The sequence below is a fragment of the Gossypium hirsutum genome, chromosome D08, assembly GCF_007990345.1.
Source record: "Gossypium hirsutum isolate 1008001.06 chromosome D08, Gossypium_hirsutum_v2.1, whole genome shotgun sequence".
In the NCBI taxonomy this organism is placed as follows: domain Eukaryota; kingdom Viridiplantae; phylum Streptophyta; class Magnoliopsida; order Malvales; family Malvaceae; genus Gossypium; species Gossypium hirsutum.
In genome coordinates, this window is record NC_053444.1 from 27,235,451 (window position 1) to 27,307,539 (window position 72,089).

The 72,089-nt window shown below is 35.8% G+C and overlaps 1 pseudogene; it reads right to left on the reverse strand.

Moving 5' to 3' along the window:
* Nucleotides 1–41,513: 41,513 nt before the first annotated feature.
* LOC121220314 (uncharacterized) lies at nucleotides 41,514–52,952 on the reverse strand (annotated as a pseudogene).
* Nucleotides 52,953–72,089: the final 19,137 nt, after the last annotated feature.

Below are 72,089 nucleotides of genomic sequence, written 5' to 3' on the forward strand. Positions count from 1 at the left end.
CAGATCAAGATGAGTTGCCAAGTCACGAGAAAACTCCTACGAGGCTCTAATGAACAGATCTGAAAACAAAAAAGAGAATAAGATTAAAACTAATTAGATCTGAAGATAAAAATCCCCAAAACAATAAAGAACAGCCAAGAATCAAAACACTTATGAATGAGGTGTTTTCGAAATGCAAGAACACGAATTCGAACTCCAAGATTGATTTCCAGTCAACCGAATCTGTCAAGAACACCAAAACAACAAACAAAATTAAAATGATCAGATTTTAATAGAACTTAGGGTTTGGTGCGACAAGAAGAAAAGAAAGAAATTGATGGACTAAAATGTTTCTTGAAACCCAAGGAGATGTCGATTTGCCCAAATTGAAACAGCAACTCAATTTCCCCCAAAATTCCAGCAACCGAATTCAATTAGATTTGACAAGAAGAATTAGGCAAGATCAATTGGGAAAAGATGGATTTAATCGAATTTGGCTGCAAAGAAAGAGTGCCGATCAGTCTTCTTGAATATTAAAGAGGCTGGAAATTCAACAAGAAGATTAAATAAGTTAGATAAAAGAATTGGCACAAGCAGAATCTAAGAAAAGAAATTGAACAGCAAGAAACTAAATTAAAGTCCTAAGAAGCCTTGAAATCCCGAAAGACTTCACAACTCCCTTCAAACGGCTCTAATCTCCATCAATGGCAAGAAGAAGGTTGAAGATGGCTCCCACAATCAAAAGATTGTTAAAACAATTCCTAAAGAAAGCTCAAGAGAGAATTCTTGGAGAAAACCTCAAAGAAAATTCTGCAGTTTAACAAATCTGAAATTTTAATGTATTTGAGTAGTGAATAACAAGGTGGCCGGCCAAGCCTTTATATAGGCCTCTCAAGTGTTTTCCTAATCTAATTAGAAAATTAAAAATAAAAAAACTCCTAATTATTTTAATATTTAAATAGAAATTCAGCCAAGGGCTTTTAATTGAGCGTCTTGGACTGAATATCTACATAAAAATTTAAACTAAGTATTTAAAAAAATAAAACTTTACAAATTGGGCCACTTTGACAATTTGGCCTGATTTTCAAGTAAGTATGGTTTGTCTTCTTGTTTGGGCTTGGAATCATCTTATTGGGCCTTACCTTCAAGAACTTGGGCTAGTATTCCATCTTCTACCGAAATTGGTTCGTTGATGCTCGTAACGGAGATCCAATGCGTTTTGGCTACAAGATTTGGTTTCTTGGACCAAGATTTCCAAGATTTGAAATCTTGATTTTCTTGATTCTTGAAATCGCTCCAAACAACAAGATTGGGCCAAGATTCGATTTCTTGATTTTCTTGAAAACAAGAAAGTGAATCTTGATTTTCTCTTTCTTTCGTGTATGCATCCTAAGGCCTTTGTGACTCGTATCAGCAAATCAAGAGAATAACAACTCACGCTTTGTTTTGTAATGACTTTATCAACCACAATCGAAGAATAACAATTAATCGGATCAAAATGAGGGGATCTTTTAAGAATTAAGTCACCAAAAGTTTTATCAATAATTTTTAAATCTACATGAGACTCGGTTGATAAAATTTCCTTACCTCGCTTACCTTCGGGCTCATGTAGTGTGATTTCATCTTTGCCTATGTTGATCGTATGAAAGCGTCTTTCATCAAAAATGTATTGAAGTTGGAAGTTATCTTTCATATGTGGCCAATGGAAGTGTTCTATCCCATGCAAAGGTGGTAAACCTTTAGGGGCCTCACGAAAAACATCCTCATAATCCTACGAAAAACATTGAAACACACTAGGCAAATTGATATGAGGGTTGCGCGCGGACCAAGATCGAGTTGCCAAGTCACGAGAAACTCCTACAAAAGCTCTAAACAATCAGATCTGAAACGAAACAAAAAATTAAAAGATTAGAACTTTGAATTTCCAAATCTGAAATAAAATCTTCAAATCAGCAATGAATCAAATTGAGAATAGAAATAAATGTTAATAAGGGTTCTTGAAACCCTAAAGGAGATTGCGCTTTTGCCCAATTGAACTCCAAGATAGTTTTCCCCAAATTTTGGCAATCGAATTTCACCCAAAAAGAGTATGGATGAATCGGCAAGAACCCTAGAAATTGGGGATTTTTGGCTGATTCTTTAAGATAGAAAAAGGTTGGAAACACAATAAGAACAGCAAATAAATTAGATAAAGATTCGGCACAAGTAGAAATAAAGAAAAGAAATTGACAGCAAGCAAATAAAAGAAAAGTCCTAAGAAGCCTTGAAATCCTGAAAGATCTCACAACTCCCTTCAAACGGCTCTAATCTCCCCTCCAAAGAATATCAATGGCAAGAAGAAGGCTGAAGATGGCTCCCACAATCAAAAGATTGTTAAAACAACTTCTAAAGAAAACTCAAGAGAGAATTCTTGGAGAAAACTCAAGGAGAATTTTGCACTTAAACAAATCTGAAATTTTAATATATTTGAGTAGTTAATAACAAGGTGGCCGGCCAAGCCTTTATATAGGCCTCTCAAGTGTTTTCCTAATCTAATTAGAAAACTAATAATAAAAAAACTCCTAATTACTTTAATATTTAAATGGAAATTCAGCCAAGGGCTTTTAATTGAGCCTCTTGGACTGAATATTTACATAAAAATTTAAACTAAGTATTTAAAAAAAATAAAACTTTACGAATTTGGCCACTTTGACAATTTGGCCTGATTTTCAATTAAGTATGGGTGGACTTCTTGATTAGGCTTTTGTGACTCGTATCATTGCCCCCTTCCTCAAAAAGATTCATCCTCGAATCTGAAAAATCAAATGGACTCGACTTTCCTCGATCAAACGGGACTAATGGCAATTGAGTCCACTGAAAAGAATAGCCATGAGTTAGTAAATAGCAACGCAAACAAACTTGTAGTCCAATCATAAGCATAACAAAACAAGTATAACGCATGCGAATGGATAGATTCAAATTACCATGCAAATAAGCTAATTTACTCGTCAATGCCTTGTCAAATATTCGAAACAAAGATGGACATGTTTTAAGGCATTCAATCATCTCGAATTGTTTCCACAAACCATGAATAAATTGCGAGTAATAAATCAAATGGTAAACATAATCGTCACAAGCAGGTATTTGAAAAGGTCCACATAGTTCACAGAGTTGCACAACCATACCATGCATTAATCGATGGTCTATAGATTCACTCACACATGCATTATCAAAAACAAGAATCTTTTTATCAACCATCAAAACAGATAGATTATCAATAAATAAAATAGGACAGTCAAGCACGTTTCGATCTAAATGTTTTACAGAAACTAAATCATCAACACGATCTTTGTCACTATCCGAGGAGTACAGAAGTGTTTCAAAAGTTTCAAGCTTCTTACCTTTATCAGCAGAAGAATAAGGGTTGATTTTACCTTTTCCATTTAATACAAACCTTCGCTCATTAGGGGCATAGTGTAGTCGAAGCTCCGTTGTTGAGTTAACCTTTGTCAAATGGAACTCAAACTTCATGTACAACCACATAAACTGTTTAAGGCACGAATATAAATGGAAAACAAATTTGGTGAATTTCGTTACCTTATTCACCAAAACAGATTTGCACAAATTTGAGAATTTTACACAAGGCAAATTAAGAGAATAACAACTCACGCTTCCGTTCTTAGTTCGTGGCAATCCTAGAATAAAATCCATGGATAAGTCTACCCATGGTGAAGTAGGAATTGGCAAAGTAGTGTAAAGGCCGTGAGGCATTACCTTAGATTTTGCTTGTTTACATGTGATGCACTTAGAACATACCTTTTCGACATCCTTCTTCATATGTGGCCAATGGAAGTGTTCTATCCCACGTAAATGTGGTAAACCTTTAGGGGCCTCACTAAAAACATCCACATAATCCTGCAAAAGACATTGAAACACACTAGGCAAATATCCATTAATGTTACATAGAGATAAATAATTTTGCCTAAACCTCACAAGGATACAAGGCTGTTTATTGAGTAGGGCTCTCCTCACATCTTTTTTTGTTGACAACAGATTTTTTTCTCTCATTTTACCACTTGTGGATTCACTCACCTTTGGGCTTTTTAAATTTTGACTTTTTCCACTACTAGTGATGTGACCACGCCCCAAGCCCCATCAAGTCCTCGTCTTGATTCCCTCGAGCTTCCAAAGGGACCAATGAACCGAGCTAGGTCCAAGCGATTTCATGAACTTGTTTCAGCTTTATTGTTCAAGTTTTGGAAGGAGAATCAGCTCGTTGAAGATGGGGAAGCTCGATCCAACTCCTTGAAGAAACCATGCACCTTAGTGCAAGCTAATTTCAACTCAATTCCAGCTCCCTTAGCTCAATTCAACTTTAATCAGCTCACTTGAGCTCAATTCCACCTATTTGAGCTCAATTTAGTGATACGACCCGCCCTCGGGAACGGCTATTGTTTCAGCCTACAAGCGAGGCTCGTCGTGTTTGCAAGCTGGACGTAGCTCAATCTTATTTTGTGGAGCTTCATTTAGCTCGTTTCCAGCTCCTTTCAAGCTCAATGAGCTCGAACTAGCTCAATTTCATTAAGACCTTATTATAGTAGCTGAAATAATTATTTGAGTCATTTAATTAGTTTATTACAGCTCAATTAATATTCATTATTTATTTGGTTTAAAATCTCGACAAATTTAATTATGCATGATAATTGAGTTATAATTATATGTTATTAATTTGTCTTAATTTCTACAGCTCATTAATATGTTTTTTATGCATGTTTTAATGTGTCAATTTTATTACATGTTTTAATTATGTCCTAAGGTGGCCGAATTTAATGTGCATAATTTTTGTGTCATTTGCTGCCAAATTAATGTGTTTAAAAATGTATTTGATTTATTGAATAAATTTTGCTGTAGGTACATTCCATTTGGACGTCCTTGGTGCATGAATGAATTAAAAGAAGATACATGTAAGGGGACGGCACATGCATGTTTGGGGAATTAAATTTGGCTGCTGTTTGAAGTATCCTAGGTGACCATTCGGCCAAAGAAGCTATTGTTTCCTACTCCCAAGTTGACCATTCAGCCGACTTTTAATTCTTTTCACATTGTTGGATTCATCTTGGCTGTTCGGTTCTATATGTTCATATGCCATGACTCTTCAAAGCTGAGTTTTCACACCTTGGTGGCTGCTCATTACCTCTTTTAATTGCTGATCACTTTTCAACAAAAGTTGCCAACTAATTGAGTTTGTTTAAGTCCATTAACCGAACCTAGCTGTTGCCATGCATCTTTCCAAGCTTCTAAGTTCATTGCTCTTTCTAGAAGATGACCATTAGAGCTCCATTCAGCCGAATTTAGTTAAGCACATTAAAGGAATTCATTTGCTTAATTCTTAAGCATTCATATGACTATTCGGCTAGCCTAGTCTTTGTCTATAAATAGTTGTTAAATTCAATTTGTAAAGGGACTTTTGACATTTTAATTAGCGAATTGCTGCCAAATTTGTGAGGCATTTTCTCTCAAATTTCGTTCGAGGCCCGTAAGACTTATCTAAGCTTTTAGTGGCGTCTTTCCGAGTCTTTTCCGAACTTATCACTCCTTAACCCGAGTGTGGCGTTCACCTTTGATACCTTTGGTTCATACTTTCCTAAGTATCGGGTCAAGGTTCTTTTTAACCATTTCCAATTCATTTAGGTCCTATAAGTTTCGGGTCGACACTTTTCTTTAGTGTTGGTTCATTCTTGACCTCTTTGAACCGTTACCAATTCGTACCAAATACCATACCATTTCATACCAATTCCATACCATTTCGTACCAATTCCCAAATACCAAAACGTACCAAAACCAAATACCATTTCTTAATTATCCTAAACCGAACTCTTCCATTCTATTCATACCATTTCGACTTAAACCAAATCCACATCCAACTTTGCACGAACTTATCTTACTTCTTTGAACACAAATATATATTCTATCTCCTTCTCGTCTATTCTACTTCTTCGTTTACGATCGGGAACTAAACGACTCGGCCTCAACTACTAAACCGAGACCGTATCATTTAGCTTCTTTCTAGCTCGTTAATTTTATTATTTGAATAATTTGAGTGATAGTTTTATTTTAATTATTTTTACTACAGCTCATAACCGAATTTTCTAGCTCAATTCAGCTCATCAAGAATTTCAACTATCATTGAGCTAGCTGAATTTATTATTAATTATATTTTATTTATGTCTTTATTTTAATTTGTTAAATATGTCTTGATATTATTTAATTTAAGCTGAATGTACCTTGAATCTAATTTGTTTATATCTTTTGTAGGTACATCCACATGTGGGAACACAATTAACGAGGATTCATGAACATTTCTGGTTCAATGTATGTTTGGGTACATGCATGACTACCTACAACGAATGGTTGCCTTAAAGATGATGCATGAATGATTTAATACAATGAATGTGATACGAGTCATAAAGGCCCAATCCAAGTTCAAGAACGTGATGGGCTCAAATTGCCACAAGGCCCAATAACGAGATCAAAGGCCCGACAAATGCGGTCCAAACTAAATGGGACCATTAAAGAGCTTGTTAGCAAGGCCTTAGATGCATACACGAGAGAACAAGAAAATCAAGATTCACTTTCTTGTTTTCAAGAAAATCAAGAAATCGAATCTTGGCCCAATTTTGTTGTTCGAAGAGATTTCAAGAATCAAGAAAATCAAGATTTCAAATCTTGGAAATCTTGGCCCAAGAAACCAAATCTTGCAGCCAAAACGCATTGGATCTCCATTACGAGCGTCAACGACCCAATTTTGGTAGGAGATGGATCACGAGCTGATACGGGGTTGTGCGCGGACTAAGATCGAGTTGCCAAGTCACGAGAAACTCCTACGAAAACCCTAAACAATTAGATCTGAAACGAAACAGAAAATTAAAAGATTAGATTTTTGAATTTTCAAATCTAAAATAAAATCCCCAAAACAGTAAAGAATCAAATAGAGAATAGAAATAAGTGTTAATAAGGAATCTTGAAACCCTAGAAGAGATTGCGATTCTGCCCAATTGAACACCCAGATAGTTTTCCCCAAATTTCGGCAATCTAATTTCTCCCAAAAAGAGTATGGATGAATCGGCAAGAACCCTAGAAATTGGGGATTTTTGGGCTAATTCCTTAAGATAGAAAAAGGCTGAAAACACAATAAGAACAGAAAATAAATTAGATAAAGATTCGGCACAAGCAGAAATAAAGAAAGAATTGACAGTAAGAAATTAAAAGATAAGTCCTAAGAAGCCTTGAAATCCCGAAAGATCTCACAACTCCCTTCAAACGGCTCTAATCTCCCCTCCAAAGAATATCAATGGCAAGAAGAAGGTTGAAGATGGCTCCCACAATCAAAAAGATTGTTAAAACAACTTCTAAAGAAAACTCAAGAGAAAATCCTTGAAGAACTCAAAGAGAATTTTCACTCAAATCAAATCTGAAATTTTCAAAGTAATTGTAATGTAATGTAGGGTGGCTGGCCAAGCCATATAAATAGGCCTTTCAAATGTTTTCCTAATTTAATTAGAACACTAAAACTAAAACTAAAAAAAAACTCCTAATTATTTTAATATGGAAATTCGGCCAAGGGTCTTTTATTTGGGACTCTTGGACTGAATATAAAAATTTAAACTAAGTAAAATAAATAAATAAATAAATAAAAATAAAACTTTACAACTTGGGCCACTTTGACAATTTGGCCTGATTTTCAACTAAGTATGGGTGGATTTCTTGATTGGGCTTGGAATCTTCTTATTGGGCCTTGCCCTCAAGAATTTGGGCTTGTGATCCATCTCCTACCGAAATTGAATCGTTGATGCTCGTAATGGAGATCCAATGCGCTTTGGCTGCAAGATTTGGTGTCTTGGACCAGGATTCCCAATATTTGAAATCTTGATTTTCCCTTTCTTTTGTGTACGCATCTAAGGCCTTACTAACAAACTCCTGGATGGTCCCATTTAGTTTGGAACGCATTTGTCGGGCCTTTGATCTCGTATCATTCCCCCCTTCCTCAAAAAGATTCGACCTCGAATCTGAAAAATCAAATGGGGACAAATCAGCCACATTAAAAGTAGAACTTACATTGTACTCACCAGGTAGATCAATTTTATAGGCATTATCGTTGATCCTCTCGAGTACTTGGAAAGGCCCATCGCCCCTTGGGTCCAACTTGGACTTTCTTCTTGCAGGAAATTGTTCTTTCCTCATATGGTCCCAAACCCAATCTCCGGGTTCTAGGACAACCCGTTTGTGCCCCTTGTTTGCTTTGTTGGTGTTGGCATCATATGTTTTGGCTATTCGTTGCCTAGCCTGCTCATGTAAGGATTTCACCAACTCAGCTTTCTGTTCACCATCTAAATTAACAATGTGTTCAAGTGGTAATGGCGCAAGATCAAGTACTGTTAGTGGGTTAAAACCATAAACAAGTTCAAATGGAGAATAACCAGTTGTAGAATGAATAGATCTATTATATGCAAATTCAACAAACGGTAGGCATTCTTCCCAATTTCTAATGTTCTTTCCCACAACAGATCGTAATAAAGTCCCTAAGATCCGATTAACTACTTCGGTTTGGCCATCAGTTTGGGGGTGACATGTAGTGGAATAAAGTAATTTAGTACCAAGCTTACCCCACAATACCTTCCAAAAGTGGCTAAGAAATTAGACATCTCTGTCAGAAACAATTGTTTTAGGGATGCCATGAAGTCTTACCACCTCTTTAAAGAATAAGTCTGCTACATGTGTAGCATCATCTGTTTTGTGACAGGAAATAAAATGTGATGTGATCCGGCTCGGTTGATTGAGTCGATTCACTTGATTGCCCGATCGTCGACGAGGAATAGTTAAGTTATCGGAAATAGGATGAAATAAGGCTAAAGATGCGGAAGCTTTCAAATGGTTTTAAAGGTTGGCTAAGGTGATGGTAAATTTATAAGGGTAGTAGGCTCGATTTAAGTATAAAAATAAGAAAAATGGAAGTTGATAAATGAAGGCTCGGTTTTGTAAAAAGATATTATAGTTGGGTAAAATCTAGGATAGTCGGTGGAATGGATAAATGAGCTTAAACACCAGAAACGATTCAATACTAAAAGTGTCACCCCGATTTCTATTCGGTTCAAGGTGGGATTGCGGAATTGTAGAAGGTTGAACGCCACACCAAAGCAAGGTGATAAGTTCAAAAGAGAACGATAGACGCCACTAGCACGCTAGATAAGTCAGATCGAAACTCGTACGAATTTAGAGAGGAGAAAACTCACTCTTTGAACAAAGTTCATTCAAATGATCAAAAGTCAAAAGTCCTTTACAAATGAAAGAAAACAAATATTTATAGGCACATAGATGACCATTCAAATTCGGCATCTAGGTGTTCACACAATAATAAAAACGCTCACACTAATGTATTAAAATAGTTCATAAATTCGGCAGATTCATGCACTAGCTGAATGGACACTTTCTTCCCCCTTAGTTTGTGCATGAATGCTTAGTCATAAAGAAAGGCTTCAAGTGACTTGTATGTGCACCAAAAGGTTGCATTCATCTCCTTGGGACGTTCATGCACTTGTATGGACCATGTATCTTCATAATTAAACACTTTAATGGCATGTAAGTTCATAAATGGTAGCATGAACCTAGTAAATTCGTTCTCCCCTTTGTGCATGCACTTAATTCAATCAATGTGTTGAATTATTGAGTTAATTCCTTCCCTTGGACGTTCTTGAACCCATCCATGCATGTGTAGTAGCCTATAGGTCAATTCAAAGTGTGAACATGCTCAAGGAGCTCTATGGTCAACATAGAATTAGTTAGCAGCTACTTCTTGGCCGAATAAGTGCCTTGGAAAGTTAAGAGACAGCCACCATACATGCACTTAAGCCATTCATGCATTCTATCATCCCATGCATTTGATCCATTCATGGACTAGCCTTTAATGTCCATACATGCATTCGACACATGCATGAATTTGTAGAAACATTGCATCTAGCCGTACATGCACCAGCATTTAATACTTCTTCATTCATGAGTGTGGAATGCCCAAAAGAGATGTTTCTTCATTCATACATTGTACCGTCCAAAGGAATGTACCTACATGAAATAAACAAGTCATTAAGACATCTCATGAACACTCATAAATTCGGCATGATGTGAACACATTAATGTCATGCATTAATTCGGCTATGTGAACATAATCAATTTATATAATGACAATGATATATTAATAACAAATATTAATATAAGACAAGTTTAATGCTTAAATGAATATGTGCAAATTTTATTTAATGTATTAAAGAAAAACCGAGTTTAAACTAAAATGAGCTAAGTTTTAGCTCGTGAGCTAAAGTTGAGCTGAGGCTAAACTCCTAAGCTGAAGTTGAACTAAGGTTTAGCTCGTGAGCTAAATATGAGCTAGGAGTGAGCTCGGTTTAGCTCAGGCAAGTTGGATCGAGCTTGAATAAGCTGGATTTGAGCTAGACGGAGCTTGTGGAGCTGGAAACGAGCTGGGATCAGCTTGCCAACATGTCAATGCTCGGCTTGACAGACTTGCTCGATGAAGTTCGCGGGGCGTGCTCGTATCAAAATATGCCATCTTTGAGAACCTGCCAACAACAACAAATATACTATCTCTTCCTTTCTTATTTCGAGGCAAACCTAGAATAAAGTCCATGGATAAATCTACCCAAGGTGAAGTAGGAATCGGTAAAGGAGTGTAAAGGCCATGAGGCCTTACCTTAGATTTTGCTTGTTTGCATGTAATGCACTTGGAACATACCTTTTCGACATCCTTTTTCATATGTGGCCAATGGAAGTGTTCTTGCAAGATGTCTAGTGTTTTGGCCACTCCAAAATGTCCCATTAGTCCCCCATTATGGGCTTCATGAATCAACAATTCTCTCATGGAACACTTTGGTATGCATAACCTGTTTAAACGAAAAAGAAAGCCATCTACAAGATAAAATTTTTCAAAAGCAGTATGTCCACAATTCTTATAGATATGGCTGAAATCAGTATCATCATCATATAACTCTTTAATATGTTCAAACCCTAAAACTTTAGCATTCAATGTAGTTATTAAAGTATATCGTCTAGACAAAGCATCTGCGACTACATTATCTTTACCTGTTTTATATTGAATCACATAAGGGAATGTTTCAATGAATTCTACCCATCGGGCATGTCTTTTACTCAACTTAACTTGTCCCTTTAACCATTTAAGAGACTCATGATCTGTATGTATGACAAACTCATTAGGCAGCAAATAATGTTGCCATACTTGAAGTGCACGAACTAATGCCAATAGTTCTTTGTCATAAGTCGAATAATTTAACTGTGCACCGTTCAATTTCTCACTAAAATAAGCAATAGGTTGCTTATCTTGCATTAAAACGGCGCCGATTCCAATTCCTGAAGCATCACACTCAAGTTCAAAAGTTTTAGCAAAATCAGGTAATTTAAGCAAAGGAGCAGAACATAACTTAGCTTTTAGAGTTTGAAAAGCTATTTCTTGGGTTTCACCCCATTTGAAACCCACTGATTTCTTTATAACTTCAGTCAATGGGGCAGTAATAGTAGAGAAATCTTTCACAAATCGTCTATAAAAACTGGCTAAACCATGGAAGGATCTCACCTCAGTTACCGATTTAGGAGTCCGCCACTCCTTAATTGCCTTAACTTTGTCCTCGTCGACATGAATACCCTGAGCACTAACTATGAAACCTAAGAATATTAGTTTATCACAACAGAATGTGCATTTATCAAGGTTGGCAAATAATCTTTCAGTTTGTAGAATATCCAAAACGGTTCGAACATGGAAAACATGATCATCTAATGACTTTGAGTAAATTAAAATATCATCAAAGTAAACTACTACAAATTTACTCAAATGTAGCCTCAAAACATGATTCATTAATCTCATAAATGTACTAGGTGCATTAGTAAGGCCGAAAGGCATAACTAACCATTCATACAATCCAAATTTTGTTTTAAAGGCTGTTTTCCATTCATCCCCTTCCCTCATTCGAATTTGATGATAACCGCTTTTTAAATCAATTTTTGTAAATATTATTGAACCATGTAATTCATCAAGCATATCATCAAGTCTAGGGATTGGGTGTCGATACTTTACCATTATCTTGTTGATTGGGCGACAATCAACACACATACGAAACGTACCATCTTTCTTTGGCACCAATAAGACAGGAACAGCACAAGGACTTAGGCTCTCACGAATGTACCCTTTGTCTAGTAATTCCTCCACTTGCCTTTGCAATTCCTTTGTCTCCTCGGGATTGCATCTATAGGCTGGTCGATTTGGGATTGAAGCTCCGGGTACTAAGTCAATTTGATGTTCTATCCCTCGTAAAGGTGGTAAACCTTTAGGGGCCTCACTAAAAACATCCTCATAATCCTGCAAAAGAGATTGAAACACACTAGGCAAATTTTCGTTAATGTTAGATAAAGATAAATAATTTTGCCTAAACCTCACAAGGATACAAGGTTGTTTATTAAGTAGGTCTCTCTTTACATCTTTTTTTGTTGCCAAAAGATTTTTTCCGCTCATTTTACCACTAGAGGATTCACTCACCTTTGGGCTTTTTAAATTTTGACTTTTTCCACTACTATTAGCCTCTTTTCTCTCTGTCTTTTGTACTTGCTCTTTCTCCCTTACCCCCTCACAAAATTTTATCATCCTCAATTGATCTTTATATACATCAGTAGGATTTAAAGGAGCAAAAGTGAATTTCTTGCCTTTAAATACAAGGGAGTATCGATTAAGTTTACCTTGGTGTGTAACATCGCGATCAAATTGCCAAGGTCGTCCAAGGAGCAAGTGTGCCGCATGCATGGGGACTACATCACACCATATGTCATCCTCATAATTGCCGAGTTTAAAAGTGACCAAGGACTGTTTCGTAACTTTAACTTCGGAACATTCATTAGCCACTGAAGGTGATATGGCTTAGGGTGTTTGGTACAAGGCAACTTTAAAGAATCCACCAAATAACTACTCACTACATTCGAGCAGCTCCCACTATCAATAATGAGTGAACATAAGTTACCTTTAATAAAACACCGAGAATGGAAAATATTGGTCCTTTGGCTCTCATCATCTTTCATCTGAATGTTAAGGGTTCGACGAACTACAAGGCATTGAAAATTAGCAAAGTCCCCTTCCTTTGGTGGTTCGACCAACTCGTCGCCATTATCACTGTCATCTACAAGTTCTGGCATATCTAGATCTGTATTATCAGAGTCAGAAGTGTACTCACCGTTATCTTTTAGAAGAAGTAATCTCGTGTTAGGGCATTCTCTACTATAATGACCACGCCCTTTGCACTTAAAGCATTCAATCTCACGAGTCCTCTTCGCACTCGAATCACCTAAATTGGGCTGCTTAGACGGTGTTTGCGTTTTTGCAGGAGCCCCTTTTTTCCAATCTGATTGTTTACTTCCATTACTCAAAGAAGACTTGTTAGTAACAAAAGGTGGTTTTGAACTCTTAAAATCAGAATTGGAATTGTTACCTCGATAATATTGTGAAGTAGAGAAGGACCCAAACCTTTGTTCCTTTAATTGTTGCTCGATCTCAATGGCTTTGTGAACTGCTTCTTCCAAATCAATGTAAGTTTGTAGCCTCAATGTATTAGCTATCGGCCTGTTCAAACCATCAATGAATCGAACCATAGTTGTTTCTTCATCTTCCTCCACATTAGCTCTCTGAATGAGCATCTCCATCTCTTTAAAATATTCATCCACCGTCCTACTACCTTGGATAAGTCTTCTCAACTTTGTTTTAATTTCTCTATAGTAGTGAGGTGGAATAAACCTTTTATGCATAATCTGTTTCAACTCATCCCATGTCGAAATCTCACCTTCATAATTCCGATGGCGGTTTACCCCAAGTTGAGTCCACCAACTTAATGCATAATCAGAAAATTCCAGTGTTGCTAACGCTACCTTTTCATCATCCGGACATTTATAATACCGAAACATGAGTTCAATCTTAGATTCCCATTCACAATAAGCGTCAGGATCATTCTTACCACGAAATTGGGGAATTGTGAATTTCAGTTTTGCCAAAGAAGGTTGTCCACGATCATGAAAATCATCATCCATTCTAGGGACACGTCGAGGGCCGTGCCTATAGGGCTGGTTATTCCTATCTTCCCTGATTGGATCTCGATATTGAAGTTCTTGATTCATTCGTACCTCATTCAAAGTAGTATTCAATGCTTGAAGGGTAGCATTTATTTGTGTGATTGCAGCAGCGTGTCCTTCTAACTGTTGTTGGACTTCCATAAGTGTATCATTATGGTCATCTTTAGACATCTTCCAAAAAAACTGCAAAAATAAACACTCAACACTCAAAAATAAAAGTTATCAAACCTCACCGTTAATCACTCAAAAAGAAAAAAAATCAAATTCTCAATGAGGTCGAATTCAATCTTGTGAGTTCTTTATCAGAGTTTATATCAACCAATTAGAGAGTGTGAACCAAACTACCAAAGAATCCTAATTTGCACTAGGATGCCAAAAACTGACGAGACACCAATTGATTCGTGTTGCACCGAAGAAGAAGTTGTGCACACGTTTAAATCCTACTAACACAAGAAACAAACAAGAAACAAGAAGGTGTTAGATAACGTAAAGGAAGAATAAAGGTAAACAAATGAAAACCTACAGCTAAGAATCAATAAAAATTGCTCAAAACAGAAAACCCGAAAAACTGCGGAGTAACTTGACAACTTCGTTCGAGGTGTTCCCGATCTCCAAAAATCACGAAATTAAATCTGGAGTGTCCTTATATATTGAATTTTTGATCTGGAAATTTTGGGCACCAAATTCAACCCGCTGCACCTTTTATTAAATTTTTATTGAATTTCATCTTTTTTTGATTTTTTGACTTTTTGACTGATTTTTTTGCGGGAATAATTTTTTTATATTCAATCACAGTGCCAAAAACATATATGTAAAATTTCAGATCAATCGGACAATGTTTACCCACTCAAATGAATTTTTTTGAACAATTTTTCTAGGTAAAACTGCTGTTTGTGCTTTAAAAAATAGAGATCAGTTTAGAAATCAACCAAGAACACCCAAAACGCCCAAAATCTGATACCAAATGATACGGGATTGCGCGCGGACCAAGATCGAGTTGCCAAGTCACGAGAAACTCCTACGAAAACCCTAAACAATTAGATCTGAAACGAAACAGAAAATTAAAAGATTAGATTTTTGAATTTTCAGATCTGAAATAAAATCCCCAAAACAGTAAAGAATCAAATAGAGAATAGAAATAAGTGTTAATAAGGAATCTTGAAACCCTAGAAGAGATTGCGATTCTGCCCAATTGAACACCCAGATAGTTTTCCCCAAATTTCGGCAATCTAATTTCTCCCAAAAAGAGTATGGATGAATCGGCAAGAACCCTAGAAATTGGGGATTTTTGGGCTAATTCCTTAAGATATAAAAAGGCTGAAAACACAATAAGAACAGAAAATAAATTAGATAAAGATTCGGCACAAGCAGAAATAAAGAAAGAATTGACAGTAAGAAATTAAAAGATAAGTCCTAAGAAGCCTTGAAATCCCGAAAGATCTCACAACTCCCTTCAAACGGCTCTAATCTCCCCTCCAAAGAATATCAATGGCAAGAAGAAGGTTGAAGATGGCTCCCACAATCAAAAAGATTGTTAAAACAACTTCTAAAGAAAACTCAAGAGAAAATCCTTGAAGAACTCAAAGAGAATTTTCACTCAAATCAAATCTGAAATTTTCAATGTAATTGTAACGTAATGTAGGGTGGCTGGCCAAGCCATATAAATAGGCCTTTCAAATGTTTTCCTAATTTAATTAGAACACTAAAACTAAAACTAAAAAAAAACTCCTAATTATTTTAATATAGAAATTCGGCCAAGGGTCTTTTATTTGGGACTCTTGGACTGAATATAAAAATTTAAACTAAGTAAAATAAATAAATAAATAAATAAAAATAAAACTTTACAACTTGGGCCACTTTGACAATTTGGCCTGATTTTCAACTAAGTATGGGTGGATTTCTTGATTGGGCTTGGTGATGTGATCCGGCCCGGATTAATTGAGTCGTTTCACGTGATTGCCCGATCGTCGACGAGGAATAGTTGAGTTATCGAAAATAGGATGAAATAAGGCTAAAGATGCGGAAGCTTTCAAATGGTTTTAAAAGGTTGGCTAAGGTGATGGTAAATTTATAAGGGTAGTAGGCTCGATTTAAGGATAAAAATAAGAAAAATGGAAGTTGATAAATGAAGGCTCGGTTTTGTAAAAAGATATTATAGTTGGGTAAAATCTAGGATAGTCGGTGGAATGGATAAATGAGCTTAAACACCAGAAACGATTCAACACTAAAAAGTGTCACCCCGATTTCTATTCGGTTCAAGGTGGGATTACGGAATTGTAGAAGGGTTGAACGCCACACCAAAGCAAGGTGATAAGTTCAAAAGAGAACGATAGACGCCACTAGCACGCTAGATAAGTTAGATCGAAACTCGTACGAATTTAGAGAGGAGAAAACTCACTCTTTGAACAAAGTTCATTCAAATGATCAAAAGTCAAAAGTCCTTTACAAATGAAATCAACAAACTATTTATACTAGTTTCTTATGCTAACCGAATAGTCCATTCATGAACTTAATGATTAAGTAATGAACCTAAATTAAGACATGAACCTTCTAGAAAAATGACCAATGGTATCCTTGTCCATGTTCGGCCGAATGGGAGATGAATGGGCAGCTTCATGTATGAGCAAACTTTGGAAGCCAATGGGATTGTCTAGGTTCAGCCATGGGATGCATGAAACTCCCAAAGGGTGTCTCTTGGCCGAATAGGTGCTTAGGAAACTCCAAGGGTCCTCCCACATGCATCGATTGTACATGGAACTTGGAAGGGGCCTTGAACCTAGCCATACATGTACTTGCATTGATTACCCCCATTCATGCATGTGTGCCGTCCAAGGGAGATGCACCTTTCAATATGCATTAACCTTCCATGAACATGAATGTATGTCCTCCAAACATTGAACCGGTCCATGCATGTATCCTCCCGTTCAATTAACTTTCCAAATTCAACTCACCTACAAAAACACATGAACCAAAATTAAATCACATAAAATTCAGCTGAACAAGCATTAATATAATTTAGACACACTAATTAAACATAAATTAAATTAGACAAATTTAATAAAGTCTTAACAAGACATATTAAATTCGGCCGAGACACATTTAAAACATGTAATAAGTCAAAACATAATTATAAGCTGTAGTAATTTAAGCTAAATTAATAAATTATTTAATTTATTCAGACATTAAAATAAATGAGTTGAAATAAACTTAAGCCAAGCTCAAACGAGCTAAAGTAAGCTAAATTGAGCTCAAACGAGCTAAATTAAGCTCATGTGAGCTAAATCGAGCTGGGAAAAACTAAGATTGAGCTTGTTGAGCTGAGATTGAGCTTCATCTTGCACTTAGGGCCCTCGTGTTTAGGCCAATCATGATAGCAACGAGTGGTGCCACAACATGATGCGATTGAGATCACATCATACCCTCCCTCTTGAAGACGATTTGTCCTCAAATCGGGCCACTTGCTCGCGAAAAATTTTTCGAGATCACAAGCCCTTTTGTTCATGATCCGAAAAGTATTGTTTTTAAAACTCCAGGAACCACAAATGGTTTGAAAAGAAAATGATTTAGTTCCATGCCCTCCCTCTTTAGGAGGAAACCATTCAAAAGTGTCACCTACATAGAAATGGAACGAATTAGTGACACTAAAATTTATAAACTCAAACGATCTTTTCAGAATCTTATTCAAAATTAGAATGCATAATCCAATGCCGGGATCAAATGTAGAAGTGGATCTTACCTGTTCACAATGGTTTTCCATACTTGGTAATAAAGGATGCATCAGAATCAAATCAAATTTATAATCAAAATTTATCAAGGAGTCCTCCAAATGATCATGTAATCTAAGTTCCACTCGATCAATCTTACTTAAACATGATGAATTTATATAGCAAGGCAGATTTGAGACACCATCTTCAAATTCAAATGCACTAACCATTTTACATGCCATCGTCTTATCAAATATTCGGATCAAAAGAAAATTAAACAAGCATGCCTTTAAACATTCATATATCTTGATTTTGTTAAACAAAAATCAACAACATTCTCTACAATCAAAAATTTGATTTTGTCTTAACAAGCCAACAAGATTCACACGTCTCGTTTTCAAACTTAGTGACAAAGCATCATACAAGCAACGATTGTTTACTTGGTCATTCAAACAAAATTTACAATGCTTGCCTTCTCTCAAAGATGAACCAGAATAGCGAACTCCAGGGTTGAACACACGATATTGTTCACTCGTTCCAAAATGCAGTGTGAATTTCTTAATTACCAACAATTCACACAAGTGGAACAAAAAGAATTTGAGCATGCATATGTTCAAACATTCATACATCGTAAATCTCATTCGAATAGACTTGTTCAAACATGGGGAATTTACGCAAAAAATAGAAAATTCAAATTATCACCACACACAAGTAGACTAGGCGTTTCACATGCCAACTTTTTATCACAAGAGTTCAAAATTTGTTTGTGTGGATTTATTCGTACTTCAGTAAAATTCTTGCCAATACCATACTCATCAATAGGAAAACACTTCTTACCACTATGGAAGGTGTAATCACCATCATTCAGAATATGATAATCAAACAAATCGAACTTTGTATGTGAATAATCGATATCGCACACTATCACACTTTGTTCATGCTGATCTAATCGAACGCTTTCAATAAAATTGCCAACAACAAATTTATCATAGAAAAAACTTTTCAAAGCACTAGTTGAAACAAAATCATAAATAATAGATGAACGAAAATTAACCAATTCAATGGGGAAAACCCTTTCGCAAAAACAATTTTCAGCAATCTTGTCATAAACATGTGAGTAAATGAGTTGAAACTCGCTCAACAAGGAACCCTTACCTTGCTTACCATTGGAAATGTGACAATCATTTTTATCTTCCAACTTACCTCTTTCAATCAATTGAAAACGTCTCTCGGTAGAAAGGTAATGAAGTTGGAACCAATCCGTGGATGGAATCTTGCAAACCTGAAACAAAGAAAAATCACAAGGTAATTTCGAAAGGGGGTTAGCAAAAGAATTCCTCTCTTTTTCGTGATTACTCACTTCACTCGTTTCTTTTATAGACTCTTTTTCTTTTTCACTTGATTTCTTTTCAAGCTCTCTTTCAATTTCTTTTTTCGCTCTTTCTTTTTCAATTTTTTTTTCATTCTCAATTTCTTTTTCAATTTTCTTTTCTTCATTTTCTTTTTCTCTCACTTTTTTGATTTCTTTTTCAATCTCTTTCTCCTTTTCTCGCTCAATGGATTGCTTCATTTTGAATTGGTCTTCTTGCACTTGTTCCGGTGTGAGCGGCGCTAAAGTGATTTTCCTTCCTTGATGCTTGAAGGAATACCTATTGGTACGTTCATCGTGAATGACCTTGCGATCCGATTGCCATGGTTCTCCTAGCAACAAATGGCAGACTTGAATAGGCACAACATCACAAAGGACTTCGTCTTGGTATCTTCCGATGGAAAATGCAACACGCACTTGTTGAGTAACTTCAAATTTGCCTTCAACACCAAGTCCTTGCAGTTGATAGGGTCGTGGATGCTTGGTAGTGGCCAAGCCAAGTTTTTTTACCGTTCGAATACTAGCCATGTTTGACCTACTTCCACCATCAATAATGAGGCAACAAACTTTATCGTGGACACGGCAACGCGTGTGAAACATATCTTCACATTGTGGTTCATTTTCCAATCTTTGAAGGATTGCACTAATCTTGATGTCAACGATAGTAGATGTCAAATCTTCTTTATCTTTGTCGAATTGTCGAAATTCAGATCGCATTATCCTTTGCATTTCTTGTCTCCACATTTGGAATTCAAATTCAGAAAATTCTTCAGACATGCTTCAACAAAATATTAGAAAGCAAAAGTTAAATTAGAAAGAAAAATAATTCTCACCACAAATCTCTCAAATTCGCTCAAAAAGAAAAATTCACTCACTCGTGTTTGAACTCTCTTTTAGGCTTTTTTTTCGAATGAACTCACGCTCTCTTGCCTTTTACGACTCGACCTCGTCTCACAAATTCGTAATTCGTCTCGATAGACTTAATTTGCTGCTTGAGGGTCGGTTTCAAAATGGGTTACAAGGGATAATGTCGGGTGTAGGGTAGGCTGAATAAAGAAGAAAATTGGTTTAAAGTGTGGCGTTGGGATGGGTAAATAATGGTAGGAAGGGAAACTTGATGATCGGAGTAAATAAGAGAAGAAAATAAAAACTCGCAAGACTTTTCACTTTTTTTTAACTTGATTTTTTTGTCACTTCTTTTTTTTTTCTTTTTTTTCGATTTTTTTTGAATTTTTTCTCTTTTTTTTTAAATCCAATACAATAGTAAACAAAATACAAGGAAGAGAAAAAAAATTAAATTCCAACTCAAATTTTTTTTGATTTTTTTTGACTTTTTTTTTACATTACGAACCTACTCCGAGCTTGATACGAATGTCGGCACTCCTCGTTTTAGTAGCTCTGATACCAAATGATGTGATCTAGCCCGGGTTAATTGAGTCGTTTCACGTAATTGCCCGATCGTCGACGAGAAATAGTTGAGTTATCGAAAATAGGATGAAATAAGGCTAAAGATGCGGAAGCTTTCAAATGGTTTTAAAAGGTTGGCTAAGGTGATGGTAAATTTATAAGGGTAGTAGGCTCGATTTAAGGATAAAAATAAGAAAAATGGAAGTTTATAAATGAAGGCTCAGTTTTGATGTGACCACGCCCCAAGCCCCATCAAGTCCTCGTCTTGATTCCCTCGAGCTTCCAAAGGGACCAATGACCCGAGCTAGGTCCAAGCGATTTCATGAAGTGTTTCAGCTTTGTTGTTCAAGTTTTGGAAGGAGAATCAGCTTGTTGAAGATGAGGAAGCTCGATCCAACTCCTCGAAGAAACCATGCACCTTAGTGCAAGCTAATTTCAGCTCCATTTTAGCTTTTCTAGCTCGTTTCAACTCCGACCAGCTCAATTGAGCTTATTTCAGCTCAATCGAGCTCAATTTAGCTACAATTCAGCTCATTTATTTTATTGGTTGAATAATTAAAGTATTTTATTAACTTAGTTTAAGTTATTACAGCTCATAATTATGTTTTGATTTATTTCATGTTTTTAAAGTTGTCTTAGCCGAATTTAATATGTTTAGCTTAAGACTTTATTTTGTCTATTTTAAATTTATGTGTTAATTAATATATCTATTTTAATTAATTTGTTCATGTTTCATGTAGGTACAGCCGAATGTGGAGATTCATTCAAGCTAGGTGCATGAACGTCTACTTACAATGCATGATGTGGGAACACAATTAAAGATGATTCATGAATGGGCTGGTTCAATGAACGTAAGGATGATGCATGAATGATTTAATACAATGAATGGAAGAATGCATGAATGTTCACTTACATGCATCGGTTGCTGTCCATTGATCTCCTAAGTACCTATTCGGCCAAAAGGCATCTCTTGGAGTGTCCATTCACACCTTGGCCGAACCTAGACATGTCCATTGCTCTCCCATACATTCACCAAGCCTTCAAGTTCATTTCCTTAGCCATGAAGCTGCCCATTGAAGTACCATTCAGCTGAATTTGGACATAGCCTTTAAAGATACATTTCTAGATTAGTTTAATTCAATTAAAGCCGAATTTACTTAGTCTATTTGGCTATCTAATGTAATCTATAAATAGTTCTTTTCTCTTTGTAAAAAGGTTACAGAATTTGATTATTGAAAACTTGATTGTGAGGTTTCCTCCTATCCTATTTCGTACGAGTCTCGTTCTGACTTATTTAGCTCGCTAGTGGCGTCAACCCGACTTCTTGAACTTATCACCATCCTGGTGTGGCGTTCATCCACCTTTTTATACCTTTGGTTCCTACCTCTCTATAGGTAACGGGTCAAGGTCCATCTTCGACAATCCATTTAATCCACCTTGAGCAATATAAGTCCCGGGGCAATACTTCATATAGTATTGAATCGTTCTTCACTTGAGTTCTATTTTTCCATTCCATTTTCACTATTAAATTATAAACAATATTTCTTTATTTCACCGAGCCTATCAAACATCTATCCAAACCATCTTTTGAACCCATTTTCTCAACTTCCGCTATAAAAAAATCATCTAACTCCATCTATCTACAAATTCGAACAAACTTCTCGTCAACGATCGGGCATCTTAAGTGAACCTGACTCCATCAACCGAGCCGGATCACATCATCTGGTATCAGAGCTACTAAAACGAGGAGCGCCGACGTTCGTAATAAGGCCGCAAGTAGGTTCGAAACGTGAAAAAAAAATCAAAAAAATTTGAGTTGTAATTTAATTTTTTTTCCATTGTATTTAGCTTACTATTGTTTTGGAGTAACAAAAAAATCAAAAAAAATTCGAAAAAAAATTTGATTGAAAAAAAATTCAAAAAAAAAGTGAAAAAAAATCGAGCAAAAAAAAGAAAAGAAAAAAAAAGGTGAGCAAAAAAAATCAAGTTTAAAAAAAAGTGAAAAGTCTTGCGAGTTTTTTTTTCTCTCTTATTTGCTCCGATCATCAAGTTTCCCTTCCTACCATTATTTACCCATCCCAACGCCACACTTAGCCTTGATTTTATTTTGTTTAGCCTACCCTACACCCACATCATTCCTTTGTAACCTATTTTGAAACCGACCCTCAAGCAGCAAATTAAGTCTATCGAGACGAATTACGAAATTGTGAGACGAGGTCGAGAGGTAAAAGGCACGTGTGTTTTACATCAAAGAAAAGCCTAGAAGAGTGTAAACACGAGTGCGAGTGAAAATCATTATTTCTTTGTGAGAGATTGGTGAGGATTTTGAATTGGTGAGGTTCATTTACTATTTATTCTATCTTTCGATTTTCGAACATTTTTTATGTGATCTCAATCGCATCATGTTGTGGCACCACTCGTTGCTATTATGATTGGCCTAAACACGAGGGCCCCAAGTGCAAGATGAAGCTCAATCTCAGCTCAACAAGCTCAATCTTAGTTTTTCCCAGCTCGATTTAGCTCACATGAGCTTAATTTAGCTTACTTTAGCTCGTTTGAGCTTGGCTTAAGTTTATTTCAACTCATTTATTTTAATGTCTGAATAAATTAAGTAATTTATTAATTTAGCTTAAATTACTACAGCTCATAATTATGTTTTGACTTATTACATGTTTTAAATGTGTCTTGGCCGAATTTAATATGTCTTGTTAAGACTTTATTAAATTTGTCTAATTTAATTTATGTTTAATTAGTGTGTCTAAATTATATTAATGTTTGTTCAGCTAAATTTTATGTGATTTAATTTTGGTTCATGTGTTTTTGTAGGTGAGCTGAATTTGGAGAGTAATTAAACAAGGTTCATGCATGATAGGTTCAATGTATGGGAGTGTACATGCACAATTGAGGTTCAATGGATGGCATTTAAAGGAGCACATGCATTTGGGACGTTCATGCAAGAGGGAGTTGCTAAAAGTTCATGTATTTGAAGATTCATGGATCATATTTATGGGGGGAAAATACATGGGACGTTTCATGCATGATTCATGCATTTTCAAGATGACCATTCAAGTATTTTAGGCACATTAATGCCTCATTCAGCCAAGGGAGATGTAGGATCATTAAAGAGCTGCACATTCATGGAATTATGGAGATTCTTCAAGGCTAAGGATGCATGAATGCATCAGGTGAAGCATCATGATGGTTCGGCCAATTCATGTACCATCTTCAAGCATGAACTGGATTTTAATGCTATTTGTGTGAACATGTTAAATACCTGTGTGAACAGAATTTAAGTTAGTGTGAACAACATAGATGCCGAATATCAATAGGCATTTTAGGCTTATAAATAGCTTACTTGTTTATTGTAAAAGGTTACAGAATTAGATCAATTAAACTTAATAGAACTTTTGTTCTTGTGAGGTTACCTCCTCTCTTCTTTCGTTCGAGTCTCGAAGCGACTTATCTAGCTTGCTAGTGGTGTCAATCCGAACTCCATTGAACTTATCACCGAATCGGTGTGGCGTTCAACCATATTTTTATACCTTTGGTTCTTACCTCTATATAGGTATTGGGTCAAGGTTCGCTTCTATCCTTCCACAAATTTCACCTTAAGCAATATAAGACTCGGGCAATACTTTTTAGTATTGAACATTCTTGACGTTTAAGTTTTATTTTCCATCTCCATCAATTACCTTTTTCTAACCTACCTTGTTTCTATTCTAAACCGAATTTATCAACACCAAACCACTCATCTAAACCCTCTCAAAGCTTCCGCAACCCTTAGCCTAAATCACCCAATTTTGACAACTCCAACTACTCCTCGTAGACGATCGGGCAACTTTGTGAAACGACTCGATTAACCTGGGCCGGATCACATCATTTGGTATCAGAGCTACTAAAACGAGGAGCACCGACATTCGTAATAAGGCCGCAAGTAGGTTCGAAACGTGAAAAAAAAATCAAAAAAAAAATTTGAGTTGTAATTTAATTTTTTTCCCTTGTATTTAGCTTACTATTGTATTGGAGTAACAAAAAAAATCAAAAAAAAATTCGAAAAAAAAATTGATTGAAAAAAAATTCAAAAAAACAGTGAAAAAAAATCGAGCAAAAAAAAAAGGTGAGCAAAAAAAATCAAGTTAAAAAAAAAGTGAAAAGTCTTGCGAGTTTTTATTTTTATTTTCTCTCTTATTTGCTCCGATCATCAAGTTTCCCTTCCTACCATTATTTACCCATCCCAACGCCACACTTAGCCTTGATTTTATTTTGTTTAGCCTACCCTACACCCTCATCATTCCTTTGTAACCTATTTTGAAACCGACCCTCAAGCAGCAAATTAAGTCTATCGAGACGAATTACGAAATTGTGAGACGAGGTCGAGAGGTAAAAGGCACGTGTGTTTTACATCAAAAAAAAAGCCTAGAAGAGTGTAAACACGAGTGCGAGTGAAAATCATTATTTCTTTGTGAGAGATTGGTGAGGATTTTGAATTGGTGAGGTTCATTTACTATTTATTCTATCTTTCGATTTTCTAACATTTTCTTGAATCATGTCTCAAGAAGAATTCTCTACCGATGAATTTCAATACTTGGTGAACGAGATGGGCCGAATATTGGAGGAAAAACTAAGCCCATTAAAAAGACGTTTGGACCGAGTGGAGGAAAAAGCCCGACGGAAGCAAACTACACCGAGTCGAGAAATAGAGTTAAGTTCATCACGACGACATTATTCGAGAAGAGACACATATCAAGACTCCTATTCAACAAGGCTTTCGAGACTGCGAGAAGAAAACTTCGAGTCAAAAATCACTCGAGATGAGCGAGAAAGGACGAGCTATTCCTCGTATGCTTCAAAGAAGTCCTTCCCAAAGGATTGTTCTCGAAGAAATGGACGAGAAGCTTATGAAAATATTTTCTCTTTCTTTGAGCCAAATGATTATCTCTTTGATTCTTTCGTGTCATCCGCACATTGTAGTGAAAAAGAAAAAGAAATAAAAATAGTGAGTGAAAAAGAAAATGAAGAAAAGAAAATTGAAAAAGAAATTGAGATTGAGAAAAAAATTGAAAAAGAAAAAGATGTTGAAGAAGAAACGAGAGAAAATGAAGATAGTGAGCGAGAACAAGAAAAGGAGAACGAAATTTTAACTAACCCCCGTGATGTTTGTTTTTGTTCTGTTCCTTCTTTTCAGGTTCCGACAAATCTTTGTGACGAATATCAACTTCAATATCTTCCTAACGAGCGACGTTTTTGCATGACCAAAAAAGGTAAGGATGAAGTTGAAATCAAACCACACGAGCTTGAAGGTAAGCGAGGTAAGGAAGTTTTAAAAACCGAGTCATGGCCATCAAGTTTGAAAGTTGTTGAAAATGACTTTGTTTTAAAAAAATTCTCTTATTTTCATTCGATTAATTTCTATTCTTTGAATGTGGTTGATGTTGTTCGGTACGAACGACAAACTAAAGATTTGGTTTTGCATGATGACGGTATTTCACGAAAGGCGATTAAATTCTTCATTTGTGACAATTTTGTGCACCAATTAACGCTTTGTGGAAAATCCATGAATTTGTGCAAGTATGAATTGATGAATGTAAAAAGTTTTAATTGTTTGTCCCTGTGTATGCAAAAATCCCATTGGTTTAACGTGTTTGGTTTAATGAAATTTTTGCTACATTTTGGCATGAATACTCAAAATCAAGCTTTTAAACCCGGAATCTATTTTGGTTCGTTTTATGGGAAAGTCAAGCTTCATCAATTTTGTGTGAACAATTTCTATTGTTTTGATAATGGGGTGTTGAATAAGGAACTGAGGTATGAAAAATTTGATTTCAATTTAAATTCATTCCTTAATCCATTTTTGTGGTTGTATTTGAAGTTCGCATTTCATTTCGTTAAGGTTAATTCAGCCACAGAGATTCGACTAGACTACATTTCCGAGGAGAGAAGGTTCATTTTGGCTAAAAAAGGTAATGTTCTCAACGATCCTAGTTCGCCTATGCCAAAAGGTAAGCAAGGTATGAATGTTGAAAATTTAAAAGCACCTCTGCCTTATTCGATTGTTGATGGAAACCTTGTTGATGATTTGTCCTTTAAAAATGATCTGAATTTTGATGTGGTTACTTGCCATTCTTTGATTGATGATATCATATTTGCGTGGAATGATGGCAAGAAGAATAACGTTTTATGAAATTGTGATGCTGATGAGTTTGTTATTGAAATAATAAATATTCGGCATTTGCAAGATAAGAAAACATATAAGCCTTTCCATCAGCTTGATTTGAGTAAAAATGTGCACTCATTGATCTTTTATGAGAAACTACTTTGTCTAAACAAGAATGTACGTATGAGATTTGAGATGCATGAATGCTTGAAAACATGCATGTCTTTGATTTGTTTGTTTGATACGAGGATGACATGTAAAATGGTTAGTGCATTTGAATTTGAAGATGGTGTCTCAAATCTGCCTTGCTATATAAATTCTGCATGTTTAAGTAAGATTGATCAAGTGGAACTTAGATTACATGATCATTTGGAGGACTCCTTGATAAATTTTGATTATAAATTTGATTTGATTCTGATGCATCCTTTATTACCAAGTATGGAAAACCATTGTGAACAGGTAAGATCCACTTCTACATTTGATCCCGGCATTGGATTATGCATTCTAATTTTGAATAAGATTCTGAAAAGATCGTTTGAGTTTATAAATTTTAGTGTCACTAATTCGTTCCATTTCTATGTAGGTGACACTTTGGAATGGTTTCCTCCTAAAGAGGGAGGGCATGGAACTAAATCATTTTCTTTTCAAACCATTTGTGGTTCCTGGAGTTTTAAAAACAATACTTTTCGAATCATGAACAAAAGGGCTTGTGATCTCGAAAAATTTTTCGCGAGCAAGTGGCCCGATTTGAGGACAAATCGTCTTCAAGAGGGAGGGTATGATGTGATCTCAATCGCATCATGTTGTGGCACCACTCGTTGCTATCATGATTGGCCTAAACACGAGGGCCCCAAGTGCAAGATGAAGCTCAATCTCAGCTCAACAAGCTCAATCTTAGTTTTTCCCAGCTCGATTTAGCTCACATGAGCTTAATTTAGCTTACTTTAGCTCGTTTGAGCTTGGCTTAAGTTTATTTCAACTCATTTATTTTAATGTCTGAATAAATTAAGTAATTTATTAATTTAGCTTAAATTACTACAGCTCATAATTATGTTTTGACTTATTACATGTTTTAAATGTGTCTTGGCCGAATTTAATATGTCTTGTTAAGACTTTATTAAATTTGTCTAATTTAATTTATGTTTAATTAGTGTGTCTAAATTATATTAATGTTTGTTCAGCTAAATTTTATGTGATTTAATTTTGGTTCATGTGTTTTTGTAGGTGAGCTGAATTTGGAGAGTAATTAAACAAGGTTCATGCATGATAGGTTCAATGTATGGGAGTGTGCATGCACAATTGAGGTTCAATGGATGGCATTTAAAGGAGCACATGCATTTGGGACGTTCATGCAAGAGGGAGTTGCTAAAAGTTCATGTATTTGAAGATTCATGGATCATATTTATGGGGGGAAAATACATGGGACGTTTCATGCATGATTCATGCATTTTCAAGATGACCATTCAAGTATTTTAGGCACATTAATGCCTCATTCAGCCAAGGGAGATGTAGGATCATTAAAGAGCTGCACATTCATGGAATTATGGAGATTCTTCAAGGCTAAGGATGCATGAATGCATCAGGTGAAGCATCATGATGGTTCGGCCAATTCATGTACCATCTTCAAGCATGAACTGGATTTTAATGCTATTTGTGTGAACATGTTAAATACCTGTGTGAACAGAATTTAAGTTAGTGTGAACAACATAGATGCCGAATATCAATAGGCATTTTAGGCTTATAAATAGCTTACTTGTTTATTGTAAAAGGTTACAGAATTAGATCAATTAAACTTAATAGAACTTTTGTTCTTGTGAGGTTACCTCCTCTCTTCTTTCGTTCGAGTCTCGAAGCGACTTATCTAGCTTGCTAGTGGTGTCAATCCGAACTCCATTGAACTTATCACCGAATCGGTGTGGCGTTCAACCATATTTTTATACCTTTGGTTCTTACCTCTATATAGGTATTGGGTCAAGGTTCGCTTCTATCCTTCCACAAATTTCACCTTAAGCAATATAAGACTCGGGCAATACTTTTTAGTATTGAACATTCTTGACGTTTAAGTTTTATTTTCCATCTCCATCAATTACCTTTTCTAACCTACCTTGTTTCTATTCTAAACCGAATTTATCAACACCAAACCACTCATCTAAACCCTCTCAAAGCTTCCGCAACCCTTAGCCTAAATCACCCAATTTTGACAACTCCAACTACTCCTCGTAGACGATCGGGCAACTTTGTGAAACGACTCGATTAACCTGGGCCGGATCACATCAATTTTCTTGAATCATGTCTCAAGAAGAATTCTCTACCGATGAATTTCAATACTTGGTGAACGAGATGGGCCGAATATTGGAGGAAAAACTAAGCCCATTAAAAAGATGTTTGGACCGAGTGGAGGAAAAAGCCCGACGGAAGCAAACTCCACCCAGTCGAGAAATAGAGTTAAGTTCATCACGACGACATTATTCGAGAAGAGACACATATCAAGACTCCTATTCAACAAGGCTTTCGAGACCGCGAGAAGAAAACTTCGAGTCAAAAATCACTCGAGATGAGCGAGAAAGGACGAGCTATTCCTCGTATGCTTCAAAGAAGTCCTTCCCAAAGGATTGTTCTCGAAGAAATGGACGAGAAGCTTATGAAAATATTTTCTCTTTCTTTGAGCCAAATGATTATCTCTTTGATTCTTTCGTGTCATCCACACATTGTAGTGAAAAAGAAAAAGAAATCAAAATAGTGAGTGAAAAAGAAAATGAAGAAAAGAAAATTGAAAAAGAAATTGAGATTGAGACAAAAATTGAAAAAGAAAAAGATGTTGAAGAAGAAACGAGAGAAAATGAAGATAGTGAGCGAGAACAAGAAAAGGAGAACGAAATTTTAACTAACCCTCGTGATGTTTGTTTTTGTTCTGTTCCTTCTTTTCAGTTTCCGACAAATCTCTGTGACGAATATCAACTTCAATATCTTCCTAACGAGCGACGTTTTTGCATGACCAAAAAAGGTAAGGATGAAGTTGAAATCAAACCACACGAGCTTGAAGGTAAGCAAGGTAAGGAATTTTTAAAAACCGAGTCATGGCCACCAAGTTTGAAAGTTGTTGAAAATGACTTTGTTTTAAAAAAATTCTCTTATTTTCATTCAATTAATTGCTATTCTTTGAATGTGGTTGATGTTATTCGGTACGAACGACAAATTAAAGATTTGGTTTTGCATGATTTCGGGTTTTCACGAAAAGCGATTCAATTTTTCAAATATGATAATTTTGTGCATCCATTATTGTCATGTGACAAATCCATGAATTTGTGCAAGTTTGATTTGATGAATATAAAGAGATTTGAATGTTTGTATCTATGGACACGAAAACCCTTTTGGTTTGACATGTTTGATTTACTAAAACACTTTGGCGTAAGTAATCAAACTCGTGTGTTCAAACCTGGAATTTATCGTTTTAGGTTGATATGTGCGGAACTCAAGCATCCTAAATTTTATGCGACAAATTTATGTCTGTTTGATGTTTGGCCTCTGAAATTTAAAGACTCTGTTTATAATTTAAATTGTTCTTTGATCATTTTATGTGGCTGTACATGAAATTCATTTTTCATTTCGAAAAGGTAAGATCAACTCATGTTTTTGAACCTGGTATCGTTACATATGTTCAATATGTGAATAGTGTTTTAGCCTGTTCCTTTGAGTTCAATGTCTATGGAGACATTACCCTCTTTCAGCATTATGAACCCAACATTTCGAAAAGTGCAAGTTGCCTTTGTGTTTACCCTTCGTTTCAGGTTTTTCAAGGATTGTGTAATAAGCTTCGACTTCAATACCTTCTCAAGGAGAAAAGGTTCACTTTGATTGAAAAAGGTAAAATTGATTCTCAATTTTCCACTCCTAAAGGTGAATCAGGTATGAATTCTGATGTTATGCGACCATCTTTTCTTAAGTCGAATGTAACTAAAATTTTTTAAGACACATTGATTGCTGAAAATCACTTGAATCCTGTTGTGGTTAATTATTTGATTTTGCTTGATGATGATAAATCCATTTTGAATAATGATAAGACGATTTTTCTCTTTGGAAAATGTGATGAATTCATTGTTGAGAACATAACCAAACGACAATTGCGAGTGCCAAACATGCGAAATCATGAATCATATGAAACTTTTCATTTGTGTGTTTGTGATGAAGATTTAAATTTCTTGTTCCATTACTCGCATTCCATTTACTTGAACAATGACTTGTGGAAGCAAATTGAAAGGTTTGAATGCTTAAAAACATATTTGTCTTTGTCTCGACCATTTGATGAGTTATGGATATGAAAGGAGTTTTGTCCATATGATTGTAAGAATGATGTTTTAAGTTTGCCTTTTTACATAACTCATACTTGTCTTGTTATGACCATGCATGATCCACATAGTTGTTCTGATCATTTCTTGATGATTAATGGTTGTCTATTTTCATTGATTCATTTGCCATCTCTAATGCCGAATATTGTGAGTTCTTTTGCAAAGGCTTATGAACAACTAATTGTTCCAATCATTCAAGGAGAGTTCCAAAAGACGGATTATTTTCTAGAGAATAAACAGCTCGACTTGAGGACAAGTCATTTTGAAGAAGGGGGGAATGATGTGACCACGCCCCAAGCCCCATCAAGTCCTCGTCTTGATTCCCTCGAGCTTCCAAAGGGACCAATGACCCGAGCTAGGTCCAAGCGATTTCATGAAGTTGTTTCAGCTTTGTTGTTTAAGTTTTGGAAGGAGAATCAGCTTGTTGAAGATGAGGAAGCTCGATCCAACTCCTCGAAGAAACCATGCACCTTAGTGCAAGCTAATTTCAGCTCCATTTTAGCTTTACTAGCTCGTTTCAACTCCGACCAGCTCAATTGAGCTCATTTCAGCTCAATCGAGCTCAATTTAGCTACAATTCAGCTCATTTATTTTATTGGTTGAATAATTAAAGTATTTTATTAACTTAGTTTAAGTTATTACAGCTCATAATTATGTTTTGATTTATTTCATGTTTTTAAAGTTGTCTTAGCCGAATTTAATATGTTTAGCTTAAGACTTTATTTTTGTCTATTTTAAATTTATGTGTTAATTAATATATCTATTTTAATTAATTTGTTCATGTTTCATGTAGGTACAGCCGAATGTGGAGATTCATTCAAGCTAGGTGCATGAACGTCTACTTACAATGCATGATGTGGGAACACAATTAAAGATGATTCATGAATGGGCTGGTTCAATGAACGTAAGGATGATGCATGAATGATTTAATACAATGAATGGAAGAATGCATGAATGTTCACTTACATGCATCGGTTGCTGTCCATTGATCTCCTAAGTACCTATTCGGCCAAAAGGCATCTCTTGGAGTGTCCATTCACACCTTGGCCGAACCTAGACATGTCCATTGCTCTCCCATACATTCACCAAGCCTTCAAGTTCATTTCCTTAGCCATGAAGCTGCCCATTGAAGTACCATTCAGCTGAATTTGGACATAGCCTTTAAAGATACATTTCTAGATTAGTTTAATTCAATTAAAGCCGAATTTACTTAGTCTATTTGGCTATCTAATGTAATCTATAAATAGTTCTTTTCTCTTTGTAAAAAGGTTAAGAATTTGATTATTTAAAACTTGATTGTGAGGTTTCCTCCTATCCTATTTCGTACGAGTCTCGTTCTGACTTATCTAGCTCGCTAGTGGCGTCAACCCGACTTCTTGAACTTATCACCATCCTGGTGTGGCGTTCATCCACCTTTTTATACCTTTGGTTCCTACCTCTCTATAGGTAACGGGTCAAGGTCCATCTTCGACAATCCATTTAATCCACCTTGAGCAATATAAGTCCCGGGGCAATACTTCATATAGAATTGAATCGTTCTTCGCTTGAGTTCTATTTTTCCATTCCATTTTCACTATTAAATTATAAACAATATTTCTTTATTTCACCGAGCCTATCAAACATCTATCCAAACCATCTTTTGAACCCATTTTCTCAACTTCCGCTATAAAAAATCATCTAACTCCATCTATCTACAAATTCGAACAAACTTCTCGTCGACGATCGGGCATCTTAAGTGAACCCGACTCCATCAACCGAGCCGGATCACATCAGGTTTTGTAAAAAGATATTATAGTTGGGTAAAATCTAGGATAGTCGGTGGAATGGATAAATGAGCTTAAACACCAGAAACGATTCAACACTAAAAAGTGTCACCCCGATTTCTATTCGGTTCAAGGTGGGATTACGGAGTTGTAGAAGGGTTGAACGCCACACCAAAGCAAGGTGATAAGTTCAAAAGAGAACGATAGATGCCACTAGCACGCTAGATAAGTCAGATCGAAACTCGTACGAATTTAGAGAGGAGAAAACTCACTCTTTGAACAAAGTTCATTCAAATGATCAAAAGTCAAAAGTCCTTTACAAATGAAATCAACAAACTATTTATACTAGTTTCTTATGCTAACCGAATAGTCCATTCATGAACTTAATGATTAAGTAATGAACCTAAATTAAGACATGAACCTTCTAGAAAAATGACCAATGGTGTCCTTGTCCATGTTCGGCCGAATGGGAGATGAATGGGCAGCTTCATGTATGAGCAAACTTTGGAAGCCAATGGGATTGTCTAGGTTCGGCCATGGGATGCATGAAACTCCCAAAGGGTGTCTCTTGGCCGAATAGGTGCTTAGGAAACTCCAAGGGTCCTCCCACATGCATCGATTGTACATGGAACTTGGAAGGGGCCTTGAACCTAGCCATACATGCACTTGCATTGATTACCCCCCATTCATGCATGTGTGCCGTCCAAGGGAGATGCACATTTCAATATGCATTAACCTTCCATGTACATGAATGTATGTCCTCCAAACATTGAACCGGTCCATGCATGTATCCTCCCGTTCAATTAACTTTCCAAATTCAACTCACCTACAAAAACACATGAACCAAAATTAAATCACATAAAATTCAGCTGAACAAGCATTAATATAATTTAGACACACTAATTAAACATAAATTAAATTAGACAAATTTAATAAAGTCTTAACAAGACATATTAAATTCGGCCAAGACATATTTAAAACATGTAATAAGTCAAAACATAATTATAAGCTGTAGTAATTTAAGCTAAATTAATAAATTACTTAATTTATTCAGACATTAAAATAAATGAGTTGAAATAAACTTAAGCCAAGCTCAAACGAGCTAAAGTAAGCTAAATTGAGCTCAAACGAGCTAAATTAAGCTCATGTGAGCTAAATCGAGCTGGGAAAAACTAAGATTGAGCTTGTTGAGCTGAGATTGAGCTTCATCTTGCACTTAGGGCCCTCGTGTTTAGGCCAATCATGATAGCAACGAGTGGTGCCACAACATGATGCGATTGAGATCACATCACTTGGAATCTTCTTATTGGGCCTTGCCCTCAAGAATTTGGGCTTGTGATCCATCTCCTACCGAAATTGAATCGTTGATGCTCGTAATGGAGATCCAATGCGCTTTGGCTGCAAGATTTGGTGTCTTGGACCAGGATTCCCAATATTTGAAATCTTGATTTTCCCTTTCTTTTGTGTACGCATCTAAGGCCTTACTAACAAACTCCTGGATGGTCCCATTTTGTTTGGAACGCATTTGTCTGGCCTTTGATCTCGTATCACGAGCCCAAATTCTTGAAGGCGAGGCCCAATAACCAAAATCCAGCCCAATCAAGAAATTTCTTCATACTTAGTTGAAAATCAGGCCAAAATGTCAAAGGGCCCAATTTGTAAACATCTTACTTGTTTAATTTAATTTTTTAATCTTTAGGAGCATTACATGTAAAATTCGGCCCAAAACAGCCCATATAAGTGCATGGCCGAATTTACCTTGTTATTTTATTAATTAGGTTTAATTTTTTATTAGTTACTTGTGAGATTAGGATTTGTTGGAGGCCTATATAAGCATTGGCCAGCCACCCTTTGTAAAAACATCTTATTATCATTCAATATATTAAATTTTAGTTTGTTAGAGTGCAGAATTTTCTTTGGGGTTTTCTCCAAGAATTCTCTCTTGAGCTTTCTTTAGAAGTTGTTTTAACAATCTTTTGATTGTGGGAGCCATCTTCAACCTTCTTCTTGCCATCGATATTCTTTGGAGGGCGATTAGAGCCGTTTGAAGAGATTTGTGAAATCTTTCGGGATTTCAAGGATCTTTAGGACTTATCCTTTAATTTTTGCTGTTCAATTTCTTTTCTTTATTTCTGTTGATGCCGAATCTATATCTAATATTTTGCTGTTCTTGTTTGTTTTCCAGCATTGATTAAACTCAAGATCTCATCGTTTAAGTTGTTCTCCTATTGGCAGCACCCATTCGAACCCAAAAATCCCCAATTCTTAGGGTTTGGCCGATTGGATTTCTTTCAATTTGGGAATCAATTGATTGCTGGAAATTGGGCATTCTTGGCCGAATCAATCCCTTGGCAGATTCGCATCTTTTCTTTCTTCTCAATTTCGTTTGATTCATCGATTCTATTTCTTTTCTTCTTGCTGCTCTTTTAATTGAATTTGGGAATTTTAAATTCAAATCTGATTCGGTTTAATCTTGTTCTTTGTTTTTGATTTCAGATCTGTTCGTCTAGGATCTTTCGTAGGAGTTTCTCGTGACTTGGCAACTCGATCTTGGTCCGCGTGCGTCCCTTTATCAGAATGGAAGAATGCATGAATATTCACTTACATGCATCGGTTGCTATCCATTGATCTCCTAAGTACCTATTCGACCAAAAGGCATCTATTAGAGTGTCCATTCACACCTTGGCCGAACCTAGACATGTCCATTGCTCTCCCATACATTCACCAAGCCTTCAAGTTCATTTCCTTAGCCATGAAGCTGCCCATTGAAGTACCATTCAACCGAATTTGGACATAGCCTTTAAAGATACATTTCTAGATTAGTTTAATTCAATTAAAGCCGAATTTACTTAGTCTATTTGGCTATCTAATGTAATCTATAAATAGTTCTTTTCTCTTTGTAAAAAGGTTAGACAATTCTGATTATTAAACTTGATTGTGAGGTTTCCTCCTATCCTATTTCGTACGAGTCTCGTTCTGACTTATCTAGCTCGCTAGTGGCGTCAACCCGACTCCTTGAACTTATCACCATTCTGGTGTGGCGTTCATCCACCTTTTTATACCTTTGGTTCCTACCTCTCTATAGGTAACGGGTCAAGGTCCATCTTCGACTTCCATTAAACCCACCTTAAGCAATATAAGTCCCGGGGCAATACTTTACATGGTATTGAATCGTTCTTCGCTTGAGTTCAATTTCCATTCCATTTTATCTATCTACTTAAACTTTATTTTCTTTGTTAAACCGAACCTATCCATTCTCCAAACCAAGCCATTTTTGAACCCTTTTAATTACTTCCGCTTAAAACAACTCCATAAAGTTATCTCCATTCGACATCAACCAATACTTCTTGTCGACGATCGGGCAACTTAAGTGAACTCGACTCCATCAACCGAGCCAGATCACATCATTTGGTATCAGAGCTACTAAAACGAGGAGTGCCGACATTCGTATCAAGCTCGGAGTAGTTTCGTAACGTAAAAAAAGTCAAAAAAAATTTTGTTGGAATTTAATTTAATTTTTTTTCTTCCTTGTATTTAGTTTACTATTGTATTGGATTTAAAAAAAAGAAGAATAAATTCGAAAAAAAAAATTAAAAAAAGAAAAAAAAAGTGACAAAAAAAATCGAGTTAAAAGAAAAAAAGAAAAAAAAAGTGAAAAGTCTTGCGAGTTTTTATCATTATCACTTATTACTCCGATCATCAAGTTTCCCTTCCTACCATTATTTACCCATCCCAACGCCACATTTTAAACCAATTTTTTTCTTTGTTCAGCCTACCTTACACCTGACATTATCCCTTGTAACCCATTTTGAAACCGACCCTCAAGCAGCAAATTAAGTCTATCGAGACAAATCACGAAATTGAGAGAAGAGGTCGAGTGGTAAAAGGCAAGAGTGAAATACATCAAAAGAAAAAGCCAAAAATTGAGTCTAAACACGAGTGCGAGTGAAAATCATTATTTCTTTGTGAGAGATTGGTGAGGATTTTGAATTGGTGAGGTTCATTTACTATTTATTCTATCTTTCGATTTTCAAACATTTTCTTGAATCATGTCTCAAGAAGAATTCTCTACCGATGAATTTCAATACTTGGTGAACGAGATGGGCTGAATATTGGATGAAAAACTAAGCCCATTAAAAAGACGTTTGGACCGAGTGGAGGAAAAAGCTCGACGGAAGCAAACTCCACCGAGTCGAGAATTAGAGTCAAGTTCGTCACGACGATATTATTCGAGAAGAGACACATATCAAGACTCCTATTCAACAAGGCTTTCGAGACCACGAGAAGAAAACTTCGAGTCAAAAATCACTCGAGATGAGCGAGAAAGGACGAGCTATTCCTCGTATGCTTCAAAGAAGTCCTTCCCAAAGGATTGTTCCCGAAGAAATGGACGAGAAGTTTATGAAAATATTTTCTCTTTCTTTGAGCCAAATGATTATCTCTTTGATTCTTTCGTGTCATCCGCACATTGTAATGAAAAAGAAAAAGAAATCAAAATAGTGAGAGAAAAAGAAAATGAAGAAAAGAAAATTGAAAAAGAAATTGAGATTGAGAAAAAATTGAAAAAGAAAAAGATGTTGAAGAATAAATGAGAGAAAATGAAGATAGTGAGCGAGAACAAGAAAAAGAGAACGAAATTTTAACTAACCTCCGTGATGTTTGTTTTTGTTCTGTTCCTTCTTTTCAGGTTCCGAAAAATCTCAGTGACGAATATCAACTTCAATATCTTCCTAACGAGCGACGTTTTTGCATGACCGAAAAAGGTAAGGATGAAGTTGAAATTGAACCACACGAGCTTGAAGGTAAGCGAGGTAAGGAATTTTTAAAAATCGAGTCATGGCCACCAAGTTTGAAAGTTGTTGAAAATGACTTTGTTTTAAAAAAATTCTCTTATTTTCATTCAATTAATTGCTATTCTTTGAATGTGGTTGATGTTATTCGGTACGAACGACAAACTAAAGATTTGGTTTTGCATGATGTCGGGTTTTCACGAAAAGCGATTCAATTTTTCAAATATGATAATTTTGTGCATCCATTATTGTCATGTGACAAATCCATGAATTTGTGCAAGTTTGATTTGATGAATATAAAGAGATTTGAATGTTTGTATCTATGGACATGAAAACCCTTTTGGTTTGACATGTTTGATTTACTAAAACACTTTGGCGTAAGTAATCAAACTCGTGTGTTCAAACCTGGAATTTATCGTTTTAGGTTGATATGGCGGAACTCAAGCATCTTAAATTTTTTGCAACAAATTTATGTCTGTTTGATGTTTGGCCTCTGAAATTTAAAGACTCTGTTTATAGTTTAAAATTGTTCTTTGATCATTTTATGTGGCTGTACATGAAATTCATTTTTCATTTCAAAAAGGTAAGATCAACTCATGTTTTTGAACCTGGTATCGTTACATATGTTCAATATGTGAATAGTGTTTTAGCCTGTTCCTTTGAGTTCAACGTCTATGGAGACATTACCCTCTTTCAGCATTATGAACCCAACACTTCGAAAAGTGCAAGTTGCCTTTGTGTTTACCCTTCATTTCAGGTTTTTCAAGGATTGTGTAATGATGTTTGACTTCAATACCTTCTCAAGGAGAAAAGGTTCACTTTGATTGAAAAAGGTAAAATTGATTCTCAATTTTCCATTCCTAAAGGTGAACCAGGTATGAATTCTGATGTTATGCGACCATCTTTTCTTAAGTCGAATGTAACTAAAATTTTTGAAGACACATTGATTGCTGAAAATCGCTTGAATCCTGTTGTGGTTAATTATTTGATTTTGCTTGATGATGATAAATCCATTTTGAGTAATGATAAGATGATTTTTCTCTTTGGAAAATGTGATGAATTCATTGTTGAGAACAAAACCAAACGACAATTGCGAGTGCCAAACATGCGAAATCATGAATCATATGAAACTTTTCATTTGTGTGTTTGTGATGAAGATTTAAATTTCATGTCTCCTTACTTGCATTCCATTTACTTGAACAATGACTTGTGGAAGCAAATTGAAAAGTTCGAATGCTTGAAAACATATTTGTTTTCGTCTCGACCATTTGATGAGTTATGGATATGGAAGGAGTTTTGTTCATGTTATTTTAAGAATGATGTTTTAAAACTGCCTTTTTACATGACTCATACTTGTCTTGATACGACTATGCATGATCCACATATTTGTTTTGATCGTTTCTTGATGATTAATGGTTGTCTATTTTCATTGATTCATTTGCCATCTTTAATGTCGAATATTGTAAGTTCTTTTGCAATGGCTTATGAACGACTAATTGTTCCATTCATTCAAGGAGAGTTGCATAAGACGGATTATTTTCTGGAGAATAAACAGCTCGACTTGAGGACAAGTCGTTTTGAAGAAGGGGGGATGATGTGACCACGCCCCAAGCCCCATCAAGTCCTCGTCTTGATTCCCTCGAGCTTCCAAAGGGACCAATGAACCGAGCTAGGTCCAAGCGATTTCATGAACTTGTTTCAGCTTTATTGTTCAAGTTTTGGAAGGAGAATCAGCTCGTTGAAGATGGGGAAGCTCGATCCAACTCCTTGAAGAAACCATGCACCTTAGTGCAAGCTAATTTCAACTCAATTCCATCTCCCTTAGCTCAATTCGACTTTAATCAGCTCACTTGAGCTCAATTCCACCTATTTGAGCTCAATTTAGCTTCTTTCTAGCTCGTTAATTTTATTATTTGAATAATTTGAGTGATAGTTTTATTTTAATTATTTTTACTACAGCTCATAACCGGATTTTCTAGCTCAATTCAGCTCATCAAGAATTTCAACTATCATTGAGCTAGCCGAATTTATTATTAATTATATTTTATTTATGTCTTTATTTTAATTTGTTAAATATGTCTTGATATTATTTAATTTAAGCTGAATGTACCTTGAATCTAATTTGTTTATATCTTTTGTAGGTACATCCACATGTGGGAACACAATTAATGAGGATTCATGAACATTTCTGGTTCAATGTATGTTCGGGTACATGCATGACTACCTACAACGAATGGTTGCCTTAAAGATGATGCATGAATGATTTAATACAATGAATGGAAGAATGCATGAATATTCACTTACATGCATCGGTTGCTGTCCATTGATCTCCTAAGTACCTATTCGACCAAAAGGCATCTATTGGAATGTCCATTCACACCTTGGCCGAACCTAGACATGTCCATTGCTCTCCCATACATTCACCAAGCCTTCAAGTTCATTTCCTTAGCCATGAAGCTGCCCATTGAAGTACCATTCAACCGAATTTGGACATAGCCTTTAAAGATACATTTCTAGATTAGTTTAATTCAATTAAAGCCGAATTTACTTAGTCTATTTGGCTATCTAATGTAATCTATAAATAGTTCTTTTCTCTTTGTAAAAAGGTTAGACAATTCTGATTATTAAACTTGATTGTGAGGTTTCCTCCTATCCTATTTCGTACGAGTCTCGTTCTGACTTATCTAGCTCGCTAGTGGCGTCAACCCGACTCCTTGAACTTATCACCATCCTGGTGTGGCGTTCATCCACCTTTTTATACCTTTGGTTCCTACCTCTCTATAGGTAACGGGTCAAGGTCCATCTTCGACTTCCATTAAACCCACCTTAAGCAATATAAGTCCCGGGGCAATACTTTACATGGTATTGAATCGTTCTTCGCTTGAGTTCAATTTCCATTCCATTTTATCTATCTACTTAAACTTTATTTTCTTTGTTAAACCGAACCTATCCATTCTCCAAACCAAGCCATTTTTGAACCCTTTTAATTACTTCCGCTTAAAACAACTCCATAAAGTTATCTCCATTCGACATCAACCAATACTTCTCGTCGACGATCGGGCAACTTAAGTGAACTCGACTCCATCAACCGAGCCAGATCACATCATTTGGTATCAGAGCTACTAAAACGAGGAGTGCCGACATTCGTATCAAGCTCGGAGTAGGTTCGTAACGTAAAAAAAGTCAAAAAAAATAAAAAAAATTTGTTGGAATTTAATTTAATTTTTTTCTTCCTTGTATTTAGTTTACTATTGTATTGGATTTAAAAAAAGAAGAAGAAATTCGAAAAAAAATTAAAAAAAAAGAGCCAAGTGTGAAAAGTCGGTTTTGAAGAGTCAAATGTGTGTGAACATCATCAGCTGAATAGTCCCTCATGTGAACACTTAAAATGAGCTGCATGTAGATGTTTAAAAGAAAATGGAACATTCGGTTGAACATTCATTTGGGTTGCCATGCATGAATCGACCAAATGCAATTAATCTAAGATGCATGCACCTTTGCCGTCAAAGGTAAATTCCTGCACCAAATTAAAATAGCAAATTAATCATGTATAAAACAAATTAAATTCGGCAGCAAATACTTGTAAAAATCTGCACATTTAATCATGTATTAGTTTAGGACATATTTAAAACACTTGAACTAATTAGGACATATTTAAAACACCTAAACTAATTAGGACATATTTAATAATATCTAATTATTATTTGACCAGAATTAATAACTTAAATACTTGGACTTATGACAAATTAAATAACTATTCCAGCAAAAATAAATATAAAGTCAAATAAGTCTAAGATGAGACGAATGAACTAAAACAAGCTCATTGAGCTAAAAATTAAACTTGAAGAGCTTTAAGTAGAGTGCACGGTTTGCTCATCTTGCTGGTCCATGAGCTTTCAAATAGACCGGCCACGGATTCACCCCAAACCCGATCAACCAAAGCTGAAATTGTGTCTTTAAACTTCTTAGCCCTAGCTCGGGTAATAGGTCCTTTGGGCAGCTCGAGGGAGACATCGTTTGCACTTGATAGCTCATGGGGCTCGATTGCATCATTTCTTCCCTCTTCGAGGCGATTTGTCCCCAAATCGCTACCTACATCAAAGGGAGATAAATCAGCCACGTTAAAGCTTGCGCTAATATTGTAATCACCTGGGAGATCAAGCTTGTAAGAGTTCTCATTAATTCGTTCCAACACTTGAAAGGGTCCGTCTCCTCTTGGTAGCAGCTTTGACCTTCGTTGTGCCGGAAAACGTTCTTTTCTCATGTGATACGAGCCAGCTTACCAGAGACACACAAGCAAGTGAGGATGCTGATTTGATGGTTCCTTAGGCCCAATTACTCGTTCACGAGCAAAGAAATTTAAGGAAGCCCTTTCAGGCCTGGTGATTCAAGCATGGAACGAATGCTTGAGTGTTACCCAAAATTTAGGCCCAATTCATCTTTTGGTCCAAGAACCTTGAGGGAGTTTAATATGATACTATTTTTAATCATTAATTATTTATTTATGTTTTCCACAGCTTAATTTTGTGTTATTCAATTTTCTTAGTCCATATTTTTATTTCTGGATGTTTTTAGTTAAGTTAGTTGTTGGTTGTATTAACTATTTTCTTACATGATAATTATGTCTTAAAACTAGTCATTGAATATGTCTATTTTACTACAGAATTATTGGTATAATTAATGTGTCCTAATAAGTCGTTTAATGAGTCTTAATAGGTGTATTAAAGAAGCTGATTAAATACTTCCAGAATATTCAAGATTCAAGGGGGCATGAAGATGTCCATTCATGAAGGTTTTGATACGGCCACGCCTCGGGCACACTTTTGGACCAGCTCCCTAAGCATTGCTTGCAAATCCATGCAAGCTGAAATAGTTCAATTCCTTTTCGTTGAGCTCCGTTTAGCTCGTTTCCAGCTCACTCGAGCTCAAGTCAGCTCAATCGAGCTCAATTTAGCTACAATTCAGCTCATTTATTTTATTGGTTGAATAATTAGAGTATTTATTAACTTAGTTTAAGTTATTACAGCTCATAATTATGTTTTGATTTATTTCATGTTTTTAAAGTTGTCTTAGCCGAATTTAATATGTTTAGCTTAAGACTTTATTAAATCTGTCCAGCCGAATTTATGTGTCATGTTTATTAATATTCAAGTTGTCACAATGTTAATTAGGATGTTCACATTATGTTTTAATTAAGTTCATTTGTCTTATGTAGGTGCACCCGAATTTGAAGATACATTGGGCAGATTCATGCATGTAGATTCAATGAATGTGAAGGTACATCCCTTTGGACGGCACATGCATGTAAGGAATTAATGCAAGGTGCATGCATAGAAAGGTTCAATGGACGGCAATCAAGAGGCATTTGCATGTTCATGATGGTCATTCATGTATTTGAAGATTCATGGATCAAATTAATGATGGACCATGCATTGGACGGTTCATGTATTGATCATGTGTTCACACCTTGTGTTCACACCATGATGACCATTCAGTTGGATGTTCACACCAAGTTTGATCCTTCATGAAGCTTCATTTAATTAAGCCACTCATGGTGAAACAACATGAATTAAAGGCTCCATTAAAGGAGTTAGCCGAATCTAGCCATGCATGCATGAAGAACATTTATCCAAGTACATCAATGCATATTCATGAAGCTAACCACTCACCTCCCATTCGGCCGAACATGGGCAAGAACATCATTGGACATTTTTCTAGAAGTATCATGTTTTAATTAGGTACATTACTTAATTGTTAAGTTCATGAATGGACTATTCGGCTAGCATAAGATACTAGTATAAATAGTTGGTTATTTTCAATTGTAAGGGACTTTTTGCCATTTTGATAATATATTGAAGATTTGTGAGATTTTCTTCTCTCAATTTCGTCAAAGACTCGTTGGCTTATCTACTAGTTAGTGGAGTCAACCTTGCTCTTTGCAAAACTCGAACTTATCACTTTCAACCCAAAGTGTGGCGTTCATTTGATACCGAGGTTCCTATCTTTGATAGATAGTGGGTCGAGGTCCTTTTTCATCCGTTTCATCCACCTTAAAGACATATAAGATTCGGGTCAACATTTTCCTTAGTGTTGGTTCATTCTTGTTTTTAAGCCTTTCTTTCCATTTCACCTTAAACCGAAAAATTCCCTACCTTTAATATTTGTTTTTCCTTCTTCTTAGCCGAAATACCTTACCAACCAATTCCTTTTTAACCTTAAATGAACCATAAACATCTTCATTGAACAAATATAACTCTTTGATTCAAGACGAACAAAACTTCATCGTTTGGACGATCGGGCAACGAAAACGACTCAGATTCATCAACGAGGCCGGGGCGTATCATTTGGTATCAGAGTTGGTAAAAACGAGAAGTACGAGCACTCGAAGTCAATTTGAAATAGGTACGTAAATCGTAGCTTCGAAAAAAAAAAAGTTAAAAAAAAAGTTTCGAAAAAAAAAATCCGAAAAAAAAAGAAGGAAAAAAAAATTGAAAAAAAAAAATTGCATACGGTTTAGGTGCGGACGAAAAGAACGTGAAATATCCGTAAAAAAAAAAAATTTCGATATAAAAAAAAAAAGTGTTTCGAGTTTGTAAGTTTGGCATTTTCTTCCATTCATCTTCTAAGCCACACTTAGCCTAAAGCTTTTCTTGTTTCTTTTAGCCTACCCGTAACCTAACATCAATCCCTTGTAAAGCCATTTGAAGCCGACCCATTGAACTACGATAAGGTCACGACGAGTCGCTTACGAAATTACGAGAGGAGATTGAGTGGAAAAAGGCACGAGTGTTGAGAGAGCATTAGAGAGAAAAAAAAGCCATTAAAGAGTGTAAACACGAGTGGAGTGTTATCCAATTTTCATTGTGAGTGAAACGTGAGATTTTTGTGGTGAGGTATTTACTTTTTATTTTATTTTAATCATTTTAAAAAAAAATGTCACAAGAATTTTCCGAATCAGATTTCCAATATTTGAAGCAAGAGATACGTAGAATTGTGAAATCAAATTTTGATAAATTGCATGATCGATTGGATCGAGTGGAGGAAAGAGCCAGACGAAAACAAAATCCACCAAGTCGAGAAACGGAGTCGAGATCATCACGGCGATACGCGTCCAAAGACTATTCGCTAAGAGATTCTTATCGGATTCCTATTCTTCAAGGAATTCAAGATGCGACAACCTAGAGCTTGCAACTTCTCGACATGACAAACGAGAGAGGATGAGTTATTCATCGTATGACTCAAATAAGTCCTTCCCGGAGGATTGTTCCCGAAGAAATGGACGAGAAGCCTATGAAAATATTTTCTCTTCCTTCGGGGCAAATGATTATATTTTTGATTCTTTCGTGTCGACTGCACATTGTAATGAAATCGAAAAAGCGAGAGAAAAAGAAAATGAAGAGAAAGAATTCGAAAAAGAAATTGAGATTGTACAAGAGTACGAGCGAGAAAAAGAAATCGAAAGAAAAGAAAAAGAGATTGAAAAAGAAAAAGAAATCCAAAAAGAGAGTGAGGTCGAAAATAAAAGTGAAAATGAGAGAGGAAATGAAAAGAGAAAAAAAGAAGTTGAGATTAGAAAAGAAACGAGAGAAAAAGAGATAAACGAACCAGAAAAAGTGAGGAGCATTTCGACTAATCCATATGAAACTTGTTCTTGTTCTGTTTCTTCTTTCCAGGTGCCCGAGATATCAAACGATAATTTTCAACTTCACTACCTTTCCGATGAAAGACATTTTCATATGGTCAGCATAGGTAAGGTTGAAGATGAAAACGTGCCTCAAGAGTTCAAAGGTAAGAGAGGTGAGGAAATGTTAACGATCGAGTCACGACCCCCAGGTTTGAAAATTGTTGAAATACTTTTTAGTGACTTAATTTCTAAACGCTCTCTTTATTTGGTCTGATTAATTGCTACTCCCTGAATGTGGTTGATTTTTGTTCCAATCAACAAACCAAAGGTTTAATTTTGCGTGATGACGGTTTTTCACGAAAGGCGATTAAATTCTTCATTTGTGACAATTTTGTGCACCAATTAACGCTTTGTGGAAAATCCATGAATTTGTGCAAGTATGAATTGATGAATGTAAAAAGTTTTAATTGTTTGTCCCTGTGTATGCAAAAATCCCATTGGTTTAACGTGTTTGGTTTAATGAAATTTTTGCTACATTTTGGCATGAATACTCAAAATCAAGTTTTTAAACCCGGAATCTATTTTGGTTCGTTTTATGGGAAAGTCAAGCTTCATCAATTTTGTGTGAACAATTTCTATTGTTTTGATAATTGGGTGTTGAATAAGGAACTGAGGTATGAAAAATTTGATTTCAATTTAAATTCATTCCTTAATCCATTTTTGTGGTTGTATTTGAAGTTCGCATTTCATTTCGTTAAGGTTAATTCAGCCACAGAGATTCGACTAGACTACATTTCCGAGGAGAGAAGATTTATGATGATCGAAAAAGGTAAAAATGATCCTTGTTTTTCCATCCCTCGAGGTAAACAAGGTATGATTTACGATAACTTTAAAATTTCTCTGCCCTATTCGGTTGGTAATAAAATTTTTGTTGAAGAATTGGTTGTTGCAAGGAATTTAAATTGTGATGTGTTTAACTGTTCAGCTTTATTTAAAAATGATCTTTGTTTTACTACTTTTAAAGGTAAGGCTCATGAACTTTTTGAAACATCGTTGTTCTCTTTAGGTGGTGCCAAAGATTGTTTTGTTGATTTGATTCGTTATTCACATATTGGTTATGACTTGTGGAAACGATTTGAGACATTTGATTGCCTTAGAACATGTTCATTTACGTTTCGAATAATTGACGAGGCATTAACGAGTAAATTAGTTTGTTTGCATGGTTGTGAACATGTTGCTTTGCATCCGTCCACTCCCATGGGATTTTCTTATTCTATTTTGCTTGCATTTGGATTACAAATTTATTTGAAACCATTTTTGTTAACTCATGGTTATTCCTTTCAGTTGTCCCAATTCCAATCCATCCCGTTTGACCGAGGAAAGCTAAGTAAAAGTTGCTGCGATTGAGTGAACCAATGGCTCGATTTGGGGACAAATCGCTTTAAAGAGGGAGGGGATGATACGGCCACGCCTCGGGCACACTTTTGGACCAGCTCCCTAAGCATTGCTTGCAAATCCATGCAAGCTGAAATAGTTCAATTCCTTTTCGTTGAGCTCCGTTTAGCTCGTTTCCAGCTCACTCGAGCTCAAGTCAGCTCAATCGAGCTCAATTTAGCTACAATTCAGCTCATTTATTTTATTGGTTGAATAATTAGAGTATTTATTAACTTAGTTTAAGTTATTACAGCTCATAATTATGTTTTGATTTATTTCATGTTTTTAAAGTTGTCTTAGCCGAATTTAATATGTTTAGCTTAAGACTTTATTAAATCTGTCCAGCCGAATTTATGTGTCATGTTTATTAATATTCAAGTTGTCACAATGTTAATTAGGATGTTCACATTATGTTTTAATTAAGTTCATTTGTCTTATGTAGGTGCACCCGAATTTGAAGATACATTGGGCAGATTCATGCATGTAGATTCAATGAATGTGAAGGTACATCCCTTTGGACGGCACATGCATGTAAGGAATTAATGCAAGGTGCATGCATAGAAAGGTTCAATGGACGGCAATCAAGAGGCATTTGCATGTTCATGATGGTCATTCATGTATTTGAAGATTCATGGATCAAATTAATGATGGACCATGCATTGGACGGTTCATGTATTGATCATGTGTTCACACCTTGTGTTCACACCATGATGACCATTCAGTTGGATGTTCACACCAAGTTTGATCCTTCATGAAGCTTCATTTAATTAAGCCACTCATGGTGAAACAACATGAATTAAAGGCTCCATTAAAGGAGTTAGCCGAATCTAGCCATGCATGCATGAAGAACATTTATCCAAGTACATCAATGCATATTCATGAAGCTAACCACTCACCTCCCATTCGGCCGAACATGGGCAAGAACATCATTGGACATTTTTCTAGAAGTTTCATGTTTTAATTAGGTACATTACTTAATTGTTAAGTTCATGAATGGACTATTCGGCTAGCATAAGATACTAGTATAAATAGTTGGTTATTTTCAATTGTAAGGGACTTTTTGCCATTTTGATAATATATTGAAGATTTGTGAGATTTTCTTCTCTCAATTTCGTCAAAGACTCGTTGGCTTATCTACTAGTTAGTGGCGTCAACCTTGCTCTTTGCAAAACTCGAACTTATCACTTTCAACCCAAAGTGTGGCGTTCATTTGATACCGAGGTTCCTATCTTTGATAGATAGTGGGTCGAGGTCCTTTTTCATCCGTTTCATCCACCTTAAAGACATATAAGATTCGGGTCAACATTTTCCTTAGTGTTGGTTCATTCTTGTTTTTAAGCCTTTCTTTCCATTTCACCTTAAACCGAAAAATTCCCTACCTTTAATATTTGTTTTTCCTTCTTCTTAGCCGAAATACCTTACCAACCAATTCCTTTTTAACCTTAAATGAACCATAAACATCTTCATTGAACAAATATAACTCTTTGATTCAAGACGAACAAAACTTCATCGTTTGGACGATCGGGCAACGAAAACGACTCGGATTCATCAACGAGGCCGGGGCGTATCAGGTTTAAACACCAAGGATACATGCACATTTTTGGGGTAATGGAGAGAATAAATCCTGCATTCATGGAGCTTTGAAGATTCATGCATACCAAGGGGGCTTAATGTGACCGTTCGTAAAGATGCATGTTTGTTCAAGTGCATGTACGTCCAAGGGGAGTTTAGTGATAAATTTGGAACAAAGAACCTGCCAATACAATGAACCATGAGTTTTCTTCAAGACTAAGGGTTCATGTACTCATCAAAGGACATTTCGGCCATGCATGAATCCATCATATTCAAGCACCTAATTTAATGTTGTGTGTGAACAGATTTATGTCTAGTGTGACCAATTAGATACCAAAACCGAATGGTCATTTTGTGTGCCTATATAAGGCTTTGTAATAGGACATTTTGAGGTTAATGAACTTTTATCTAAGTGAGATTATTAAAGAGTTTTCACTCTTCTTTCTTTTACAAATTCGAGTTGACTTATCAACATTGTTTGTGGCGTCAATCCGATTGTCTACTATCCTTTGATATTGTCGGTTCCTAACTCTTCATTAGTTAGTGGGTCGCAATCCTGAATCGAGCTATCCTTATCCTATTTCGAACCTATCTTTGCCCAACTTAATCCAAGTTTCTCTTTTCCCTTAGCAACGATCATTTACTTATCGAACACCCTTTTCAACCAACGGGCCTTGTTCATATCATCATGTGAACCCAAACCCAGTCTCCGGGTTCGAACACTATTTGCTTTCTTCCTTTATTTGCTGAACGCATATATTGTTCGGTTCGAGCTTCGATGTTGGCCTTCACCCTTTGATGAAGTTGCTTTACATATTCAGCTTTTCTCTTAGCATCAAAATGGACAAGCGGATCATTGGGCAAAGGAAGCAAGTCTAATGGAGTTAGAGGGTTGAACCCATACACAACCTCGAATGGTGAATGTCTAGTAGCAGAATGGACGGATCTGTTGTAAGCGAATTCCACATGCGGTAGACAATCTTCCCACGCTTTGAGGTTCTTTTGAATAATTGCTCGCAATAAGGTTGAAAGTACGCGATTCACAACCTCCGTTTGTCCATCCGTTTGAGGATGACATGTTGTTGAAAACAGCAGCTTCGTTCCTAACCTTCCCCAAAGAGTTCTCCAAAAATGACTTAGGAACTTTGTGTCTCGATCGGATACGATGGTTTTCGGAACTCCATGAAGTCGTACAACCTCCCTAAAGAACAAATTAGCAATATGGACAGCATCGTCAGTTTTAGAACAAGCTATAAAATGTGACATTTTGGAAAATCTATCTACAACAACAAAGATAGAGTCCTTCCCCGTTTTGGTCCTTGGTAGTCCTAAAACAAAATCCATTGAAAGATCGACCCATGGTGCGTCAGATATGGGCAATGGTTTGTAGAGTCCACGCAGATTGATTTTGGACTTGGCCTTCTTGCAAGTTATACATTGACTACAGACCCGCTCAACATCTTTTCTCATCCCAGACCAAAAGAAATGCTCATGGAGGGTTGACAACGTCTTAGCCACCCCGAAATGGCCCATGAGTCCACCACCATGTGCCTCGTTCACCAACAATTTCCTTATTGAACCTTGCGGCACACAAAGCTTACTTTCGCGAAAAAGGAAACCATCAAACCTGAAATACTTAACAACAGCTTTGTTTTCACAGGATTTATAAATATCACCAAAATCAATATCACCATCATACAATTCCTTCAAAAAGGCAAATCCAAGCAATTTTGAATCCAAATATGATAGCAAAGTATATCGTCGAGATAAAGCGTCAGCCACAACATTTTCCTTACCTTTCTAATATTTAATGATATAAGGAAACGATTCTAAAAACTCTACCCATTTGGAATGCCTTTTGTTCAACTTTGCTTGTCCCTTAATATGTTTCAACGCCTCATGATCCGAGTGTATGACAAACTCTTTTGGCCATAAGTAGTGCTGTCATGTCTCGAGAGCTCGAATTAGAGCATACATTTCCTTGTCGTACGTCGGATAGTTGAGAACGGCTCCATTTAACTTCTCACTAAAGTATGCCACGGGCCTTCCATCTTGTGTTAAAACGGCTCCAATTCCGACACCTGATGCATCACATTCAACTTCAAACATTTTAGCAAAATCAGGCAATACAAGTAATGGAGCATTAGTTAAACATGATTTAATGGCAATAAAAGATTTTTCTTGTTCCTCATTCCAATAGAAAGCAGACGACTTTTTGATCACACTAGTTAAAGGTGCTGCCAAGGTACTAAAATTTGGAACAAATCGTCGATAGAAGCTTGCCAATCCGTGGAAGCTCCTCACTTGGCTAATGCTCGTGGGTCTAGGCCACTCTCGAATGGCTTTCACCTTTTCTTGATCAACCTCCAGTCCTTCCGAGCTGATCACGAATCCTAAGAAAATAACCAACCTTGTTAGTACAAAAAGTACATTTCTTAAGATTAGCAAACAAAGATTCTTTTCTAAGCACATCCAAAACAGATTTTAAATGCAACAAATGGTCATCTAAGGATTTGCTATAGATAAGTATATCATCAAAATAGACAACACAAAATTTTCCGATGAAAGAACGAAGAACATGGTTCATCAAGCGCATGAAAGTGTTGGGCGCATTGGTAAGCCCGAATGGCATAACGAGCCACTCGTAGAGCCCATGCTTCGTCTTAAAAGCGGTTTTCCACTCGTCCCCTTCACGCATCCGAATTTGGTGGTATCCGCTCTTTAGATCAATTTTAGAAAACAATCGAGCACCACTCAATTCATCCAACATATCATCGAGTCGCGGTATTGGATGTCGATAGTTAATAGTGATCTTATTCACCGCGCGACAATCTACGCACATACGCCATGTTCCATCCTTCTTTGGCACCAATAAAATCGGTACGGCGCATGGACTAAGACTTTCTCGTATATATCCCTTCTCCATAAGTTCATTGACTTGTTTTTGCAATTCTTTGGTCTCTTCAGGATTTGTACGATAAGCTGGACAATTGGGAATAGAGGCTCCGGGAATAAAATCAATTTGATGTTCTATTCCTCGAATGGGCGGTAACCCATAGGAATGTCTTCCGGAAACACGTCCCCGAATTCCTGCAAAAGAGAAACAATCGAAGAGGGCAAATTTGGATCCAACTCGTTAGTATTCAAAAGAGTTTCCTTGTACATAAGTACAAGAACCGATTGCTGCATCAAATAAGATTTCCTAAAATCACTCTCTCTTGCATAAACACTCATGTTCTTTTGCTCTTCTTCCTCTCTCTTTTTTTGTCGATCGATTTATTTTTTTCTCTCACATTTTTCATTTGTTTTTCTTTTTCTTCTCAATATGTTTTTCACTCTCTTTTCATTCTTTTCTTTTTGTACATTTTCTCGAAATTTCTCTACACTCTCTCTTAGTTTCAATTGATCTTCATAAACTTGCCTCGGCATCATGGGAACCAAAGTTACATTTTTCCCATCGTATTTGAAGGTGTAGCGGTTTGTGAAACCATCATGAATGACTTTGCGATCAAATTGCCATGGACGACCCAATAACATATGACCAGCGCGCATGGGTACTACGTCGCATAGAACTTCGTCGAAATATTTTCCGATAGTGAACGGCACCAAAACTTGCTTAGTTACCTTCAACTCCCCTCCATCATTAAGCCATTGAAGTTTGTAGGGTTAAGGGTGCTTAGTTGTTGGCAAGCTGAGTTTTTCAACCATTAAAGTGCTAGCCACATTTGTACAACTCCCGCCATCCACAATCAAGCTACACACCTTGCCTTGGACATGGCAACGTGTATGAAAAATGTTCTCCCTTTGTTGTTCATTTTCAACACTTTGAAGACTAAGGCTTCGTTTAATAACGAGAATTTCGCCATCAATGACGTATTCAAGTTCATCCTCTTCCTCCTTTTCGGCCATTTCATCGGGTTCTTCGTCATCTTCTTCTTCCGATTCAATTTCTCCATTAGCCTGCACAATCATGTTGGTTCGGTTAGGGCATTGACTCACAATGTGGCCCCTCCCTAAGCACTTAAAACACTTTATTTCTCGTGATCAATTCGGTATAGCAACTTCTTTGCCTTTGCTTGTTTCACCAACAGGTTTACTCACCTTAGAAGACAAAGGGTGATCTTTAGTGCGATTAGAGAAGTCTTTCTTACCCGTGCCTTGGTTCCACCTTTGAGGATTATTGGTGCTAGGAAAGGTTCGGCTAGAACTTTTTCTTTTCAATTGCTTTTCAACTTTGATAGCAACATGCACCATATCAACAATGTCAACGTAGTGTTGAAGCTCCACCACATTGGCTATGTCACGATTAAGTCCGGCCAAAAATCGAGCCATGGTTGCTTCGCGATCTTCATCCACGTTCGCTCGTATCATGGCAATCTCCATTTCTTTAAAGTAGTCCTCCACGCTTCGATTTCCTTGCATAAGATTCTGCAACTTTTGATAAAGTTCACGATAATAATAAGAAGGTATAAATCTCCTACGCATTACGGCTTTCATTTCGGTCCAAGTTGAGATTGGCCGCTCCCCGTTTCTTCTTCGACTTGTAGTAAGTTGATCCCACCATATCATTGCGTAATCGGAGAACTCGATTGCTGCCAATTTCACCTTTTTACTCTTCGAGTAGTTGTGACACTCGAAGACCATCTCGATTCTTCTCTCCCATTCTAAATAAGCTTCCGGATCAGATTTCCCATGAAAGGGAGGAATGGATAGCTTAATACTTTTTAAATCATCATCAACTTGGCCTCGATCTCTAGGACCCCTATTTCTTTGACCTCGTCGTCTCTCGCTTTGATTCGACTCTTGGTTGCTTTCCACCTCGCTTGGCTCGTAGGGATCATCCACGAAAGGTCTTGCTCGCCCTCGCCCCCGTCTCGATCCTTGAAGGGTTCCTTCTCATGTTGGTCCTCCTTCCACTCGATCGAGTCTCTCATTAATAGATTCAAGTTTAGTTCGAAGCATTCGTTGGAATTCCCTTAAGAGGGCTTGTTGACCTAAATCGGGAACTCCTCCTCCGACATTTCTTATCGGTTGTCTTTCGGTCCTTTCCGCCACATTTTGCTCGGGATTTTGAGACATAATAAAGATTCCTCACCATAAAGACTCACGTTCACTCAGAAAAGAAAGAAAGAACGACACTCAGGCTTGTGTTTACACTCTTTGGCTTTTACCTCCTCTCGAATATGCTCACACCCGTGCCTTTTTCCTCTCGTTCCTTCTCTTATAATTTCGTATAAGACTTGGTAGGGCTTGATCTTTAGTTTAGAAGGTCGGCTTCAAAGGGTTTGCAAAGGAAAGTCGTATGGTTTAGGGTAGGCTCAGAAGAAAGAAAGGTTTAAAGGTGTGGCGTATAAAATGGTTTCACTAATTGGAAAAGAAGAATAAATTTTTTTTAATAGCGTGAAATTTCACCAAGAGGGATATTAAGGAGTGTAGGATGTGATTTTGGAAAAATTTTTGTTGAAGTGTCTCCAGACTCTTTTTTTACGGATCTTTCATGTTCTTTTCGTCTGCACCTAGACCGTATACAATTTTTTTCTTTTTTTTCAATTTTTTTTATTTTTTTCGATTTTTTTTCAAATTTTTTTTCATGAGTCTACTTTCTCCGGCTTTTCTCGAACGTCCAAACTTCTTGTTTTAACCAGCTTTGATACCAAATGATGCGAACCACCTCGGTTTAATGAGTTGAATTGCTTTTGTTGCCCGATCGTCCAAACGATGAAGTTTCATTCTTCTTGAGTCAATTCGTTCTACTTGATCAATGAAGTTATTTGAGGTTCAATTGAGATTAAAGAAAGTGATTTGTAAGGTATTTCGGCTAAGAAAGAAATAACGAATTTGGATAGGTGATGATTCGGTTTTAAGGGTATATGGAATGATTGGCTTAAAAACAAGAAAGAACCAACACTAAATATAGTTGAGTGTTGACCCATTTCTTATATGCTTTTAAGATGGTTCGGTAGTGAAATAGATAGAATTAACCTCGACCCGCTACCTATTAAAGATAGGAACCTCGGTATAGTTGAACGCCACACTTTGGTTGAAAGTGATAAGTTCGGGTTGCAAAGAACAAAGGTTGATGCCACTAACTAGTAGATAAGCCAACTAAGTCTTTGGACGAAATTGAGAAAAGAATTCCTCACAAAATACTTAATTCAATAATCAAAATGGCAAAAGTCCTTTTACAAATTAACAAGCAAATATTTATAGTGTTGCATAAGCTAGCCGAATAGTCATGCTTAATAGCTAAGAAAAATCAATAAAGATCCAGAATTAAGTCCCTAGAAAGATTCGGCTGAATGGGAGCTCCAATGGGCAACTTAGGCATTAAGCAAATGAACCTTGTAGAGATGAATGCACCAGTAGTCAAATGGCCATGTCTAGATTCGGCTAGGCCTTTAAATGACTCCTTAAATTGGCACTTGTTGGTTGAAAAGATAGGAACATTGAAGAGAGTTGATGGACAGCCACCAAGTGTGAAAAGTCAGTTTTGAAGAGTCAAATGTGTGTGAACATCATTAGCTGAATAGTCCTTCATGTGAACACTTAAAATGAGCTGCATGTAGATGTTTAAAAGAAAATGGAACATTCGGTTGAACATTCATTTGGGTTGCCATGCATGAATCGGCCAAATGCAATGAATCTAAGATGCATGCACCTTTGCCGTCCAAGGTAAATTCCTGCACCAAATTAAAACAACAAATTAATCATGTATAAAACAAATTAAATTCGGCAGCAAATACTTGTAAAAATCTACACATTTAACCATGTATTAGTTTAGGACATATTTAAAACACTTGAACTAATTAGGACATATTTAAAACACCTAAACTAATTAGGACATATTTAATAATATCTAATTATTATTTGACCAGAATTAATAACTTAAATACTTGGACTTATGACAAATTAAATAACTATTCCAGTAAAAATAAATATAAAGTCAAATAAGTCTAAGATGAGACGAATGAACTAAAACAAGCTCATTGAGCTAAAAATTAAACTTGAAGAGCTTTAAGTAGAGTGCACGGTTTGCTCATCTTGCTGGTCCATGAGCTTTCAAATAGACCGGCCACGGATTCACTCCAAACCCGATCAACCAAAGTTGAAATTGCATCTTTAAACTTCTTAGCCCTAGCTCGGGTAATAGGTCCTTTGGGCAGCTCGAGGGAGACATCGTTTGCACTTGATAGCTCATGGGGCTCGATTGCATCACACCTAGAATGGAAAATATTGGTCCTTTGGTTATCACAATTGATACGAGTCACAAAGGCCCAACCCAAGCTCAAGAAGGTGATGGGCTCAAATCAAGAACCCACCCATACTTAATTGAAAATCAGGCCAAATTGTCAAAGTGGCCCAATTCGTAAAGTTTTATTTTTTTTAATACTTATGATACAGGGGTTGCGCGCGGACCAAGATAGAGTTTCCAAGTCACAGGAAACTCCTACGAAAGCTCTAAACGAACAGATCTGAAAATTAAAACAAAGAACAAGATTAAACTAATCAGATCTGAAATTAAATCCCCAAATTCAATTAAATGAGCAGCAAGGAACAAAGAACGAATGAATAAATGTATTCGGAGTTCAAGAAGATGAAATCGAACTCCAATAGTGAAATCCCACAAGCCGAATCTGCCAAGAACACCAAAACAGTAAGTAGATTGAAACAATCAGATTTTTAATTGGAAGATTAGGGATTTGGGCGACAAAAAGAAAAGAAAGAAATAGATGAAATTGAACGGTTCAAGAAGTGAATTTAAGTTGCGATTCGATCCAATCGAACACCCAAGATGAATTGCCCAAATTTCAGCAGCCGAATTTCACCCAACAAGAAGAAATAGAAAACGGCAAGAACCCTAAATTTTGGGGAATTTTGAATCGATTAGATGCTGCCAATAAAAGAACTGATTAAATGAAGAGTTCTTGGAGTTTGAATCAAGGCTGAAACACAAACAAAAACAGCAAAGAAATTAGATATAGATTTGGCATTAACAGAAATAAAGAAAAGAAATTGAACAGCAAGAATAAAAGATAAGTCCTAAAGATCCTTGAAATCCCAAAAGATCTCACAAATCTCTTCAAACGGCTCTAATCTCCCCTCCAAAGAATATCGATGGCAAGAAGAAGGTTGAAGATGGCTCCCACAATCAAAAGATTGTGAAAACAACTTCTAAAGAAAATTCAAGAGAGAAATCTTGGAGAAAACTCAAAGAAAATTCTGGTCTCTCAAATCTGAAATTTAAGAATGAATCTAAGTGTTATGTACAAGGAGTGGCCGGCCATGCCTTTAAATAGGCCTCAAGTAATCCTAATCTAACAAGTAACTAATAAAATTAAACCTAATTAATAGAATAAATAAAGGAAAATTCGGCCAAGCATATATATGGGCTATTTTTGGGCCGAATTTTACATGTATGTTCCTAAAGCTTAAAAAAATTAAATTAAACAATTAAAATGTTTATAAATTGGGCCCTTCGACATTTTGGCCTGATTTTCAACTAAGTATGAAGGAATTTCTTTATTGGGCTGGAATTTGGTTATTGGGCCTCGTCTTTAAGAATTTGGGCTCGTGATCCATCTCCTTCCAAAATTGGGTCGTTGATGCTCGTAACGGAGATCCAATGCGTGTTGGCTGCAAGATTTGGTTTCTTGGACCAAGATTTCCAAGATTTGAAATCTTGATTTTCTTGATTCTTGAAATCTCTTCGAACAGCATAATTGGGCCAAGATTCGGTTTCTTGATTTTCTTGAAAACAAGAAAGTGAATCTTGATTTCCTTGATTTGAGCCCATCACCTTCTTGAGCTTGGGTTGGGCCTTTGTGACTCGTATCATTCCCCCCTTCCTCAAAAAGATTCGTCCTCGAATCTAAAAAATCAAATGAACTCGACTTTCCTCTATCGAACGGGACTAATGGCAACTGAGTCCACTGAAAAGAATAGCCATGAGATAGTAAATAGCAACGGAAACAAGCTTGTAGTCTAATTATAAGCATAACAGAACAGGTATAACGCATGTGAATGGACAGATTCAGATTACCATGTTTTAAGGCATTCAGTCGTCTAATTTACTCGCCACTGCCTCGTCAAATATTCGAAACAAAGATGGACATGTTTTAAGGCATTCAGTCGTCTCAAATTGTTCCCACAAACCATGAATAATTTGCGAGTAATAAATCAAATGGTAAACATAATCGTCACAAGTAGGTATTTGAAAAGATTCACATGGTTCACAGAGTTGCATAATCATACCATGCATTAATCGACAGTCTATAGATTCACTCACACATGCATTATCAAAAACAAGGATCTTTTTTTATCAACCATCAAAACAGATCGATCATCAATAAATAAAATAGGACAGTCAAGCACGTTTCGATCTAAGTGTTCATCAACACGATCTTTATCACTATCCGAGGAGTACAAAAGTGTTTCAAAGGTTTCAAGCATCTTACCTTGATAAGCAAAAGAATAAGGGTCGATTTTACCTTTTTCATTTAAAACAAACCTTCGCTCATCGGGGGCATAGTGATATGAGCTCGCCCATGAAGATAGGTGCCGAATCCATGGAGTTGCCTTTGGGGCCAATTACTCGAGCACGTGCCAAGAAGTTCCAAGATGCTGTAGCAAGCTATATTGCTCGATTGTGGAGTGATGGGTTGATTGCCCATAAAACGCCCAGCTCAACTAGCTTGATTCGCAATTTCCTACAAGCTGATTTTAGCTTGTGTCAGCTCAATTTAGCTCAATTCGGCACTTAATTAGTTCAAGGAGCTGATTAAATTTATTTTTAATAAATTTAATTAGTTGTGTTAGTTTAGAATCAGCTCAAATCATTTAATTAAATAAATGTGTCTTAATCTGGACATTTTTAATTCAGCTTATTAAATATGTTTTATATTAGTACATGCCTTTAATATGTCCATATTAAGTCATAAATTAAATGTGTTTAGTTTAATTACAAAGTTTTAATGTGTCTTGACTAAGACAAATTTATTAGTGGCTGCTAATTAATTTGTCTTAGCCGAATTAATGTGCAGAATTTTAATATGTCCAGCTGCTGATTTCATGAGTATTAAACTTGTCCTAATCACATTTATTTGATGTTTTTTTCAGCTAGCTTAATGGCAAAGAAAGCTCATAAAGAAGGAGCATGTATTTGGGCACATGCATGGACGGCATTTAAAGTGCAGCTGCCTTGTGTTTCCAGCTGACTTTTCGTGCAGCTCAATGGACTTCTAGCTACTATTTTTGAGCTTCTCCAAGGGCCAATTTCGTGGAGAGCAATGGCCAAAGAGTGCCTCATAAATTCCAGCAGCCAATTCATGTGGAGGCTATTCATATTCGGCCAAAGAAACATAATTTTTGAAGCTATCCATTTCTCTTCTCCATAGCAGCAATTAAGCTCTTTTAAAACATTAACCGAATGTGAATTTTCTCCACTAAAGGGGCCAGCCGAATCATCTTTTTCTAGAAGGTTAATTTTCAGAATTTCATCAAATGAATGTAACTAGGAAATTTCTAGGAAGTTTCCTCAAGAAACTTAAGGCATAAGGATCTGATTAGATAGGCTATTCGGCTGCCTTAGTCAAGCTATAAATAGGTCATGTAATTCACATTTTGAGGTTAATGAACAATTTGATAGCTTTGCTAAATTGTGAGGTTGTTTTCAACTCTCGTTATTCTCCAAAAACTTGTGAGACTCATCAAACATCTTTGTGGCGTCAAACTTGTTTTTGTTTCTTCCCGAACTTATCACTTTAATCCCAAAAGTGTGGCGTTCGATTCATACTAAGGTTCCTATCACCATTGATAGTGGGTCGAAGTTTCTTTCCATTTAACAAACCTTCCATCCATCCTTGCCAACCTAAGCATTCTCCTAAGTTACGGGTTAACACATTCCTATTGTGTTAGTTCGGCTTTCGAATCCTTAGCCAAATTGCTTCCATTGTTTTCTAATTCATTTCCTAAACCAACAAAACCCTTTTGAGCCTAAATAAACCTCTTTCTTCTAGCCTATTTTGTAAAGCCTCAATTTACTCCTAATTCACGATCGGGCGATCTTTACGACTCAATTCGATCTCGAGGTGAGGGCGTATCAAGTTGTGTATTCGAAGCTCCGTTGTTGAGTTAACCTTTGTCAAATGGAACTCAAACTTCATGTACAACCACATAAACTGTTTAAGGCACGAATATAAATTGAAAACAAACTTGGCAAATTTCATTACCTTATTCACCACAACAGATTTGCACAAATTCAAGGATTTTGCATAAGTCAAATCAAGAGAATAACAAATCATGCTTCCTTTCATAATGATCTTATCAACCACAATCGAAGAGTAACAATTATTCAGAACAAAATGAAGGGATCTTTTAAGAACTAAGTCACCAAAAGTTTTATCAATAATTTTCAAATTTGCACGGGACTCGGTTGATAAAATTTCCTTACCTTGCTTACCTTCGGGCTCATGTAGTGTGATTTCATCTTTGCCTATATTGATCGTATGAAAGCGTCTTTCATCGGAAAGGTATTGAAGTTGGAAGTTATCTTTCATATGTGGCCAATGGAAGTGTTCTATCCCACGCAAAGGTGATAAACCTTTAGGGACCTCACTAAAAACATCCTCATAATCCTGCGAAAAACATTGAAACACACTAGGCAAATTTTCATTAATGTTAGATAGAGATAAATTATTTTGCCTAAACCTCACAAGGATACAAGGTTGTTCATTAAATAGGTCTCTCCGCACATCTTTTTTTGTTGCAATTAAATTTTCACTCTATTTTTACCACTTGCGGATTCACTCACCTTTGGGCCATTTAAATTTTGACTTTTTTCACTAGTAGCCTCTTTTCTCTCTGTCTTTTTTTATTTGTCCTTTCTCCCTCACCCCTCACAAAATTTCATCATTTTTAATTGATCTTTATATACATCACTGGGATTTAAAGGAGCAAGAGTGAATTTTCGGCCTTTAAACACAAGAGAGTATCTATTAAGCTTGCCTTGGTTTGTAACATCACGATCAAATTGCCAAGGCCGTCCAAGGAGCAAGTGTGCCGCATGCATTGGGACCACATCACACCATACCTCATCCTCATAATTCCCAAGCTTAAAAGTGATCAAGGACTGTTTTGTAACTTTAACTTCTGAGCATTCATTAAGCCACTGAAGGTGATACGGCTTAGGGTGCTCGATACAAGGTAACTTTAAGGAATCCACCAAATAGCTGCTAACTACATTCGAACAACTCCCACTATCAATAATAAGTGAACATAAGTTACCTTTTATAAAACGCCTAGAATGGAAAATATTGGTCCTTTGGTTATCACAATCGTCTCCCATTTGGATGTTGGGTGTGGCAGACTACCATCTTATTTTTTTTCTCTTTTTTTTTGAAATACCTATAAAACAAATACTCAACACTCAAAAGAAAAATTAGCAAACATCACCGTTAATCACTCAAAAAGAAAAATCAAATTCTCAATGAGGTAGAATTCAGTCTTGTGAGTTCTTTTGTAGAGTCTATATCAACCAATTAGAAAGTGTATGAACTGAAACTACCAAAGAGTCCTAATTTGCACTAAGATGCCAAAAAATTGACGAGACACCAATTGATTCGTGTTGCACCGAGGAAGAATTGTGCACACGTTTAAATCCTACTAACACAAGAAACAAGAAGGTGTTAGATATTGTAAAGGGAGAATAAAAAGCAAACAAATGAAAACCTACAGCTAAGAATTAATAAAAATTACTGAAACCAGAAAACCCGAAAAAAACTGTGGAGTAACTTGACAACTTTGTTCGAGGTGTTCCTGATCTCCAAAAATCACGAAATTAAATCCGGAATGTCCTTATATATTTAATTTTTGATCTGGAAAGTTTGGGCACCAAATTCAACCCGCTGAATCTTTTTTAAAATTTTTATTGAATTTCGTATTTTTTGATTTTTTTGACTTTTTTGACTGATTTTTTTGTGGGATTAATTTTTTTATATTCAATAACAGTTCCACAAATATGTATGTAAAATTTCAGATCAATTGGACAACGTTTACCCACTTAAATGAATTTTTTTCGAACAAATTTTCTGGGTAAAACTACTGTTTTTGCTTTAAAAAATTCAGATCAGTTTAGAAATCAACCAATAACACCCAAAACGCCCAAAATCTGATACCAAATGATACGGGGGTTGCGGGCGGACCAAGATTGAGTTGCCAAGTCACGGGAAACTCCTACGAAAGCTCTAAACGAACATATCTGAAAATTAAAACAATGAATAAGATTAAACTAATCAGATCTGAAATTAAATCCCCAAATTCAATTAAATGAGCAGCAAGGAACAAAGAACGAATGAATAAATGTATTCGGAGTTCAAGAAGATGAAATCAAACTCCAATAGTGAAATCCCACAAGCCGAATCTGGCAAGAACACCAAAACAGTAAGTAGATTGAAACGATCAGATTTTTAATTGGAAGATTAGGGATTTGGGCGGTAAAAAGAAAAGAAAGAAATAGATGAAATTGAACGGTTCAAGAAGTGAATTTAAGTTGCGATTCGATCCAATTGAACACCCAAGATGAATTGCCCAAATTTCAGCAGCCGAATTTCACCCAACAAGAAGAAATAGAAAACGACAAGAACCCTAAATTTTGGGGAATTTTGAATCGATTAGATGTTGCCAATAAAAGAACCGATTAAATGAAGAGTTCTTGGAGTTTGAATCAAGGCTGAAACACAAACAAAAACAGCAAAGAAATTAGATATAGATTTGGCATTAACAGAAATAAAGAAAAGAAATTGAACAGCAAGAATAAAAGATAAGTCCTAGAGATCCTTGAAATCCTGAAAGATCTCACAAATCTCTTCAAACGGCTCTAATCTCCCCTCCAAAGAATATCGATGGTAAGAAGAAGGTTGAAGATGGCTCCCACAATCAAAAGATTGTTAAAACAACTTCTAAAGAAAACTCAAGAGAGAAATCTTGAAGAAAACTCAAAGAAAATTTTGCTCTCTCAAATTTGAAATTTAAGAATGAATCTAAGTGTTATGTACAAGGAGTGGCCGGCCATGCCATTAAATAGGCCTCAAGTAATCCTAATCTAACAAGTAACTAATAAAATTAAACCTAATTAATAGAATAAATAAAGGAAAATTCGGCCAAGCATATATATGGGCTGTTTTTGGGTCGAATTTTACATGTATGTTCCTAAAGCTTAAAAAAATTAAATTAAACAATTAAAATGTTTATAAATTGGGCCCTTTGACATTTGGCCTGATTTTCAACTAAGTATGAAGGAATTTCTTGATTGGGCTGGAATTTGGTTATTGGGCCTCGCCTTCAAGAATTTGGGCTCGTGATCCATCTCCTTCCGAAATTGGGTCGTTGATGCTCGTAACGGAGATCCAATGCGTGTTGGCTACAAGATTTGGTTTCTTGGACCAAGATTTCCAAGATTTGAAATCTTGATTTTCTTGATTCTTGAAATCTCTTCGAACAACATAATTGGGCCAAGATTCGGTTTCTTGATTTTCTTGAAAACAAGAAAGTGAATCTTGATTTTCTTGATTTGAGCCCATCACCTTCTTGAGCTTGGGTTGGGCCTTTGTGACTCGTATCAACTTAGTTAAATTTTTATGTAAATATTCAGTCCAAGAGGCCCAATTAAAAGCCCTTAGCCAAATTTCCATTTAAATACTAAAGTAATTAGGAGTTTTTTTATTTTTATTTTTCTAATTAGATTAGGAAAACACTTGAGAGGCCTATATAAAGGCTTGGCCAGCCACCTTGTTATTCACTTCTTCTCAAATATATCAAAAATTTCAGATTTGTTTAAGTGCAGAATTCTCTTTGAGTTTTTCTCCAAGAATTCTCTCTTGGGTTTTCTTTAGAAGCTATTTTAACAATCTTTTGATTGTGGGAGCCATCTTCAGCCTTCTTCTTGCCATTGATATTCTTTGGAGGGGAGATTAGAGCCGTTTGAAGGGAGTTGTGAGATCTTTCAAGATTTCAAGGCTTCTTAGGACTTATCTTTTAATTTCTTATTGTCAATTCTTTCTTTATTTCTGCTTGTGCCGAATCTTTATCTAATTTATTTGCTGTTCTTATTGTGTTTCCAGCCTTTTTTCTATCTTAAAGAATCAGCCAAAAATCCCCAATTTCTAGGGTTCTTGCCGATTCATCTATACTCTTTTTGGGTGAAATTAGATTGCCGAAATTTGGGGAAAACTATCTTTGTGTTCAATTGGGCAGAATCGCAACCTCCTTTAGGGTTTCAAGAACCCTTATTAACACTTATTTGTATTCTCAATTTGACTCTTTGCTGATTTGGGGATTTTATTTCAGATCTGGAAATTCAAAGTTCTAATCTTTTAATTTTCTGCTTTGTTTCAGATCTGATTGTTTAGAGCTTCCGTAGAAGTTTCCCGTGACTTGATAACTCGATCTTGGTCCGCGCGCAACCCTCTATCATTTGGTATCAGATTTTGGGTGTTTTGGGTGTTCTTAGTTGATTTCTAAACTGATCTCTATTTTTTAAAACTACAAACAACAGTTTTATCGAGAAAAAGTTTTTGAAAAAAATCATTTGAGTGGGTAAACGTTGTCCAATTAAACTGAAATTTTACATACATATTTTTGGCACTGTGATTGAATATAAAAAATATTTCCCGCACAAAAGTCAGTCGAAAAAGTCAAAAAATTTAAAAAAGACAAAATCCAATAAAAATTAAAAAAATTCAGCGGGTTGAGTTTGGTGCCCGAACTTTCCAGATCAAAAATTAAATATTTAAGGACATTCCAGATTTAATTTCATGATTTTTGGAGATCGGGAACACCTCGAACGAAGTTGTCAAGTTACTTCGCAGTTTTTCAGGTTTTTCAATTTCAACAATTTTTATTGATTCTTAGCTGTAGGTTTTCATTTGTTTGCTTTTTATTCTCCCTTTACAATATCTAACACCTTCTTGTTTCTTGTGTTAGTAGGATTTAAACGTGTGCACAATTCTTCCTCGGCGCAACACGAATCAATTGGTGTGTCGTCAGTTTTTGGCATCCTAGTGCAAATTAGGACTCTTTGGTAGTTTTGGTTCATACACTTTCTAATTGGTTGATATAGACTCTACTAAAGAACTCACAAGACTGAATTCTACCTCATTGAGAATTTGATTTTTTCTTTTTGAGTGATTAACGGTGAGGTTTGCTAACTTTTCTTTTTGAGTGTTGAGTGTTTATTTTGCAGATTTTTGAAAATGTCTAGGATTGGTCAAGGTGATAATGACCATAATGATGTCCATGATAAACTTAAAATGATCCAACAATAGTTAGACGAACGGGCTACCATACTTCGAACATTAAGTGCTACTATCAATGAGATGCGGGTGGAGCAAAGAGCCCAACGAGGACAACTTAATTTAAGTGAAAGGGCAGAAATGAGAGTGCCAAGAAGACGAACATCCAACGAATATTCGAGAAGAGATTCCTATTATGACTCCTATTCAACGAGGAATTCAAGACGATGCAAAGCAAGTTTTGAGAGTGAAGTTTTCCAAGGGGATCATTGTTCGTATGCAAGTTATTTCGTACATACCCAACGAGAGCCTTTCCGTTCTGATTCATTTGTAACATCTCTATCTTGTAATGAAAGGAAGACACAAAAAGAAGTTAAAAAAGAAAAAAAATGAAAAAGAGAAAAAAAGATTGAGAGTGGAAAGGAATGTGAAACAGATAAGAAAATTGAAAAAGAAATTGAAGAAACAAAAGAAAAAGACGAGGAAAGGGTAGTGAGGAATGTTTCCACTAACCAAGATATGAAATTTTCTTGTGTTGCTACTTTTCAGGTTCCCGAAATACCAAAAGATAACTTTCAACTTCAATACCTTTTCGATGAAAGACGCTTTCATACGATCAACATAGACAAGGTTGAAGATGAAATCACACTACATGAGCCCGAAGGTAAGTGAGGTAAGGAAATTTTAGCCACTGAGTCCTGTGTAGATTTAAAAATTATTTTTAGTGACTTAGTTCTTAAAAGATCCTTTCATTTTGTTCTGATTAATTTTTACTCTTCGATTGTGGTTGATAAAGTCATTACGAAAGGAAGCATGAGTTGTTATTCTCTTGATTTGCCTTATGTAAAATTCTCGAATTGGTGCAAATCTATTTTGGTGAATAAGGTAACGAAATTTGCCAAATTTGATTTCAATTTATATTCGTCCCTTAAACAGTTTATGTGGTTGTACATGAAGTTTGAGTTCCACTTGACAAAGGTTAACTCAACAGCGGAGCTTCGACTACACTATGCCCCCGATGAGCGAAGGTTTGTATTAAATGGAAAAGGTAAAATCGACCCTTATTTTTCTGCTAATAAAGGTAAGATGCTTGAAACTTTTGAAACACTTCTGTACTCCTCAGATAATGACAAAGATCGTATTGATGATTTAATTTTTGTAAAACACTTAGATCAAAATGTGCTTGACTGTCCTATTTTATTTATTGATGATTTATCTGTTTTGATGGTTGATAAAAAGATTCTTGTTTTTGATAATGCATGTGTGAGTGAATCTATAGACCGTCGATTAATGCATGGTATGATTGTGCAACTCTGTGAACCGTGTGAATCTTTTCAAATACCTACTTTTGACGATTATGTTTACCATTTGATTTATTACTCGCAATTTATTCATGGTTTGTGGAAACAATTTGAGACGACTGAATGCCTTAAAACATTCCATCTTTGTTTCAAATATTATACGAGGTAGTGGCGAGTAAATTAGATTGTTTGCATGGTAATCTGAATCTGTCCATTCGCATGCGTTATACCTATTTTGTTATGCTTATGATTGGACTACAAGCTTGTTTGCGTTGCTATTTACTATCTCATGGCTATTCTTTTCAGTGGACTCAATTGCCATTAGTCCCGTTCGATCGAGGAAAGTCGAGTCCATTTGATTTTTTAGATATGAATCTTTTTGAGGAAGGGGGGAATGATACGAGTCACAAAAGCCCAACCCAAGCTCAAGAAGGTGATGGGGTCAAATCAAGAAGCCTGCCCATACTTAATTGAAAATCAGGCCAAATTGTCAAAGTGGCCCAATTTGTAAAGTTTTATTTTTTTTAATACTTAGTTAAATTTTTATGTAAATATTCAATCAAAGAGGCCCAATTAAAAGCCCTTGGCCAAATTTCCATTTAAATATTAAAGTAATTAGGAGTGTTTTTATTTTTAGTTTTCTAATTAGATTAGGAAAACACTTAAGAGGCCTATATAAAGGCTTGGCCAGCCACCTTGTTATTCACTTCTTCTAAAATATATCAAAAATTTCAGATTTGTTTAAGTGCAGAATTCTCTTTGAGTTTTTCTCCAAGAATTCTCTCTTGGGTTTTCTTTATAAGCTGTTTTAACAATCTTTTGAGTGTGGGAGCCATCTTCAGCCTTCTTCTTGCCATTGATATTCTTTGGAGGGGAGATTAGAGTCATTTGAAGGGAGTTGTGAGGTCTTTCGGGATTTCAAGGCTTCTTAGGACTTATATTTTAATGTCCAAGGAAGTGCCGAATCAGTTCTTGGAGTTTTAGAAAGGCTAAAATGCAACAAGAATAGCAAACAAATTAGCTAATAAAAATCAACACAAGCAGAAATTTAAAAGAGATTGAATCGCAAGAAAATAAAGATAAAGTCCTAAGAAGCCTTGAAATCGATAAAGATTTCACAACTCCCTTTAAATGGCTCTAATCTCCCCTCCAATGAAGAACAATGGCAAGAAGAAAGCTGAAGATGGCTCCCACAATCAAAAAGATTGTTAAAACTACTTCTAAAGAAAACTTAAGAGAAAATTCTTGAAGAGCTCAAAGAAAATTTTCACTCAAAACAAATCTGAAATTTTCAATGTAATTGTAATGTGTAATTCAATGTGTTTAAGGGTGGCTGGCCAAGCCATATATATTGATGCGATTCCGGTCGCATCATGTTACGACACAACTCGACGCTACCGAGATTGGTCCAAACTTGATGATGCAACCTTAGCTCGGGAAATTACTACCGAATCCATTGAGCTGCCACGAGGACCAATAACTTGATCACGAGCTAAGAGATTTTGAAATGTAATGGCAAGCTATGTGGAACGAGCTTGGGAAGAGGGAGTGGCCGAATTTGATAGTCGTGCTTCAAACCGTTCAAAAGGCATTACTTGCAATTTATTGCAAGCTAAATTTGTTTCTTTTAATTAACTTGTTTTAGTTTAATAAATAAGTTGCTGATCAATTAATTTAACTTATCTTAAAGTTTTAATACATGAGTTAGTTATTGAACTTTATTAAATAAGATGCTTCTTAATTGATCTAGTTCCTAGGATTATTTATTGATGCATAAATTAAGTTCTTTAAATTATGCTTCTTTAATTAAACTAGTTGCTGGAATAATTATTGCATATATGTTTTAGTTCATTTATTTAAGTAAGTTTAATATGTGTTATGATTAATAAGTGTTTTAATGTGTTTAATAAACTCATTTTAATGTGTTTATTGCAGGTGACTTTTTAGCTTATAGTGGTTACAATTCAAGGCTGTTACACATTTAATAAGTGGCTGTTCAAGTTCTTTTGAGTTACAATTAAAGGGGCTGTTAAAAAAAGGAGCTTAAAGATCATTAAAAGGAGTTTTTAAAGAGCATTTTATGCCCTTTAAAATTCAGCAGCAACTCTTCCACTTCCAACCGTTTTTGGAGCTTTCAAGAGAAATTAATCAAACCTTTGAATGTCATTAAGGAGCAGGTTAAAAGATGGTGTCTATTCAGCTAGCCAAGGACAACTCAAGAGACATTTTTAAGACATTAAAGACATTCAAATCAGCTGAATTGAAATGATTTTATGGAAGGAGTTATTTGGTTCAAAGCATAAGAAAAGACATCAGTTTTTATGGCACATTAAGTGGATGTTTTTTTTGACCATTCGGTTACCTTGTTCTAGCATTATAAATAGTTGTAATCAGCCTTAGAGAGAAAACTTTTTGCTGAATATAGATGAAATATTTGAATTGTGAGCTATCCAATTCTCTTTGTTCTTTCGGAATTGATTTGACTTATCAAGCATTGCTTGTGGCGTCCATCTTTTCTTAGTTGCTGAACTTATCACCTTTGGTGTGGCATTCAATATACCTTTGGTTCCTATCATAGTTGATAGTGGGTCAAGGTTCCTTTCCTGTTTCCTTTATCCGAAAAACACCTAAAGACCATTTTGAGATTCGGGTCAACAATTCGTTATTGTTGGTTCATTTTTGGTCTTAGCCAATTAATTTGTTATTGTTTCCTCTTTATTTTGTTTATTACCTTTGTTTGAAGCCATTATCTCTATTTTGTTTCATTTTAAAACCGAAACGAATCCATCCTTACTCAATTCACGATTGGGCAACACATACGACTCAAAACATCACGAGATGAGTTCGTATCAAATTGGTATCAGAGCTAGCGAATTTGGAGTAAGAATCGACATTGTCGGCAATACAGTATAGTAGTTTCTTCAAAAAAAATTTGAAAAAAAAATTCAAAAAAAAATTCAAAAAAAAATTGGTTTCCTTTCAAACTCAAGAGATTGGATATCAAGTTGAAAAAAATTTCGTGAAAAAAAAATTTCGTGAAAAAAGAAGAAGAAGCTAGTTTTGAAATTTTGTTGTTGTTTACTGCCCAAATTTTAGTCATTACTACCTTCTACTTTTTGCCACACCAAACATTTACATTTCTTTATTTCAAGCCTACTTTCCTTTGTCCTACAATATTCTTTCCAAGCCCAAACATCAAGTTTGTAAGCCGACCCACAACAACTGCCTATTAAGTTTAAATAATTCCGTAAGAACAAAGAGAGGAGGAGTGAGTGGAAAGAGGCAAGAGAGTAGTGAGTTTATTCGAGAGAAAAAAAACGCCAAGTGTGTGAGATTTCTTTGTGAGTGGATAGTGAGATTCTTTGTTGTGAGTTCTTTAAAAAATGTCACGAAGTTTGGAAAAAAATTCAGACAAGGGAGTTGGATTCCATCCTGTAAGAATTGTTGGAGGAAGTGTGCCAGATTTTACACTCCAAGCCTTTACGCATGAAATGGAGCATCTATTTGATCAAAAACTCAAACCCATCAAGAAACGATTAGATCGTGTCGAAGAGCGGAGTCATCGAGCAAGAACCCAACGGGAGAAAATTTATCCAAATGAAAGGATGGAAATGAGATCATCAAGGAGACGAACATTCGACGAATATGTGAAAAGAGACCTTTATCCAGATTCCTATTCTTCAAGGAATTTAGGCCGAAATAAATCCAGCTATGAGTTTGAAGCCTATCAAGGTAACGAACGAGAAAGTACAAGTCATTCTTCGTATGCATCAAAGTATTCATCTACGGAAAAATCCTTACGAAGAAGTGAATGTGTTTCGTATAAGAACTCATCCATGGAGGTTTATTCACGAAGAGTTGATCGTGACTCTTATGAAGATTCTTCCATTTCTTTCCAACGAAAAGTCTATTGTTCTGATTCTTTTGTATTATCTCCATTTTGTAATAAAGTTGAGAGAAGAAAAAGAGAGACGAGAGAAAAAGAAACTGAAAAAGAAATGAAAATTGAAAAAGAGAAAAAGATTGGAGAAAGAAAAGAAAGAGTGCGAGAAACAAGTGTTGTTGAAAATGAAAGAGAATTGATGAGTGAAAGTGAGTTCTCAACAAACAAAGAGATTGTGGAAAAAGAAAGAGAAGTTGAAAAAGAAACGAGTGAAAAAGATGAAAGTCAACAAGAAAAAGCGAGGAATGTTTTTACTAACCAATCTGCAAGTTGTCCTCATATTGTTTCTTCTTTCCAGGTTTCTAGAGATTCAAATGACAAGTTTCAACTTCATTACCTTCTTGATGAGAGACGATTCCATTTGATCGAAAAAGGTAAGGTTCAAGCGCTTAAAGGTAAGCAAGGTAAGGAGTTTTTAGTCAATGAATCATGGTAATCAGGTTTGAAAGTTGTTGATAAAATCTCCGATAACTTAGTTTTAAAAACATCTCCTTATTTTGATTTGGTTAATTGTTACTCGCTATTTGTGGTTGATAAATTTGTTTTAAGTGGAGGCATGAAGAGTTGTTCACTCAATAAGTTTTGTGTTGAAAAATCTTTTAATGTTGTTCGATTAAATCCACAAATACAAAATCTGATCATGTTTGATAAAGAGCTTTCATGTGAAATGCTCAATCTGTTTGATCGTGATGGTAATGAAAATTTTTTAACTCTTAGCATAAGATCTTCGTATATTTGCATGAGATTTGAGAGATTTGATTGTTTGAATTTATTTTTGCCTACATCTTCTTTATTTGGCATGTGTGATGTCTTGGTGAAAGTGAAGTTTTTGTTACGTTACGGAACGACCGATCAAAACCATGTTTTTAAACCCGGAGCCTGTATTCCTAAGTTGACGTCAAGCGAAGGTGAGTATCAAAATTGTATTTTGAATCAATATGTTGACCCCTTCTATTTGCTTCAAGTTTTATCTTTATTTAGTTCGAAAACCAAACATGTGAATTTCGTTGGCTTGCCAAGTCAAAATCAAATTTTTTATTCTGGAGGTTGTTGTATATTGTTGCTTAATGGATTAGAACATGTGTTGCATGATTTTAACTTTAATGTGCTTCAAGTTCTTCATAAGTTAGTAGCCACAAATTTTTCTGGTCAAATTGAAATGGTGAACAAAAACTTTATCTTTGATCCCGGTGAATGCTGCTCCATATCATTGTTCAAGGGATTTGGACCATGGAATTCTAATTTTCAAAACTATAATCTTCAAATACCTTGTGAATCAGGTTTGTTTCCATCGAAGAAAAAGGTAAAACCAATTTCTATTTTTGATCCCGGTATTGATTCATGTGTTGTTCTTTTGAGTTTATTTGTTCAAGTTGTGACTAAAATCCTGGAAAGTTCTTTTGTGTTTAACCTTCATTGTGTCAATAATTTGTTTTATTGTTTTGTAGGTGACGATGTTAGGTGGTACCCTCCTAAAGAGGGATGGCATGCAAATGACCTTCTTTCTAGCTGAGCCATTTGTGGTTCTCAGAATTTTGAAAATAATTCTGTCCGGATAATGAACAAAGGGGGTCATGATCTTGAAAATTTTTCCTCGAGCAAGTGGCCCGATTTGAGGACAAATCGTTTTCAAGAGGGAGGGTATGATGCGATCCCGGTCGCATCATGTTACGACACAACTCGACGCTATCGAGATTGGTCCAAACTTGATGATGCAACCTTAGCTCGGGAAATTACTACCGAATCCATTGAGCTACCACGAGGACCAATAACTCGATCACGAGCTAAGAGATTTCGAAATGTAATAGCAAGCTATGTGGAACGAGCTTGGGAAGAGGGAGTGGCCGAATTTGATAGTCGTGCTTCAAACCGTTCAAAAGGCGTTACTTGCAATTTATTGCAAGCTGATTTTATTTCTTTTAATTAACTTGTTTTAGTTTAATAAATAAGTTGCTGATCAATTAATTTAACTTATCTTAAAGTTTTAATACATGAGTTAGTTATTGAACTTTATTAAATAAGATGCTTCTTAATTGATCTAGTTCCTAGGATTATTTATTGATGCATAAATTAAGTTCTTTAAATTATGCTTCTTTAATTAAACTAGTTGCTGGAATAATTATTGCATATATGTTTTAGTTCATTTATTTAAGTAAGTTTAATATGTGTTATGATTAATAAGTGTTTTAATGTGTTTAATAAACTCATTTTAATGTGTTTATTGCAGGTGACTTTTTAGCTTATAGTGGTT